Source organism: Schistocerca cancellata, chromosome 5 (genome assembly GCF_023864275.1).
Source record: "Schistocerca cancellata isolate TAMUIC-IGC-003103 chromosome 5, iqSchCanc2.1, whole genome shotgun sequence".
NCBI classification, from domain to species: Eukaryota; Metazoa; Arthropoda; class Insecta; order Orthoptera; family Acrididae; genus Schistocerca; species Schistocerca cancellata.
The window spans coordinates 572,522,156-572,583,103 of NC_064630.1; the positions used below are offsets into that span (position 1 = coordinate 572,522,156).

Below are 60,948 nucleotides of genomic sequence, written 5' to 3' on the forward strand. Positions count from 1 at the left end.
TGAAGAGAAATCTTATTATATGTGGAGACTTCAACATTGACATAGGAAAAGACACAAAAATAAGAGAGGATTTTGAAGAATTGTTAATACAGCATAACATGAAAGTGACAATAACTGCACCAACAAGAGTGACTTCACAAAGTGAGACAATTATTGACAACATAATTACTAATATGTGTAACTATGAGTCACATGTAGTTCAGACAGAAATATCTGATCATCATGGACAACTAATCAGCTTTTGCAGAAGTAATAACACAGTATCAGAACCAAAACAAACAACCAAAGAAATTAGGATCATCAGTGAACAAAATATCAACATCTTTAGAACAATGTTAAGTAAGGAAACCTGGAATGAAACCCTACAGGCCCAGAGTGTAAATGAAAAATATGATGCATTTATTTCAACAATTAAGTACCATTTTAATGTAGCATTTCCCAAAGTAAAGAGACAAGAAAGGCAGCAAGATCAAACACAGTGGATTACCAGTGAAATACTAGAACAGCGAAGGAAGCTTCAGGACGTGAGACGGATGGGCGAAGCTGAAAAATATAAAATGTTAAAAAAGAAGTATAGAAAAACAATAAGAAAAGCGAAAGCAAGAGCAATTGACACCACTATAGGGAACTCAAAAAACAAGGCAAAGGCAGCTTGGAATGCAATCAATGCTGAAAGAAAGGAAAAAGATGGGTCAAACGAAGTAGAAGGTATTAGGTCAATTAAAATAGACAACACAGTGGTCACAGATAGTATGGAAATAGCAAACATACTGAATAATAACTATATCAGTGTAGTAGAAAATCTAAAATTGGAAAGAAATAGTCAAAAAGAGAAGGGTATTAAGGTACCAAAAAGATCATGCAGTACTATGTTCTTAAGACCAGTCACGGAAGATTAATTGCGGAAAACTATACAGAAACTGAAGTCCAAGAAATCAGCTGGTGATGATGAAATATCAAATCATGTAATAAAGCTGGTATGTGAGGAGATAACACCACTGCTGAACATAGCAAACTGTTCTTTCAGAGATGCAATTTTTCCAGAAAAACTGAAGATAACGAAGGTAGTGCCAGTGTACAATAAAGGGTGTAAGGATGATCCCAACCACTACAGACCAGTTTCACTGATATCAGGTTTCTCAAAAATCCTAGAAATGCTTATGTATACCAGATTAGTTAACTATTTGTACAAACATAACATTCTCATGCCCTCACAACATGGTTTCAGAAAGGGTAAATCTACAGAATCAGCAATTGTCAGTCTAACAGAATACATTTTACAGTCCTTAGATGAGAAAAAGATTGTCTCTGCAATGTTTCTGGATCTTTCAAAGGCATTTGACACCATTGACCATGAAATGCTGATGCAAAAATTAAGCAACTATGGCATTCGGGGGCAACCAGGTGAATGGATAAAATCATACTTGTGCAACCGCAAGCAGTATGTATCATTAGGAAACTCGTACCAATCAGAAACCAAATCCATCAAATATGGAGTGCCGCAGGGTTCGGTAATGGGGCCATTGTTATTTAATGTATTTGTTAATGATATAGGTGTTGAGGAGGAAGAAAAGAAAATACAGGGTGATTCAAAAAGAATACCACAACTTTAAAAATTTGTATTTAATGAAAGAAACATAATATAACCTTCTGTTATACATCATTACAAAGAGTATTTAAAAAGGTTTTTTTCACTCAAAAACATGTTCAGAGATGTTCAATATGGCCCCCTCCAGACACTCGAGCAATATCAACCCGATACTCCAACTCGTTCCACACTCTCTGTAGCATATCAGGCGTAACAGTTTGGATAGCTGCTGTTATTTCTCGTTTCAAATCATCAATGGTGGCTGGGAGAGGTGGCTGAAACACCATATCCTTAACATACCCCCATAAGAAAAAATCGCAGGGGGTAAGATCAGGGCTTGTTGGAGGCCAGTGATGAAGTGCTCTGTCACAGGCTGCCTGGCGGCCGATCCACGCCTCGGGTAGTTGACATTCAGGTAGTTACGGACAGATAAGTGCCAATGTGGTGGCGCTCCATCCTGCTGAAATATGAATTATTGTGCTTCTTGTTCGAGCTGAGGGAACAGCCAATTCCCTAACATCTCCAGATACTGTAGTCCAGTTACAGTAGCACCTTCGAAGATAAAGGGACCAAAAACTTTATTGGCTGAAATGGCACAGAAAACGTTCACCTTAGGCGAGTCACGTTCATACTGAGTTGTTTCCCGCGGATTCTCAGTGTCCCATATACAGACATTGTGACGGCTGACTTTCCCGTTAGTGTGGAAAGTTGCTTCATCACTAAACACAATCTTTGAAACGAAAGATTCATCTGTTTACATTTGAGCAAGGATAAAATCACAGAAATCAATTCTTTTAATCTTATCAGCTGCAGACAGTGCTTGAACCAATTTCAGACGATAAGGTTTCATAACTAACCTTTTTCGTAGGACTCTCCATACAGTTGATTGTGGAATTTGCAGCTCTCTGCTAGCTCTGCGAGTCAATTTTCCTGGGCTGCGAACAAATGCTTGCTGGATGCGTGCTACATTTTCATCACTCGTTCTCGGCCGTCCAGAACTTTTCCCTTTGCACAAACACCCATTCTCTGTAAACTGTTTATACCAACGTTTAATACACCATCTATCAGGAGGTTTAACACCATACTTCGTTCGAAATGCACGCTGAACAACTGTCGTCGATTCACTTCTGCCGTACTCAATAACACAAAAAGCTTTCTGTTGAGCGGTCGCCATCTTAGCATCAACTGACGCTGACACCTAGTCAACAGCGCCTCAAGCGAACAAATGTACAACTAAATGAAACTTTATAGCTCCCTTAATTCGCCGACAGATAGTGCTTAGCTCTGCCTTTTGTCGTTGCAGAGTTTTAAATTCCTAAAGTTATGGTATTCTTTTTGAATCACCCTGTATTGTATGCTGATGACATGACAATACTAAATAGTGACCAAAATATGGAACAGCTTGAGAGAAGAGCATACATATCTGCAAAAGTCCCAGCTCAATGGCTGTTGGAAAATGAACTGGTTATAAATCTAAAAAAAGTATGTATGCAGTGTTTAAAAACAAGGAAAAGGCTGTAGACATGGATTTAGAGGTTGATGGAACAAGGCTGGAAGAAGTAGAATCTGCTAGATTCTTAGGTATTCTTGTAGATAATGAACTGAAATGGAAAAAAAACATTAATAATGTCTGTAAGAAACTGAGCTCTGTCATATTCTTAATGATGCAGCTATCACAGTATTCAGACAAGAACCTTCTGTGTACAGTGTATCATGGACTTTTCGAACCATACTTACAGTATGGAGTGACTGTGTGGGGAAACTCAAACAAACAAGAGACAAAACGAGTGTTCACATTACAAAAAAAAAAAAGCAATTAGGACCATTTTAAGAAGAAAGACCTCTGAAACATGCAGAAACTGTTTCAAGGATTTAGGTATCTTAACGTTTTTGTCGTCGTATATATACAAAACAATAATGTACATCACAAAAGGTAGTGAGGACTGGATTACAAATGCTAGTGTACACACCCACAATACAAGAAAGAAGAATGAAGTACGGAACATACCCCACCGACTGGCAATGCTAGAAAAAGGACCCCAGTACTCTGGTATCAGACTACTAAGAAGTCTGCCCAAAAACCTGCAAGATAGTGTACTTCACAATGACTTTCCAAAGAAACTTAGACTATCTCATTGAAAAAGAGTTTTACAGTGTTGCAGAATACTTATGCCATTAAATTTGTATATATTGTTACTCATTATCAGTGATGTAAAAATGTAAGCTAAAGGTGTAGAAAAATAAGTGATAATGTTAATACTTTGACATGTCCTATATTACACGTGCAATTACTGTACACAATGTAATCTTGCAGGATCAAATAAAATTCAATTCAATTCAATTTTCCACTGTTCTCCAGTTTTTTCTATCCTGACTTTTCTAATACATTTGCACAATGCTAAACGAGTAATACCAATATAGTTTTTTAAATCCTTTTGGCTCCCCTTCTAAGGAGATACTATCCACATTTTAGAATCTTCATGGAGGTTGATTCCACACCTGCTTTGGCAGCTGTATCTCTCACACTTAATCAGCAACTGCTGATATATGATCAATGCATTCGGTTGTATCAGTATGGTGGTTTTGTGGGCAATGTAGCTTTGGTGTATCGTACACTTGTCTGTGTTCTCTTGCTTGCTCTGCCTTATACACTGGTATTACTCCAACTCAACTCTTAGTCCTCCAGAGAAGCAGATATGAGCAGTGCAAGTTTTAGTTGAAACATTCTGCATTAATTTTGGCATGGGTGACAGCTAGAATGTCCTGACCACCTGCAAATATCTCCAGTACTAAGAAGTTGATGTTAAAAGTATAATGCCCCAACTGCTTTTAATTTCCCAGGACAGACTTATTGCTTCTGTAGAGCAAGAAGCCACCATTGGTGAGTAACAACACAAAGAAACATTAACCTATCCAGAATAAAACCTATGAGTATTAGGTTGGAGACACCCATTTCGCCTGAAGTATCTAGGCTCCTGCAGTTAGTGGCATTTCAGAATGTTAAAACCATTTTGCAAGTGATGCAGATCTCAAAAACATTCACTTTCACCATCTGACTCTTAGCTATTTCGAAAAAAAATTTGGAACATACAGATTCGGTATATGAAAATTGACAAAGATGATCTTTACAACTAAGCATGGAACTTGGCATGCATTGGTGCAGAGTTAAACTTCAGAACCAGTGAAATCAAGGTAATTCAGTCAGTTGAACATGCCGGTGCTTGGCGAGATGACTCCACTGACACCTGCATCCATCCAATACACAGGCAACACCTCAGGGACCAAGATAAGAGAAAACTTTATGAGGCTCACTAAGTCTGGCTTCACCAGCAAGGAAATCTGCAATGGCCGTGTTCTGCAGATTGGTCTGACTACAGCTGCAGATTGCAAGGCAGTAAGACAAGCAATCCAGTATCACACATCTGAGGACCATGAATAGTGATGGAACGTATAGGTGTTATGTAGGTGGCTTTCTTCTGTATGTTGGACTACTGGTGGAGCACTGTCCATCAGTACCAGCTTACAAAACAGAAGCGGCCACCAATGTTCATCCTGTAGATGAGCATTCATCCACCGGAGCCACCTGTCAACCAGCAAAAAGTGGTGCCAGACTTTGAAGGGCTATTCTCTATCTCCAATATAATGGGAATCTTGATGAAAATAGGCCTCAAATGAGACCAGCAGTGCTTCTGATGTCAAGTGTTCTAGCATATCAGGAAGTGGGTATGGTGGGTGCAATCCTGCCTGTCTCAAATGTTTTGGCAAACAGGCTAGTGGGAGTGGGGGGTGTAATCTGCAGACGAGCTAACTGTGACAGTCAACTTGGCTGCAATGCTGCAAGACCTTCATATCACACAGAAAACAATGCCTAGAAGAAGACGTGTTAAGAGTCTGCTGGTGCCCACCAGATGCCAGGCAGTACCACTTAACCAGAGCAACATGCCCCATCTGCCCCTGCCCCCCTCCAGCCAGAAACCCTAGCAGTGAAGAAGAGAGACCTGCAGTCAGCTGGCAACTGATCACTGAGTAGACAGTATATTAGTTATGCCATCTATTGGCAGCAGCAATTACAACAGCTGCTAGAGTTCAGAGATTGCTTCTGTGCCAAAGTGCAAAACCTCCCTGCCAGTGGCACAAAGAGAGTGAAGAAAGGCCTGTCCAGAGCCACAACAGCTCTAACTGCCAGAGAGGGAGCACTTCACACAGACAATGGAAACCAGGTACAGAAGCCAGCACCAACTGTGTAAGACATGATGTACGTCACAGTTGACACCACCAAGTGACAAGTCCATACAGTCACAAGCTTCAGTAAATTGGCTCCCAAGAATATGCTTGATCAGTTAGTTTGTACACCAGTTTTCTGCAAATCTTCCTCTCTAAAACCTTCACCTCACTCTGCACCATCTTGACAACTGTACTTCACAATAATAACCAAGCCCAATAGGAGCAGTTGTAAGTAACTTTAAAACATTATGTCCACTGTATACAGACTTACTCTACCACCCTGCTTATCTTCCCTATGTCACCCCACCCCTTCTCACCCCCATCCCCCACCCCCACATCCTAAAGGTCATTCCATGACCACAAGTTCAATATAACTGTCAGAATGTTTTCTGTGACTGTGTATCAAGGTGGTTGTCAAAAACTTAACTCCATTCATTTTTTGGGATTATTCACCCTGTTCATCAAGGATATCCTGTTGTTCACAAACATCCATAGGATTTTAAGTTTTCACACATAAATTTCACACATGCAAATAATATGTAATCTTGCCGGTATCCTTTTATCCATTATTTAAAACATACTGCAACAAATCCCTGCAACCATACTTTCAATAATTCTTTACTCACACCTTTGTCTCCTCTAGTTTCAACATGACATATCCCTGTCTTTCATGTATCATCAGTACACAGAAGATTAGTCATTTCTTTCTAATCTTCCCAGCAGATATGAAGTCCACAATGATAGTGCTGAAATGCACAGATGTGTAATTGGAAGACTGCCAACATCCTGAAAGCATCTCTTACAAAATGTACTAATTGTTTAGTAACAAAGTGCATCAATATTTCTACAGATTGTCACACCAACAGTAATTCAAATGTTCTGACTGTATTAAAGTAATCTCAAATAATCATATTTTGTTATTTAAAGATTTTATTATGTTACTGTTCTCACTTAACATTGCAGTTAGATGAAGTTAATTTAGTACAGTCTATAACTATTACGTATAGTAATTTGGAGTAACCACATAATGTCTTGGTAATTTTCTGTGTAGAGATGAGTGTAGTACAGTAAAGATGGTGGAAAATTGCTACCCATGTTTTCTTAGCTATCTAAGCTTACTGACATGAAACTTATAAGATTTTAAACAATAGGGACTTTCTGACATGTAACAAAATCCATGTAAAAAAAAAAAGAAGAAAAGGTTAAGTCCTGAAGTTCCATTTCTGCTTTTCAACCAAAAAGTATGTTTATTTGAAACTGTATACAATCTGACATGAGCACAGAGCATTTACACTGTAATTTAATACATGAACTATAATTGCCATTGTCATCTTGTAAATCTCATCACCATTTTCCACCCTTTTTCTTCTTCTTTTGTTGCACCTTCCTCTGCTGCTGCCTTGGACCAGCACTTTCTGGTGCAGGACTTCCATGAGGGTTGGGAGATGCTTTGACTTGCTGACTTGGCATCTTTGTGATGTCACTAAAACAAAGTTTTATTGTCAGTAATTTTAATGATACATTCAGCATTACCAAAAACTGTGCTTTCATGAGGATATATGTGAACTATTAACAAAGTACATTGTATTTAGATGTAATGAAATAATATTACTACTTCTGGCCTATGTTTACCATTGACAAAACTACAAAAAATTATATAACTTCCAGAACTCTGAAAAAGCCTGCATGGAATATGAATTACAGTATCAAGGAAGAACATTCACAGTGTAGGAGAGGTGCTGAGAAAACTCCAATAAGCATGCCCTAATGAAGAATACAAGAGCTGAACTTACCTATAGTACACAACATGGGTTTAATGTCTGTATGATGCGGAATACTTTTTCTATATGGTGAGTGGTTGTCTTTCCTCATATCACTGACCTTAACAAAACACTTTCACTCTTCATAGGACAAGTTTTCATATGAAAACCTTTTTTTTTTTCAACATTTCAAAAAGAAATCCAAGCAGGAGAGATAAACAAAATATCTCAGACATTACATCTGAGAATACACTGTAATACTAAAAAGGGAATCAGATACTGGCTCAGAAATATTCAAAACTGTTCTCAATGTACCTCTGGCTGTCCTGCTCAGCCACTAATCATTTCACATGGAGCCATGCTCCATCTTCTCCCATATGCTCTTTAATCTTAAATTGTTTAGAAAGTATCAAAATGTAGTTCTTATGCCGCTTCATATTCCTTTTATTTTCTGTCTTCATATTAAACAATAATTTTACCTCACAACTGTGAGTTTTAGTGATTTCCCATCCTCTTAGGGTCACTATTCTACAAAGTGTGAGTCCTGTCCAGCATGTTTCTTATGTTTTAGTTACATTCAGTGCAACTGAATCTTGTTTGTTTATGCAACTGTAATACTGAGAAAGGGAGAAGATTAATGTGATAATATGAGAAGCAACAACGAAATTTATTATCGCTGGAGCACTTAAAACTGTAATTTAACTATGTTACTTAAAATCCGTCTTGACTGCAAATTTTTTTTTATTCATATGACCGGTTTCGGTTCATTCAGAACCATCTTCAGATCTGATATTTATGTCATATGTGACGTAGCATGTGAAAGTTGCTGGATTTGGATGGATTACTCCTGTAACTGAAATATCAGATCTGCAGATGGTTCTGAATGAACCGAAACCGGTCATATGAATAAAAAAAAATTTGCAATCAAGACGGATTTTAAGTAACATTATAAAATCACTGATTGCTGTTATTCCATAAGACATTATGTCTGTTTTTGCAAAATGTAATTTCCATACACATTTCCAAGTGTGAAATGTCATAATGCTTTTCTAAAATGTTAGTACAATATGTGCAGCAACTATTAACAGCAAAGACTGTATGAAACATTAATTCCTTTAAATTGGTTTTTTGACTATTTGAATTATGCAACAATGTTCTGAAATAGAACTCTTTTCTGATTGTAATTATTTTCGGAACTTGACAACCATACATTACATTTTGTGGCTACACTTATCAAAATTGAGAAAGCCAGAGATATATATACACACACACACACACACACACACACACACACACACACACACACATTTAATTTTCCAAAAAGTAAGTTCCCCACTGCATACAAGAAAAGCTGTCTTCAGGACACACACACACACACACACACACACACACACACACACACACACACATTTACTTTTCCAAAAAGTAAGTTCCCCACTGCATACAAGAAAAGCTGTCTTCAGGATGAAATCTTCCAAATTACTAAGCATAAGACAGGAGATGAGTTGGAGATACTTACTACATGTCGCTTGCTCCTGTTGCTGCTCCCTGAGTACCTTTTCCAATATCCTTGTTTCGACGATCCTTCTTTTTCCTGTAACCAGTCCTCTCATGCCGTGGCAACCAGCGTTCTGGATCAGGAGGGACATCAGGGTTATAGTTCTTCGGAAGCTTGGGCTTACGTTTCCGTTTGGATTTTTTCTTCTGCAAAAGCTCATCACGAGGTGTGCTAAAAGATGGATCCTTCATTTGAAATCCCATTTTGATGTAGCAACTGATATTTAAGTTTACATATAATGCAAGAAGATCCAAGCAATTACAATACAAAGGGAATATTTTTGGCATGGCATGCAGGTAATATTGATATCAAATTTTGTTTTTGGTTGGTACATGCTGTACATGTACAATAAGGTCATCCAAGTGTCAACTATATCTCCAGTTGTTTTGGTTATATGGCCTTTCAAATAGTTATGCTGTGTGTCTTTCACTCCAACAGATAAACTGGAATACAATACCCATATAAAACTTTTATTTGGATCATATACCATTAATAGAAATTTGCCCCAATTTTGATAGTAGTTCATAATGTCTATTCCCACATTCTTGCTAGTTAACAAATGCATTACTGAATTTAAATATACTGCCTCATCACAGAAGAGAACAATGGAAAAAAAAAAATCACAAAACCTTATTGGATAAATTGCAGTTGAAGGGATATGAATTAGATATTGCAATAAACATGTGAGAAGAGAGAGAGTACAAAGCATGTGTGCGATAGAAAGATAGTTGTACATTTTACATGAAAAAGTCAATGGTGTCATTCCATGCCAAGTTCCATGCCAAGTTCCTGCAGGACCACAGGTTTTTCTGAAATTGTGTGTGAACATTCACACATGCTCCCAATAAAGATGGATAAAGTTTTACTTCTGCCAATATAATACTTCCAGAGATATAGTCATTTGTTTGACACTATAGTGCAACTATCAAAATTGCACCCTGAGTTTTTGGCAACTTTGAGACAAATCTCTGGCAATATTTTCTGTAAAGCAATAATATTAAACAGTCTTGTACAACTTTTTGTTCTCTTGTACAACTTTTTGTTCTCTCAAGACTTCTTGAGCAATTTTCATATGAATAATGTCAAGGAAAAAAAGAAAAAAAGGAAGGATCTTCTGCAAACTCTTAAAAGCTTTTCATTGGTATGATCATGTTCTAAATCACCTAAAAAACTAGATTTGGTTTTGCAATGCAAGCATAAAGGCCCTAAAAAAATGACAAGGTGGAGGTGCCCTATTCCACTGGTACTCAAATCTGGCATCTTTTATCATGTTCCACAATTGTTTACCACTCTCTGGGGAAAGTGGTATCAAAAGTCCTTATTACTAGGATGTGAGATACTGAAAAAAAGGGGTGTATTTTATCATGGCTCATCACAAAATTTCACTCTGTTTCTCTGCTATGGTAACTACAGAATCAAAATGGTTATAAACTTCAAAATTTTACGGTGCATTAACAAGGCACTGGGCATCAAGGCAGTAAAATTGGTGTACAACGGCTGTGACATACAACATATAAACTGCTTTAAAGTTTTACACCACTTCACACTGCATCAGTTGTAGGGAAGTTCAGAGAAGTGTGCTTTTTTTTTTAAGGATTTTTGCTATAGAGAATTTTGTGCTAGTCGTTTTAATGTGCAGTGCTACCGACGTGATAGTTTAAGAGTATTTTGTTTTCGCATAGTTTGCGGTTTATGTGATCTGATGAAAAATTGTGTAAGTGGTGGCTTAACCACTACTGGTTTCTTTTAAACTGAGAAAACCAACATCCCCATCATCACAGGGGCCACACCCAATAGTTGTGCAACAGCAGCCACTGGTGGGTTTCTTCACCACAGGTTCCCAAGCCAGATACAGGATTCCAAGTCTGATTATACGTTCCTTTAAAACTAGAAGAGCTATCTTTTTAGGACCCTAAGATTATATTCCCCTCAAGCAGCATGGATTTTTTTACAGCTTTATTGATTTTCTATATAATCTCATGACGAAAACTATACTGCAGTCAGACAATGCCACTGACGGTGCTATAATAACTGCAATAACACGCTGTTACGGAATCCAACACTTGTCACTCCTTGATGGGCAATAAAATGAACTTGCTGAGACTTCTGGGTGAATAAATCTTATTAAAGCATTCTTCTCCTCGGCAGTAGTCTAACAGACATTTCCAGTCCATAAGTTTTTCAAAAAAGCATTCAGCATGTTGTCCTCACTGGAGGTCCAATCTATTTTGCTTCTGCAGTGAGAGCATTCATGTAATTAAATCTGCTTTCATCAGCCAAGAAGAAATTGAAAGAAAGGTAGCATTACAAAAGGAGTTGTTTTAACATGGGCATACTTTAAGAGGAACTAGAGAAAATCATTTTTGCCAACTGATGAAACACCAACTTGGATCAGTATATTTTAAAATGGCACATCATCTTTTCCGGCCAAAATTAGAGATAGTAGTGAAGGCGATAGTTTAACATTGGACCTCCAACCAGGAGAATATGCTGCATGCATCTCTCACATAATAATTCCTCTACTAAACTAGTAGCCATTAGTGGCGACTTCCTGGAGACACACACACACACACACACACACACACACACACACACACACACACTAACTATTTTGTAATCAAGATTTATAATAGTAAAATTTGACACTGCACAAAGGACCTGTCAAATTAATTACCAGTTACAGCTTTAAAGCTTTTGATCAATATCCAAGAAAACTAATAATAACCAGTAACTTTTTATTAGTCTTAAATCTGCCGATTTCTTTCTTTTGGCACTCATTATTCCTCAATGTTTGGCTTTACAATGAAATCAGCAAAACACAATGTGTGGACTGAAAGAATAATTAGATCATATGTGATGTATTTGGAAACTGTATAGTTGGTAAAAGAAAAGATGAACATGGAAGTATCGAAGGTTATGTGGGAGCACATTAAGGAATGTATCTTACAAAATAGAAGCCTTTGACATATTTAAAATAACAAATATTTTATTTTGCTGTGAAAGATTGCTATGGGAAATTTGACTGTAACACAGTCCTGAGAATTTTTGATACAGACAACACTAATGAAGTAGAACGTGGAGACAACATGGTAATATTAGAAGAAGGGAATAAAGGTTAAGAATTTAACTTCTCACTGGCACTGTAGTCATTAGAAACGGAGCATTAGCTAAATTAGGAATGGAAAGGGAGCAGCAGAGGCTGCAAAACAATACAAATAATAGGCATTTGTTTAAATTGAATAAGCAAGCTGTAGATACATAAAAAAGGACAGCAGTAACAAGGAATTGGACCCCCCTCATTCCAAATATGGGTCCAGTGTTTTTAACCACTCTGTGAACTTCATCAGTACTGTGATGAGGGAGACTGGGAAGGAGGGGAATGTGAGTGAAGAAAATAGAAAGACTAACTGAGTGCTACAAGATAAAACTGGTCACAGTTCCCAAAAGAGAAGTTAAAGAAATTCCTAGAGGATACACACAAAATTTGCAGTCAGATAAAGTAAATAAACCCTGGGAGCAAACATTCCAGTATGGCAACATAATCCTGCTCTTCAAAAACCACAACATACTTCATCAAATATTAGGCAGAGAAACTATATATTTCATGTTTGTAACAATTTCTCCTTCCCTTCAATAGTTTTAGGTATTTCCTTTTTATTCTTCCTAATTTCCATAGATTCCACAACAAACTTGCCAAAGACTAATATCTACAGATGCAACCATGATTTTTAAGTGTATTATTTGACCCTGCTCCAGTTGTTCCTAGCAAGTAGACTGCACATTCTTTTTCAAATAGTTTTATTCTTTCTTCACTCTGAAGAGCCCCATTAGTTTATACTCATCAGTGTGTATTGTAGTTAGACTTTAAATATGAATAATAACCAGCCAACCCCCCCCCCCCCCCCCCCCCCACACACACACACACTTATGACCCCTACACAGCATTAAGCTTTCAGAAAACTTTTGTTGTGTATTTCAGTTTTAAACTGAAACTGTCTCCTACAAGTCCAACCCTACCTCCACGACATTGGGAGAAGAGCATTCCAGCAACTAGCAGATAAGCTTGGAATACCAGCCTTGCTCATATAATTTCAAACAAGCTCACATTTGCAGCATTGTCTCCAGCACTGACCATAGGCTCCTGATTCTGAGCCAAGTGGAAGGGTTGGAATAGACTTCAAAGTTTCTGTGACAAGTTAGGTGGTGACTTTTGTACCACACGACTGAGAACTGCAGGCCCCCCTAAATTATATCGGGATATGTTACACATCAGAGGCTTCTATCCAGGTAGCTGACCTCACATTAGGGATTTTTTTTATTTCTACACTCTTCACCCACTCCAGACAATGATAGCTGTAGGAGATACCAAACTATTTCTGTAGGATCCAAAGAAATGCCACGTGAGGCTATTAAAATGCCAGTGACCTACAGCTGAAGTAGTCAACTTTGAAGCACTCCTAAAGACCAGAGCAGCTCACGTACTACTACGTAAAAAAACTTGGCCAAAATCGAAAATTGACAACGGTGAGATTTTTGCAGTAAAGCAAAATATATATCAAAAGAATAGGCTAATGGGAAATGGATGTGTTGGATTTGTTGCAGAAGAGAAATTCAAATCCATTGACATCTGAACTGAAGCCACATGGCAGACTGTTTGGGCAATACACAGCATCAAGGATGGGCAAAAACTTTTAACTGAATCTTTCTGCCAATCACCAGACCAACCCCCAGATGTAACCAAAAACTTTAGAGAGAAAAAAACAAAAAACTGGGTTCAGTATTATCTGTGATTCCCAATTATACTTTCATCTCTGAAGGAGACTTTAATCATCTAACACTCAATTGATGAAACTAGTTTTGTTAGCAGGGAACGTGACAAGATACCATGTAAAACAATATTAAATGCTTTCTCTGAAAATTACATAGAACAAAATCAAACAATGGAAACTTGGGGGTAGGAATATCAAACGTGTAGGAAAAGACAGATTGCTACTTACCATAAAAGAAGACATGTCAAGTTGCAGACAGGCACAATTAAGACATCGTGCCTGTCTGCAACATGACATGACAGGCACAATGTCTTAATTGTGCCTGTCTGCAACTTGACGTGTCTTCTTTATGGTAAGTAGCAATCTGTCTTTTCTTACATTGTTAATTACAAAGAACAGATATTAGATTAGATTAGATTTACTTTCATTCCAATTGATCCGTAGTGAGGAGGTCCTCCAGGATATGGAACATGTCAGAAAAACAACAATACATGACAAATATTTACAACTAAAACAAATAAGCTAATGTACCATTCCACAGGTCCCAAGTGGAATGATCGTCATTTTTTAATGAACACTAAGTCATTTTACAAATACTAATGCACTGAATTTAAAATAAAAAAGTTTTTATTTATTTATAAGGTAATAAACATGTAATACAACTACTGTAATACTTATTTACAATAAACACATTACTGCACTGAAATGGTGCAGAAGTTAGATTATACTTACACACACACACACACACACACACACACACACACACACACACACACAAATTTTCAGTGAACACATTACTGCACTGAAATTGTGGAGAAGTTATGTTGTATTTATATACAAATCAGTTGGTTTTACTGAGAAATTCATCAATGGAGTAGAAGGAGTTGGCCACCAATAAATCCTTTAGGCTTCTCTTAAACTGAATTTCATTGGTTGTTAAGCTTTTTATGGCTGCTGGCAAGTTATTGAAAATGTGTGTTCCTGAATAATGCACACCCTTTTGTACAAGACTAAGTGACTTTAAATCCTTGTGAAGATTATTCTTATTTCTAGTATTGATTCCATGAATTGAGCTGTTGGTTTGAAAAAGTGATATATTTTTAATGACAAATTTCAATAAGGAATAAATATATTGGGAAGCTGTAGTTAGTATCCCTAGTTCCCTAAACAGGCTTCTGCAGGATGTTCTTGAGTTCATACCACATATAATTCTTACTGCACGTTTTTGTGCCTGGAAAACTTTAGCTTGGCTTGATGAATTACCCCAAAAAATAATCCCAACTTTTGTCACATTGGTTTTATGGACATCAGGCCAAGGTCTAAGCCACATTTTTATGCCTGACGTTTTGTCTCTTATTGCGGCAGACACCCTCAGACTACATAAAGACATTAACTATCTACATGTTAGTAACATCTGAGGACGGTTCCTGCAGCAGAAGAAAAAACATTAAGCACAGAAATATGCCTTAGCCCACAGTCTAATGCCCATACAAAAAATATACCAGTACATAAGTACTGGCTGTGAGAGCCTGCACTGCATGATTACACCAAATAGTATCAAGCCCACTCATGACAAAAACGTACACTATCTATTCATCATTCACCTTTATGATCGCTTGAAGTTACTCAATCACTTTCAATGAGATGCCATTGTTTGTGGAGGAATCACAGCCCATTCTTCCTCAAGAACAGACACCGAAGAAGGTGGGGCCTGGGATATGGAGCCAAGTTAATTTTCTTATTCATCCCAATGGTGTTCCATTGTGTTCAGGTGAGGAACTCCAGATAGGCCACTGCAATTCAGAAATGTTGTTGTCCACAAGCCATTGCCTCGCGGGTGCTGTTTTATGGCAGGGTACATTATGATGCCGATACAAACTATTATCATCTCCGAACTGTTCCTCTACTGTAAGCATACACAATGCTGCAAAGTGTGCATATACCCCTACATATTTAGCATTTTTGCAAGTGAAATAAGAGGGCCACACACCGACACTGAGAAACACCCTCATGCTGTAACACCTCCCCCAATCTTCAGTGCTGGCATTACATATGATGACAGGTAACTTTCTCCAGGTATCTGCAAACCCACACCCTTCCATGAGATTGCCACAGTGTGATTCCTCACTCCAAATCACTCATTTCTTCTTCCACTGCCCAGTGGCATCATGCTTTATGCCAACTAACAGTCACTGAACTGTCCTGAGTGACCCATCCTGTTACTACTTTAGTGACAAAACAACACATCCCACCTTATTTTATACGGTTGGTCCGCCTCTTGTGTCATCTAAAGGTCAGTTTTGCAGTACATAAAAGTGTCTAGATACTTTTGATCATGTAGCATATTAATTCTAAAGGCAACAAACAGATCTGACTTGTTTGAGGATGTCCACGCTGAAGCCAAGTGTGACCATAAGACATCTGTAGCAACAAATATTACCAAAGTAGAAGAAGTAATTAAAACAAGATGAAAGATTTATATGTTCAGTACACTAGATAAAGAGGTACTACTATCATAGCTCAAGGAGGAACTTCAAACATTTAGCTCTGAACAGTAGCACATAGAGAAACTGTACCTCAGTGTAACAGTTCATAATAGAAGTGACCCTCCATGGTATAAAGGCTCTGTAAAGAAACAGGGACTACTGCACAACAGATGCAAAACAACGCATAAGCCTATGAAAAACACTTGGCTGTCAAAAGAGCAAGCCTTCAATGACTACTGTAGCAGAATTCAATCAAAAGACAGCATGCTATTTTGGATGTTGAGTCACTCAGAGATACAAAAGTAAATTCAGGAGTGCCCCCAGAGAGGCATACTGGGGCTCTTTCTGTTCATAATTTCTTAATCTGGCAGACAACAGTGAAGTCAGATTTTTTGAACATGAAAAATCTGCACAAATATTCAGTCAGATCTTTATAATATTTAACAGAGGTGCAGAGACTGGCAACTTATTTTAAATGTTCAGCAATTTGAAATTGTGCACTTCACAAAGTGAAGTGAATATTAGCAATGTGTTTTAATTGTTGAGAAATGTGGAACTGTACATCTAACAAACCACAGAAACATAATACCCTACAACCACAATAGCAATAATGCACAATTGTAATCAGTCAACTCATACAAGTGCCTGGGTGTAACACTTTGTAGGTAAAGCAGGTGGCAGACTTCAATTCACTGGTAGGATAATGGGAAAACACAGTGACTCTACAAAGGAGATTGCTTAAAAATCTCTTGTACGAATCCCACAATATTGCTGAACTATGTTGAATATATCAATAAAGGGCAGCAAAAATGGTTACAGATTTCTTAGACCCATGGGATGGCATCACGGAAATGCTGAAAAACCTGAACTGACAAGATTTCTGAAGCTTCAAGAACCAAAAATTACATGAGAAACCTAGGAACATACCACAGCACTAAAGGTATTGCTCCCATAGTGAGCACAAAGATACAGTAAGACTAATTACAGTGTGCACAAATGCATTAAAATAATCATTCCTCCAGCACTCATACCCAAATAGAATGGGAAGAAACTGTAATAAGTGGTACTACAGAAATACACTGTTGTGAACTTTTAGTGCTTTTGTGAATGTAGATGTGGATACAGATACAGAATGATTCTGAGGGTGAAGTACAGTGGGAAATGCATATACCCTGTGACTGCTACCATAACCTGTGAATGCCACACAGGTTCCTGAACAAAATGTTGTATGGGGAGCTCTGGTTAGGCCTAACAAACCAGCAGAAGAAAACAAAAAAGTCCCAGAAAGAATGATTATGGAGGAAGCAGACTTGAATGTGGAAACTGACTCAGAATTTGAACACTGAACCTACAGATTTGACAGGAAAATAAGAAATTGTACATTTGATGGAAAGTAGGAAACTCGGCATATTAGGATCAGGAGAGGCAATGTTCAGCAAATAAGAACAGAGTTTAGGAGAGGTTTCCAGTATACTGCAGTCAAAATAAGGAAAAAAACAAACGAATGGGGGTGGTTCTGGGAACTGTACTTAAAGCTGAAGTGACATAAATATGACAGGATGATGAAAGTTAAAGTATAGATAAAGATGTTGAGTTTTGAGATGTTGCAGACTGCCAAGCAGGAAAGAAGATGATCGAGGAAAATGCCAATACAGCTAAATTGCCAAAATACAATCATTACAGGTTACCTGAATGCTCATGTGAACACGGAAAGAAATGGATATGAGGTATTGGAAAAAGAAGGTTGGGGTAGCAGAAAGGAAGGAGGTTATTAGAGTGGAAAAACAGGCTGACTATAGGAAATTCTTCATACATTAACGATTGGAAATTCTTCGTAAAAGAAATGAGATGATAGCATGAAGGCTGTTGTGGATTATATAATCTTTTACAGGGAACTGGAAGGGCATGCCACTGAGGTAAAATTTAACACCCTAACATTCCTTACATAATGACAAAATGACAACCAGCTGCTACTGGCACGTCTGAGAACCATGGAGGAATAAGAACACTAAAACAGGAGAGAAAGTAAAAGTGTGGAAACAAAGCAAGAAACAAGACAAAAGCATCAAAAAGACAAGATACCATAAGGTGAGCCCAGATCAGGGGAAGAGGAATGGCAAAAGTTTAAGACAACACCTGTTGAAACTACAGTATCAGTTTGTAAAAGAGCAAGCAACATATAAAGATGTAAGAAAAAACTTGGTGTAATGTGAGAGTTAAAGCAGCAGTACAATGACGTAACAGAAAATTTGGGACGTATTTTTAGACAAGGATACAAGATGCAAGGGATGTATACAATACCAAAAAGAGGTAAGCCAAAAAGATACCAGCAGAGAAGAGGGGAGAAGATGGACTGGCAAACAGACAAAGATGGAAGAAAACAACAAACGCAATGAGAATGAACAGTATGGGACGATGAAGGGAAGAAGGAAAGGTCTGGGTAAAATCCTGCTACATTCAATACGAATGGTGAAACTAAATAAGAGGAGACCTGAAAAGAGCTCACAAAGATTAGAGTTTGTCTTATTCCCTCCTGAGGCTATATGACTTAATACTTTTTCCATCTTATATAGGTGGGATACCACAATCCAATAATGCTTCTTTTGAAAGCTTACAGTTTTGAACATTGCTATTACTCAGCAGCTGTATACTAGTTTCAACATAGGATTAAACAGTTAACTGGTTGCGCATAAACGGTAGGTACAGTTACCTAGGTTTCGACACCTACAGGGGTGTCTTCATCAGAATGAAATGCTGAATCCTATAAAACAGTACATAGACAATCAATTATGGCAAGAAACACATTAACCAAGATGCAAGTTTCATGATGCCCAAAGGTTACTTATGTAAAACTGCTGTTAATGCATCAGGATTGGCCAGGAGGGGGAAACAGTAGGCACCCGTTGAGGTGAAAAATCAAACATAGTTTTTACTGTATGAATGTTTACTGCCATAAAAAATGAAGGAGAAGCCACCGAGACTGAATGGGCAGCCACCCAAGAGAGCAGGAGAAGAGAACATCTGGTCGGGTCAGAAGCTGCCAGCAGAAGACACCGTGTTTGCTCCCAGCAGCTGGCTGCGGTTCCACCCCCACTTGACCCTCTCCAAGCATCCCTATTGGTCGGCCAGATCGTAAGACGCACAGATAGCGTTACTGCGTCAGCAACATGTGAATTTAGCTGCTGATGGTTCAACACGTCAGTTTCAGAGTGGTTCTATCTAGTTCTGGGCAATGTGACAGACGCTGCAACTAGCCACCAGGCAGAAGGCACTGACGAACATCAAGTGAAAAACAAAAATCAAATTGTTATATTAATAAATCCATTCATTAATGGCCCCCACTGTACATTACATGATTTAAATGCAATAGTCAGAATCTGGAGCAGCTATGCTCAAGTCAAAAGTAAAATAAAACATTCTAGCCTTTTCCATGTGTGCTCAGCTGGCAAATTCTACCACCAGCCTGTCGGCCTGGCAATGGATAACCCACTGGCAGGCATCTTGGCTGATATTTTCGTTAATTTGCTGGAAGAGAAATTCTTCAATATTTTTCAGTTGCTCATCTTGGTATTTTGTATTATGCTCGGTATGTAGATGACGTTTTGATCGTATACAATGGTTCTCAGGAAGGAATTCAGCATTTATTTGAAATTTTTACAGTCTTCATTAAAAATATAAAAACAAACCTTCACTTGTGACTTAGAAAATAATGACTGACCGCTTAATTACTTCGCCCTCAGTATTGCTACTGACAATGACAGACTTACTTTAGGTATTTTTCAGAAAGCCACTAATACAGATCAAATTGTGTCTGCTAGTTCAGTGCATCCTCATTCCCATAAACCTTTTTTCCATTCAGCCATTCATCGTGTAGCCTCTGTACCTCTGTCACCTGACAAGCTTATTGATGAGATGAACACAATAAAAACTACTGCAGTTAATAATGGCTATGATCCCATGTTAGTTGACAAGATCTTCAAAGTTAAACCGACACTTAGGTGACCACTTTGGGCAGCAGTGCTATTCCTGACAGTAACAAGTACAAAAATGTTTTCTTGACTCCATTTTTAGGCCATATTTTGTATAAAATTTGTCATCTTCTGATTAAAAAATGTGGATTCAATGTTGCCTTTTCTACAAACAATAACTTCCAACAAAATCTCATTCACAATCTCAAGTCCACAGCAGCTCCGATATATAATTTAGGATGCATAAAATCACTTGTGATGTGTGTCCCATTTATTACACAGGACAAATTGGAAGGTCTTTTAGTGTCAGGTACAAACAAGATTTGTTGAAAAAAGAGAAACTAACGTACACAATTCCACTTTTGCTTGTTTATCTGCTAATTTCCGGACACAAACTGAAACACACTGAAGAAATTTCCATTTTATATAGAGAAAGGAAAGGTCATAGGCTTGACGTACTCAAGGAGCTGGAGATTTTCAGACATATTCCAAGAATGATGGCCTCATCCTCAATGAACAGTTACAACTATGTAACAAAATTTTTTTTCAATCCACTGCTCACAAAACTTTTATTACACTATTATTTACCACATTTACCCTGCTTCTGGTTTCAAAACATTATTTTCTTCTAATCTCAGATATATGCTGCTGATGTTACCTTAATGCAAATATTTTCTGGATTGTACAGCAGTTTGTAACATTTTTTTCTGTAATTCTGTCCTTTATGTAATAGTAATTTCTGCAAAGCCTAACAGACCGCTCTGTTATATTTAATCTGCTTGACTACTGTGTATTTTCAAAAAGGCTTTAAGCTCCTTTTATACTTTGTTTTTAAGATTAACTGTTATTTTCTTCAGTTATTTCTGTCATAATGTTTCAAATGGGCACATGTTACTGTCCGTGCCAGATAGGCGGCACAACATACTGTTTTTGTGGCAGCAATGTAAGCCACTGGGCTGATCAGTCCGATTATGTTCCCCGCTGGGCCGCACACATGGCAAAGGCTAGAATGTTTTATCTTACTTTTCACTTGAGCATAGCTGCTCCAAATTCTGACTATTGCTTTTTAGCAATGTAATTTTACGTAAGTAACCTTTGTGCATCATGAAAGTTGTCATACGGGTTAATGTGTTTTTTGTCATACTTTATTTCCCATGTATTATTTTACAGGATTCAACAACATTTCATTCTGACGAAACCCCTAGTACGTGTCAAAACCTAGGTCACTGTACCAATGCAATTTTCTTAAAAGCTGAAATGCATCAGTGCTGATTAATATTTAAATCTACACATGTACAAATAACAATATATGACCAGGTGATCCATCCACAAAGGAAGCTGTGGTAGTATCAATGTCAGTTGTCTAAATACAGTACACACATTTTTAAAAAATGTGGAACTCACAAATTACATGCGCACAATGAACAAATACATTTTCTCTCATATCATATCAAGGGTCTTCCTTACTCTGGTTTTGGTGAGGGCTCCACCTTTGCTGCTGCTTTCTTTATCACTTTGCTGCCCATCATCCAATTGGAGGTTTCCAGGGCATCTACATCTGCTCTATTAGTGAAGTCCAGAGGTGGTAATTCCTTGCTCAGTGCCTGAGCCTTTGCTGGATCAAACTGAAATCATGTATCATTTCAATGACAAAGACATTCACACAACTACTGACAACAAAATGCCTGACTATACTGCCACTGAACTCAAATCAGCTGTAAAAATCTGAAGAAGGATGATCATATAATGTCATTGTAGTACCACATTTTAACACCAGGCAGTAAAGGGACAGCCCTACGTCAAATATCAGTTTTATGACATCTTGTTATCAATTAAGAGTGGTTTTTGGGAATTATGTAAAACTGGAATCTATTTATTACTCAAGGCCCTTCACCTATTAATCTCAGATGTGGCAAAATGTGAAATGGCTGACAGATACAATGAGTAACACTAATCAGAAATTATTTTACTTCCTAAGGCATCAAGAAAGGCGTGACTAGTTTAATTGTAACAGACATTCCAAAATTTATGTTCAAAAACAGAAAAGTTTTACTTTCTTAAAGCCCCCCCCCCCAAAAAAAAACACAAAGTATTTTACCTGAGCATATGCAACAACTAGCTGAGCAAGTGTCTTTTTGTCTCCTGGATTCAGCCTCAGCAACTCCTCCAAGCTCTTGGCAGCAACATTTGGCTCTCCTCCTCGCAAGTGAAACTCTGCAGCTTGTCTCCAAAGGGTACTCAAGTCTCCTGTGCTGACCTGTGCATTTTTTACCCAGTTATCAGTTCAAAAGAAATATCAGTGTCAAAATTTGCAAGAATGGCTTAAGATTGTTTCACATATTTTGCACTCAAGTCGAACAGGTTTAACAATGACCCAGTCATAATTCCTGTCATTTTGCAACAGATTACTTTAAGAAGAGAAAATAAATTTTAACATTTATCACATACACTGATCAGGAAAACACCAACACAATGCTACAAATCTATAGCACACATAGAATAGTTTTATACTTCACTAATGATAAAACTGCATGCTCTCCTGTTAATGAGGGGACGGTAGAAGATAAGGAAATAAATTTATTTGGAAAAACAGGGACACATTTCACATTTATAAATTCAATAAAATAATCTAAAATTATGTGATGTTGACATCTAGTTTTACCTTATTCTTTCTATACCAGTCCACAGCATCTTTCAATACAACTGATGCTCCTTCACGATTGTTGTCAGCAAGGTACAAGGTAACCAGAGCACTTACAATTCCAGGTTTAAATGTTGCATCACCAAGTGTCTGAAGAATTTTGCAAGCTTCTTTGCGATCACCCTGAAAGCAATATTCAATGTATAGTTTAATGATGATGTAGCAATGTATCTAAGTAACAAGACCGTTACTTCATTGCCTAAAAGAGATTTTCCCCATATTTCTAATTTGGAATACCATCTCTCTGCACTAATTTTTATTATGTGTGACAAGTTTTGCTTTGTAGTGTAAGTGCAAAAGGAGGAGGTACACTTACATGGTCAGGGCTATGTACAAGCAAATTTTGAGTTTGCAACATTACTTATTAGAGACTACTCAGTGTGCAATTATGATTGAATACACAATATGATTCATATCATTTCCAATAAAGAAAGATATCACAGTCTTCAAGATTGTCATGTATGATGACCGATTCTTTTTTCATATTCTCAGACACACACTGTATTCACACAGAAGCCTCCCACTCCCCTCCATGTTTACACTGCTGTGGCAGAAACAAAAAATCATTTTAACTCTATAATGAAATTTACAAATATCCAGAATGCCCTCCAGAAATGATATGCCACAGTAGGTTCTTCATGTGTGAATTACCTCAATTGAAAAATGTGGAAGAGCATGCTCTTCAAGCTAGTGAATCTTTGAATAGTGTGTAGAGAGCCATCAGGTACAAGACTGTACTTGGAAACATGCAGCAACAATGTCAGTAAATAAAGTTGTGTAAGAAACTTTTCTCAAAATAAGAGAAAGTGACTGCTCCTAACTCTGCTGTGGGAAACTTTTTTCTTTCCTATTTTTTTGCTGACCAATAAAAATAATGACAGGGACAGGGTGAAGATTCTATAAGATTCGGAATTTTTGAGAATGGAAGGGAATTTTGTGACTGTCATCATTTACACGGTGTACCTGTAGATACCAAACAATCTTTCAATTTACAGTATAGTTTACAAATCACAGGTTAGAAGCACTTTGTTCTCCCACTGTCACGCCAAACTGCACTGTTACTGTAACCTCTCAGCATTCCATACCATTCTGGGTTAGTATGCAAAAGCATAAAACATGTGACAAATTCTCATGGAAAAATATTTCCACCTGGTATTATTGGAGTCCAATATGAATAAAATCTGATAGTGACAGTGGAAAATGTTTCAAAATGAGGATTCATCCTGCTATGGCAAATGGTTAGGTGAATCACAATGCTGTGAAAAAGTCCCCAGAGTACTAATTTTCACTAGCATTAATAAAAAAACCTGAATATGCTATGTGAATGAACCAGATCTTTCTTTTTAATTTACTAGGAAACCCATGTTATGACATCCTGACATCCATGTTGCATTCACACATAAGCAATGAAAAAGTAACCTTTCAGCACAAATCACACATGAGGTCAGTCAGCACATCCAATGTGGACATAATGGTTTAAAAGGCATTATACAATGAAGAGCCAAAGAAACTGATGTATCTACCTAATATCGTGTAGGACCCCTGCGAGCCTGCAGAAATCCACAACACAACGTGGCATACATTCAACTAATGTCTGAAACAGTACTGGAGGGAAATGACACCATGATTCCTGCAGGGCTGTCCATAAATCCATAGAGTATGAGGAGGTGGAGATCTCTTCTGAAAATCACATTGCAAGGGATCTCAGATATGCTCATGTCTGGGGAGTTTGGTGACCAGCGGAAGTGTTTAAACTCTGAAGAGTGTTCCTGGAGCCACTCTGTAGCAATTCTGGACGTCTAGGCATTGACCTGCCAGAATTGCTCAAGTCCATCGGAAGGCACAATGGACATGAATGGAATCACGTCATCAGACAGGATGCTGGCTTACATATGTGTCATCTGTCAAGAGTCATATGTTGACGTATCAGGGGTCCCATATAACTCCAACTGCACATGCTTCACACCATTACAGAGGTTCCACCAGCTTGAACAGCCCTCTGCTGACATGCAGGGTCCATAGATTCATGAAGTTGTCTCCATACCCATACATCTGCTCAATACAATTTGAAACAAGACTCATCTCACCAGGCAACATGTTTCCAGTCATCAACAGTCCAGTTTTGGTGTTGACAGGCCCAGCTGAGATGTAAAGTTTTGTGTCATGCAGTCATCAATGCTCCAAATGCCCAAAACTATGATATTTCATTGAATGGTTCGCACCCTGACACTTGTTGACGGCCCAGCACCCAAGCAGCAGTTTGTGGAAGGGTTGTACTTCTGTCACATTGAACAATTTTGTCAGTTGTCATTGGTCCCGATCTATCAGCATCTTGTTCTGGCCGCAGCAATGTCGGCGATTTGATGTTTTACCGGATTCCTGATAGTCACAGTACACTCGTGAAATGTCTACCATTTAATGGCCTTCCCCCTGTCTTCTTCAGGTTAGCCTCCATACAAAAACAGTTTTAGTTGTTCTTCCAGTATCCATCCTGAGGAAGTGTCTAAGCCAGGTTATTATTCTACTTTTGTAAGTCTTACGATGTCAGCTCCTGGTATGAGGCAGTCCAGCTCAGCATTCATCCTAGATCTCCAGAAACCATTATTATCCTGAACTGCCCCACAGATCTTGCACAGCACTCTCCATTCAAAAATTTCCTGAGCTGCTGCTCATCAACACTCATTAGCATCCATCTTTCACATCCGTAGGTTACAACTGGACTGATCATGACCTCATATAGGTGCAGCTTCAGTTGCCTATTTAATTACCTAGAGGCCAACAATTTCTTAATCATGTGGAAGCATCTGTTACCACTTAGGACACATAGTTTTATTTCAGTTGACATGGAATTCGTGCTGTTAATATTAGAGCCCAAACAGTCAAGGTTCTGCACATGTTCAAAATTGAAACTCTCTGCTGAAAATCCATGCAAGTAATTATTTTCATTCCTGGTGAAATTCATGTACTTAGTCTTTGTTTCATTTATAGAAAGGCCTCTAGGTTCTGTAGCTTCTTTCAGCTTGCATATTGTCCTCTATTGATACCCTCCTACTAATAACTGCTACGTCATCAGCATATGCACATATCTGAGTCAACTTTGTGCCTATGTAACAAGAGATCTGAAGCTTCCACATGGTTGTGTCAAGAGTCAGCTTGAAATGCATTGTAGAGATTGTGTCCCCTTGTCTGACTCCTTTACTAAGGCTAAACCACTTGCTCAGTTCTCCATCCACTCACACTGCATCCATTGGAACCAGCCAATGTTGCTTGAATAAGTGAGACATACTTTGATGGTATACATAGAGGTTATGAAGCTCAATGTTATACTCATATGCCTTTCATGCATTTGCTTCAACACAAATATCTGGTCTGCTTATTAGGCCAAAATCCCTACACTGATACACACCCAGAATCCCTTCTGCACATGGTGCTAACCTGTTATAGATAATACTAGAGAAGATCTTATAGGTTACATTCAGCAGGGAAATTTCTCAGTAATTTGAACAGCAGGTCTTATCTCCTTTCTTGTGTATTGGTTGAATTACACTAAGGCCCATTCTTCTGGGATTCTTTCCTGATCCCATATCAGCTTAATAAGTTTGTGGATCTGCTTAAGAAGATCAGTTCCTCCCATTTTTTACCATTTCTGCAGTTACTTCCTGATGCTTTGTAATTTTTTTAGACTTCCTCTAATGTCAGTTCCTTTATTTCTAGATCTGTGGTATAATAGAGTGGCTGCTCATTCCTTATAGGATTGCCCTCCAAAATTTCCTTGAAGTATTCTTTCCATCCATCCAGAACATCTTGTTTATCTGTTATTGAATTTCCCCCCTTTGTCCTTACAAGCTGTTATTTCTGGTCTATCTTGCTTTCATTCCTTTGGTACAGCTCTTCCTCCATCTCCTTTATCTTTCTCTTCATGGCTTCCCTTTTCTTCCTCCTACATACCTTTGCCGCCTCTATTCTCTTTTCATTATATAATGCCTGACTTTATCTAGTATTCTGCTGCAAGCATTTCAACCTTGCTTCCTTTTTACGTTCCACTGTCTGTCTAGATGCAACATCATACCAGTCTTCATTCCTAAGTCGTCGTCTTTCTCCCAGTATTTCATGTGCTGTTGTCCTAATGGCCTCTTTACTCGAGTTCCATTCTCTGTCTATATCATCTCCACCATCTTTTGTTTGTAACTCCTGTTTCAATCTGTTCTAGTACTCCGGAACAGTAGCACTATCTTTCAGTTGTTTTATATTCCATTCCTTTACTCTGGTAATACTTCCTTTTGCAGCCATGGAAAGTTTGTCTCATTTTGGCTTCTACTAGGTAATGTTCAGAATCAGAATTAGCTCCTCTGGAAGTGTGCACATTCTCCATATCGGATGCCCACCTCTTTGATATCAATATATGGTTTACTCGGTTTGTTCATTTGTTCCTGGTATTTTCCATGTCCATTCGTAGAGATTTTCCCTTGGAAAACAGGTACTTACTGCCTTCAAATTGTTTGCAGAAGGAAACTGGGCAACCCCCATACTATTATTATTAGTTTCATCATGCAGACTTTCCTTACTAAACACACTTCTAAATGCCTCTTCCTTCCCCAGTTTTGCACTATGGTCACCAAGAACTGTTCTGGAATTATATCTTGGTATTGCATTAGAAACCTCCCTTAGTTGATCATAGAAGGTGTCCACAGTATCTTCATCTGAGTCTTCTGTAGGTGCATATACATTCACAAAGGTCACATTGCCTTTCATTCGCAGAGTACATATTCTTTCACTATGTGGGGTGAAAGCAATAACAGACATATGCATATCCTTGGAGACTATAAACCCAACTCCAAACTCCCCTTGTCTTTTGTCTTTTCCTGAATGGTACAGAGAGAATTTCTGCTTATAAACCTCTCCACTTCACTTCCACCTGATTTCCTGCAGTGCAACAACTCCCATTCCATATCTTAGCACCTCTTCTAAAACACTATTCACCACTTCTGTTTGCAACAGTGTACACATGTTCCACGTTCCAAATTTAAGCACTGATAAATCCATATTCCTGTTTCCTAGCACAGTTTGTCTTCATAGGGGAAGTCCAGCATTCCTTGTTAAGTTATTCGCAATAATAGATTTTTACAAGGCAGAGGTATTAACCCTGCATTCAAGCCCTAACCTGGAGGATTGGGCTTTCATTTCAGGGTTAGCTCCACTAAAGGGGTCAATGACCTAGCCTATAGAGTCCCCCCCTACCCTATGGTTTGGGGCACACTGTCTCCTCAGTCGGAACCATTCCAATTCGGGTGACCTTGCCAGTAGTTACCACTTTTGGCCATAGTCTGGAGATAAATCTGTTCAACCGTGACAATCTAAACTGGCAACTTCTGGATCAAATCTCACAATGCCGTCTTCTTTTTAATGTGCCCCCCCCCCCCCCATATCTCACATGTGTGGGTAACCTGTATTGTTAATTTTTGGCCTGTAGTTTATTACTAGCAGTAAATAACATACATTGTAACCTTTTCTGTTTAACTATAACAATTTGTCATTTTCTGCCTTTTCACAAGGCAAGTGGTAACCTGTAGTTCCTTCAGATGTCATACTGTCAAAGGTAGGGGATAAGAGCAGAGAACACTTATCCAAGAACAGAATCACACCATGATCAGTCCAGTTATAATACACAGATGTGAAACATGGACACTAACAAGTGCTGATGCAGAGAATTGGAGAGGTGTCAGGTGGAGAGTAGGATACAAACAGGCTACTGTGTAAACAGTGTGAATGAGTGTACATAGGCCTATGCATGTAATTCATTCTCATAAGCCCTTGAATCATCAGCCACACTGTTTTCTTTATCCTGTTTATCTCTGCTCCAGCCCTACCTCTTTATATGCATGTGAGCTCTCAATTACCACTGCCAGGATGAGGTACTTTGCCTCGCCCATATACCAACCCTCTTCACCTGTAGTCCCTCAGTCTCCCTGGATCTTGTCATTCTGTATTCTTCATCACAAAGAAGTTCATTAATCCACCCCAGTGAAGAATATTAATAATTCAACTTCTTGTCCAAGTGCCAATCCACTGGTTAATAATTACTTTATATGGTTGCCTTTACTCTTTCTATAATTTAATCATGAAGTTACTGAAGAATGTTCAACTTATAATTTTAACACAATTATTAGCATTATTCAATGTCAATTTATCTGAAAAGTGTATGCTTGTAATGTTAGTTGATGCACAGTCTAAACAGTCACTTCTAGTGCCACAAACATGCTAAAAATCTTTCTTTCATGTGGAAGGAAAATCTATCACAGAAAATAGTGAAATGCTCACAATTCACCATTCAGTAGCCAACATGGTTATTGACACAAAGTGACATTTATGCAGAAACAAGGAAACATTAGAAATACTAGACTGCTGAATTAGTCCAATTGTTTTAAAGAGAGGATGAATGAGTTGCTGAAAAATCATACATTTAGCTAGAAATATGCTTGGGAGTGAACTTCGGCATATCACAGTATTGTCTCGATTACAAGGAAAGTAATTTTGATAGACTTATCTTCAGACTAAAAACAATAATTAAGAATCTAATACTCAAAAACCAATACTGAGCCATTTTAGGCACCTCACTGATTCCTACAAAATGAACGACAATAAAATAAAACTAGTACGGATGAAGTACTATTTGATTTAGTACGTGATAAATACATTTTACGACTTACATCTGTCAGGAGCAACTGTACAGCTGCCAATTTCAGAGCCAGCTTTCTGTCCTTGTGTTTCACAGAACATTTGTCCAGCACAGTAGCAGCTTCTTTTGTTTTCCCATCTTTCGCCAACTGTACAGCACGAATTAGTGCTGCCTCTACACCCATGTCTGGGTAATTCTGTTGTAATCGTTCACATAGTTGCTGACACTGTTCTCCCTGATTGTACAAAGAACATTGGCACATAGTTTTAAACAGTACTTAAAAGTTGCCTGATGCATAGCATAACAAAAATGAAAAATTTTCTAACTACATGTAACCTAGATAAAAGTAGTTTATTATTTTTAAAATAACACTAAAACACTTGTTTAAATGAGACTAACACAGTAAAATGAGTGTGGATTTGAAGTCTTTCTGATAAAGGAAATATCAAACATCTAATGCCATTATAATATATGCACAAGTCAGCTGAAAACATATCCACCTCCATTTGACGCACTATTATTTCTCAGATAATGAAAAAATGAGGCAAAAAGTTCGAGAAGGCCACTATTAAGATTTATAGCACTATAAAATCCATAAAAAACATAGAACAAATTTTAGTAATACCTGATTTGTATAAAGTGCCAACAGGCAATGATTGAGAGCTATCTTTTTCCTTTGTCGTGAAGTTAGTTTGTGTTCAAGACCGTCAAGCGTGGCACTTTTTATTTTCTTTTTTGAGTCAAATACATTCTGGTCTTTATTCAGAGTAATCAAGTTATTACTTATAATGGCCACTAGGCCAATATCTGCTGGTTTTTGTTTCAGAACTGCTGCATAAATAGCCTGGGCTTCTTTCTCACGACCTTGAACATGCAAACAATATGCCAGCTGGACCCTTGAATGAAAGCAAAATGTCTTTAGTGTTAATCAGAATTATAGCTATTAATTAACCTGCACTTTAATGATTTATGAAAGAAGATATTGACAAGTTCTTGACATCTTGTTACTAAAAGTTTACTTACAGAGCAGTGATTTGCAAGCATCACATTAAAACAATTCAGTATTGACAAAGACTAAATACATATGTACACATAAGGTTGTATTTAGGATCTACAGACCCTTAGGCTGAACCTGAGGTGTGGAAGCTACCAGAGGAAATTTTGAGACAACTAACCTGCAAAAACAGTATTTTACAGAAAATTTCCATTTAAAAGGCTATAATGCAGCATTTAAAATTTCCTTACTTTACTGAGTACAATTTTAGTTTACAATTTAATGAATTACCAAGACACAAAAAATATGAAAGGAATTTAGATCACTAGGATGTTAATTATTAAAATTGCTATGAACAGCTACAGAAAAAGAAGTTGGGTTCATGTCCATGCAGCAATAGTGAGAACTTCAATTTATAAAGAAGATACTGCAACTATAAGGAAACTTATTTCTTATGAAAACGCACAAAAAACAAACATAAAAACAACAACCAGGCAAATTTTACTTATATTTAATTCAAATACAACTACTTCCCACAACAACTCATTAATAAATACAATTATCCAAAAATGTTTCTAACTTCAACAGCTCAGGATTCCACATCTGATGACACGGTGAAAAAAAAATTGTAGGTTCTGGTTTGAATGAAATGAGGTAGCAGGGAAACTGACTTTTTGCAACATCTACCTAACTTCTAAATGCCCAAATTCCATTAATCATTATTTTAAAAGTTGCCAATTTTATGCAGTGCAAAGTCACGTGTTTGACTGGGCGTGACTGAGAATTCAGTGCAGAAGAGCATGGGGTTTGAGAAGTGAACGAATTCGGCCCAATAAGACCACACAAAACAATTATGTCTACATCATCTACAATTATATGAAAGCCCACACCAAAGTATTTAAACAAAGACATATTTTAAATTTTTGTTGTGTACAGCACCTGGACATGGCTTACACACAAATGTGAAGCCTTGCATACACATCTTAAAATGTACTGAAATAATGAACTGACTATACTGAACAAAAATAACACAGCTAACATTTCCTCAATACATTTCTGCAATATGAGCAACTTAACTCATGTTCCATTAATTACAGTCAGGTAACAGTAAAATGTTGTTCTTAACCCTCAAGTAGGCAGGCCTATGCATAAAGTGTGCCAATCACAAACAACACTATCTTGCACCATTTCATTGTTGTTTTACAATTGCCAACCCATACCTATTTCTTGCAGTGATAAAATTTGTTGCGATACATCCAAGTGAACAGCAGTAATATAAAGTAAACAGCACGCTAAGTGAGAAAAAATTTACGATCTGTGCAATAAAATGATCCAGATTCCATGCTAGCAGCACAATCCCATAATGAGGCAGTTACCTACAAGATAATTAGTAATCAAATAAGCAGTTGCCAGGTATCCGAGGCAACAGCACTGTCTAATAGTGCAAGCAGGTCATTACCATGGGATAATAATTGTACCCAGCAACAGAGTTATATAACGAAACTATATTTTATTATTCTTTAATTAAACAGTGAGTTAGCTCATATAATGCAAGTCACCATTTAATTAAACTAAGATTAAACTGATTTTGCTCATACACATTTACCTTGGTAACAGAGAGCTATTCTTTACATGTGTACAGAATACACTGTGCGCCCGCTCATATTATGAAAAACTGTGCTCCCTCTCGAGGCTTAATGGTAAATGGAATAAATTTGCATATTTTGGAGGATCTGACAACAGCAATGCATATGGTTTAAACAAACAAAAAGTATCTACATAACCACAGGTCAAAGTAGTAACAACTCTATTTTCTAAAATCAAATGTATTCTATATCTGACTGAACAGTTCACGGGTTATTGCCAGTTAGTAGAGGCCAAGAAGCTACAGCATTTTAATGATCAGACATGTCCACACTGTCAGGTGCACTGACAAACTGTCTCCTGGGTGCAAACAGATGACATATATACCCCCACCCCGTGGGCTACTCTGTACATGATCCATAATGCACGTCAGTAGCCAAATAGGTGTCAGCATCAGCAGCTGCGGCCAGCAGTGCCACACAAGGTGCCCATGCTGTGGCAGAGCAAAAGTATGCACTCTGTCCACCCTGACTGTCAGCTTGTATTTGCTGAGTGTCTTCTTGATCTGGTCCAGTGCTGGTTCCCAATCCTTGCAGAGACTATAGCTGCAGGCCCAGTTGATAGGATTGTCTCAGTTCCATATTTTGATGGCCCCTCTAATGCTGTCCTAGTATTCCGACATTCCTGCTAAACCTCTGGTGTGCTCGTATTCCATTGCATGACTCTCAGACAAACAGACTCTACGACCATAAACCTGTTAATAATCTGTACCTATTTTCTTCAGTATTTTTATAATTTACAAAATAGAAGAGTTGCTGTGATTAATTTGTTCTATACATATATGAGGAATGATTTTGTTAGTCTGATAAGAACTTTAGGGTAATAAATGTTGCATGAGGAGTTATAATTCAATGACCAATAATCATTAGTGTAACCTGGCATTAAGCACTTTATCAGCTGGACAAGGATGGGAAAATAAAATATCTACAGTCTTCCCCCCCCCCCCCCCCCCCCCCACCCAGGGCAGCTACTACAGTAGCAACCAATCACAGAATAATTTTGGATATTTCTTCTCTTCTCTTTTCTTCAATTTAGTCGTATTACATTGCTACTACAGATGCAAGTTGCCACAAGTAGTTGCAGATGAGAACTGCGATCAGTAACATACCTGTTCAAATTGTTTTAGATGCATCCTTTGTTCCTCTGTAATGTGCATTTAAGACAACAGAATGTCTGAAGTTTGTAGCACAATTTAGCAGAGCAGTTGTAACACTATTAAAGCCCAGAAAAATGAACTCTTAACTGTTTGTTAACAGGGAGTGTATAAGTGCATACACTATGGAGGCTCAACTGTACCTGCAGCAGCACCATGCAAGAGTAAAGAACTGACCCATCACTCATTTATTACATACAATCTACACTGTTCTCAATGTTAAAGTTCTCTAAGCCTTCAAACAATGTACTACTTGTAGCGGGACTTTGAATTTCGCCGCGCTACACTCGTTCCCTCAGATAAAAATATCCCGTCGCAGCGGTATGAGCACTCGACGGCAGAGAAAATACTAAAATTGTAACTCTTTTTTTGTTTCCTATTCGTTTCTTAATTGTCTCTTGATAGCCGAAGCTTAAGGCAGACGTGATCTGATGAAGACGTAAAAAAAAACTTATTAGCTAGTCTTGATCTGATTTTAATGTGTAGACATATTGTGGAAGTTGTTAAGAAATTCAGAGGATGGAAATAGCAATGTAAATTAAATTGCATACAGTATCAAGATGATTTTAATTGGTACAAATTAGTGATTCCTGGACGATTGCAAGATTTCGGAGCAGACTTTTCACGCAGAAATGAAGTAGGAGATTTTTGAAGACCTGGAAGCCGCACGAAAGAAGACATGTTAACATGGTAAAGGATGAACTCTTATCTACGCCATTTCCCCCTGTCAGTTATATTTTGTTATTCTCTGTTCTTTTTCAATAATTTTTGTAGTGGAAATTGGTTTAATTTTTGCTCGAAAACGCCACAAGGACCACCCCAACAATAGCTTTTCCGAATCACGAAGTCCGATAGCTTTTCTGTAATACGAAGTCCGATTTGCTTTTCATTCTTTCCCTTTTTCATGGTCTCTCTTCTCCATTTATTTTTTATTAAACACTACATACTGATTACAAAAACAGAGTTTCAAAATAAATACTTCAAATAAAAACCACTGACTTACAAAGCTTCATAACAAAAATCAATTAAAGCTACTTACTTAATAATTCCCAGTTCATCCTCAATATCTTCTTCCGATGCACCATCATCCTCTAGAGATTCCCTACAAAGTTTTTCTGCAATTTTAAGCTTCTTTTCTGCTTCCTGATATTGTCCTCTGCTAATCAGCTGGCAAGCAGCATTATATGACAGCTCATATGTATGCTCACGAAGTTGAGGTACATCCCTTTTCTGAGAATAAAAAAAAACAAAAATCTCAATGCGGAATAAGATAGTCTTATTTTTGTCTCTAAATCTAATTACGTTTTATAAGTCACTGCCATTTAGAAAATAACAGACATAAAAGTGGCTTTTACTTACAGGATCTTCCACACACAGGTTAGAAATTACAGCTGATAAGTTAGCTTCTCTTTCATCTTCATAATCATCATTACTATTTTTGATAATATCTCGATAGACATCAAAACATTCTTCATACCTACACAGAACATAAGCAGCTCAGTATAATCCTTAATACACTTCATGTTTGTGTGAAATACTACTTTTGAAATCATTAGTTACTTTCATTCATTATTAGAAACAAAGTCAAAACCAATTTTACTCACTTTTCAAGCCTATAGAGAATTTGAGCTTTAAGCTCTTTCAATTTAAGTGAGAGGTTTGAACATGAATTAACTGTCTTCAGAGCTTCATGCGTCTGGTTTAAGCGATACTGGCAGTAAGCCTTCTCAAAAATTAAGTTCCTGCAAAGAAAAACAATATGTTTGTTTATAATCTGGAGATGCTCTTCCAGTTTTTGAAACTACTTAGGAATAATTACAGCATCATGAAAGTCTTAAAACATTTACATTTTTACAATAGGATCACCAGATTCATATCTAACATCAGTTTGAAGCAGAATCCTTGAACATATTCTCAGTTTGAATATACTAAACTCTCTTGAGACTGAAAAGCTTATGTCCAAGAACCAGTTTGGTATTAGAAAGCATCCCTCGCATGAAATTCAGCTTGCCCTTTTCTCACATGACATACTGGGAACTATGGATGAAGGGCAACAGGCAGATTCCATATTTCTAGATTTCTGGAAAGCATTTGACATGGTGCTCCACTGCAGGCTGTTAATGAAGGTACGAGCATATGGAATGGCTTCAAGACTTCGTAAGTAATAGAACCCAGTACGTTGTCCTCAATGGTGAGTGTTAATCAGTGACAAGGATACCATCAGGAGTGCCCCAGGGAAGTGTGATAAAACTGCTGCTGTTCTCTATACACACAAATGATCTGGCAGGCAGGATGGGCAGTAATCTGCAGTTGTTTGTTGATGATGCTGTGGTGTACTGTAAGCTGTCAAATTTGAGTGACTGTAGGAAGATACAAGATGACTTAGACAAAATTTCTAGTTGATGTGATGAATGGCAGCTAGCTCTGAACTGTGGAAAAATGTAAGTGAACGAGTAGGAAGAACAGACTTATAACGTTTGTAATGTCCTGCTTGACACAATCAACTCATTTAAATATCTGGGCGTAACATTACAAAGCGATGGGAAATGTTATGAGCACGTGAGAACTGTGGTAGCGAAGGTGAATGGTCAACTTCAGTTTACTGGGGGAATTTTAGGAAAGATTGGTTCACCTGTAAAGGAGACCACATATAGGATGGTGGAACATATTCTTGAGTGTTTGGGATCCGTACCAGGTTGGACTGAAGGAAGACACTGAAGCAATTAAGAGGCGGACTGCTAGGTTTCTTACCGGTAGGTTTGAAAAACACAAAAGTGTTATGGAGATGCCCTGGAAACTTAAATTGGAATCCCTGGAGCGAAGGTGACGTTCTTTTCTAGGAACATTATTGAAAAAAATTAGAGAACTGGCATTTGAAGCTGACTGCCACCTTTCTTCTGCTGCCAACATACATTGTGTTTAAGGATCACAGAGAGAAGTTAGGAGAAATTAGGGCTCATACGGAGGTACATAGCCAGTCATTTTTCCCTCGTGCTGTTTGTGAGTGGAATAGGAAAGGAAATGACTAGTAATGATACAGGGTACCCTCTGCCATGTAGCATACAGTGGCTTGCGGAGTATCTATGTAGACGTAGATATACCACTATTTAGGAATTGTTACAGCATACTTTCAAGATTTTTAGATGAAACTTACTTTACATTCTCTAATATTAAAACTGCTGCCCATCATCATCAAAATGTCAGAAAAAATGTAATCTCTAAGTGGGCTACAATTCAATCAATGCCTGGCAAACTTTGGGTAATTTTGCCTATGAAAAGTCTTCATAAATGATCAGATGATTGAAGTCAATAGGCTGAAACACAAATACATTTTTCTTAATGGTAGACTGAAACCACCTCAGTGGCCCATAATTTTTGTCACATTCCAACTCCATCATATGCATATCCTACCCTATTGGAGGTAGAGCCATCTGTGAAAGCAGCCATGTCATATCAGCTCTGCTATAATTTTAGACCAGCCTTTTATGTAGGCATGATCACAAACCAGGTGTCAACCCAGATGAATGGCTACCACCACAATGTGGCCAAGACCAGATTTGACCATCCAGTGGCAGAGCACAATGCTGAGCACAACATGCTTAACTTCTACAGCCACTTCTCAATCCATGCCTCTGGATTCTAGCCCCTCTAAACCAGCTTCTCTGAATTAGATAACTGGGAATCGTCCTTACAACACGTTCTTCAACCCAGCAACCCTGATAACCTCAGTTTCCAATAGACAACAGCACCTCAACTTGTCTCCATGCCCCCCCCCCTCCCCTTTCACCCAATTAGTAACCACTCCCCAATTCACTCCATTCCTCAGCTGCCCCACACAAGTCTTCCTGTCAGTTACAGTGTGAGCTGACTGGTGTCACATTCCCAAACCTCTGCCATCTCTGCTCAGCAACATTGTCAATCTGATTTATGAGCCAACAGATTGGTCAATGTCTTACCTTTGTAGTGGGTGGTTACCTTTAATCCTTCAATAGCTGAACTAATTTAGTTATGCAACAAAAAGTTTATACCAATTTACACACATCAAAATTAGGGCATGGGAAAATTACAAAAACCACAGAAATTAATCAAAGATATAGGTAAGGAAGTGGTGTGTCACTGCTGCAACCTTACACACACACACACACACACACACACACACACACACACACACACACACACTCACTCACTCACTCACTCACTCTCTTCCCCCCCCCCCCCCCCCCCCCCCCCCCCCCATTACCAAACTGACAGTTCCTTGATGCCTCAGATGTGTCCTAGCAACAGATCCCTTTTTTTAGTCTGGTTGTGCCAGAATTTTTTTTTTCCCAACTCAATCCAGTACCTTCCAAATAACAGACAAATGGAAAGATACGAACTCACCTGGTGTGACAATTGATAAAAAGGTGTTACTGTTAACATTTTTATTTGCAGAGGATCAGATACCAATGACTGAAAGTGTAGGTGATTTAGAAAGCTCTGCATATAAATTTCAAAACTACCCGCAAAGAATAATACAAAGAGTAAAAATATCAATCAATAATAAAATAACAGGTGATTTGTATATTTATGTAGCCATACTCCACAATTTGCAAACACAATAATTGTGGAGAAGAATTTAATGAAGTGTAAAAAATGAAGTGGAATATAAAAACTTAAGTAAACAAATGAGGAAGGAAATACAAATCAGATTTCATGATGTGATCTCAAAATCAGCACTTCTATATGGGACCGAAAGAGTCAGAATAAACAGCACATGGGTAACATGCTTAGGTTCCCTGAGCAATAAAAATATTTACACATTCTGGGTGGGACAATTTTCTCAGCACACTATTTACAGTAAGTCTGAGAGTAGTTTGAAAAGTTCTCGGAATCACCACCAGAGGTCAGCACTAGCGCAACGAGTTGTTCACGTGAAATTCATTGGACTGTTCCCTGTAAACATGTGCCACATCAGTGCTCTTGGAAGAGAGCTGTGGTGGTGACGAGGCTCTGTTGTTCCCGCGTAGTGATTTGCAAAGATGGGAGGAAAAAATGGGAGACTCTGCTCCTTCATATTCAACTGTTGCCAAGTGGACAAATGAATTTAAATTCGGTCGGGGGAGCTCAGATGATGATCAATGCAGTGGTAAGCCAAGATGTGTCACTACTCCAAAAATCATTGCAAAAGTGCACAAAATGGTCATGGAAGATTGCCAATTGAAATTGTGTGAAATTTCTCAAGCTTACCAGATGTCATGTGAAAGGGTATATCACATTTTAACTGAAGAATCAGAAACAAAAAAATTATCTTCAAGATGGGTGCTACGACTCTTGACGCTGGATCAAAAACGCACGAGAATGGACATATCTGAACAATGTTTGGCCAATTTTAGGAGAAACAAAAAAGATTTTTTTTGCACCGGTTTGTGACCAATGATGAAACTTGGGTGCACTACTATACCCCAGAGACAAAACGACAGTCAAAGCAGTGGAAACCTACTGATTCTCCACCGCCAAAGAAAGCACAGACAATTCCTTCGTCAGGAAAGGTCATGACATCAATGTTCTGGGATGCGAAAGGGATTCTGTTTGTAGATTATCTCCCCACTGGGCAAAAAATTACTGGAATATGCTATGCTAACCTCCTGGACAAATTGCAACAAAAGATACAAAAAAAAGGCCATGTTTAGCAAGGAAGAAAGTCCTCTTCCATCAAGACAACGTGCGCCCGCACACATGTTCCGTAGCCATCGCAAAATTACACAAACTAAGGTATGAATTGTTGCCACACCTGCCTTATTCACCTGATATGGCTCCGTGAGACTTCCACCTCTTCCCGAAATCTAAAATTTTTCTTGGTGGAGGAAGATTCACTTCATTGATAGACAAAAGCCAACCATCAAGAAACACACTAAAAACCCCAGCCTAAAATCGTAGGCCAAATGCTAGACTCAACACAAAGAAAAAAAGGACAAACAGAGCAAGCAATAAAAACCCCCTGCACGAATAAAACTCTAAACTAAATCTGCCATCGCAACGTCATCTGATAAAAGTGCAGGAAGCATATCAGGCAGCGCAAACGTCTGAGTGGAGTTAAAAGTGGGCAGTCCAACAAGATGTGGACCACAGTCAAAGCTGACCTCGCGGCGCAATAAATAGCTGTGCGTTATCCAGGTGTGGTCAATGCGCAGCCAGCAGGGGACAACTTGCAAGAGATCTGCAAGGAGGAGCGCTATGCACCAGTAGCCTCCTTGATGGCCCGAAGTTTGTTGGGTGAAGGCAGGGCACCCCATTCTTCACTCCAGGCGCGAAGTACCTTCTGCCGCAAAACTGACCTGAGGTCACTCTCCGCAAGGCCAATCTCCAAGGCTGGTGCACCGACAGCCTTTTTGGCCAGCGTGTCAACATGTTCATTTCCCAGGATGCCTACATGACCCGGGGTCCACACAAAGACCACAGAGTGGCCGCAATGGGCAAGAGTATGGAGGGACTCCTGGATAGCCATCACCAGATGAGCGCGAAGGAAACACTGGTCGATAGCTCGTAAACCACTCAGGGAGCCACTACAGATAACGAAGGGCTCACCTGAGCAGGAACGGATATACTCTAGCGCACCAGAGGTGGCGACCTGCTCGGCATTGAAAACACTGCTGCCAGCCAGCAATGAGTGTTGTTCATAATGATCCCTTAGAGTAAGAGCATAACCGACACGACTAGCAACCATCAAACCATCAGTACAGACAACGTCAGAGCCTTGAAACGCGGCAAGGATTGAAAGAAAGCAGCGGCGGAGGGCCTCAGGAGGGACTGAGTCCTTCAGGCCCTGTGCCAAATTGAGCTGAAGGCATTGGCAGGGCACACAAAAAGAGGTGGAAGATGGAAAACCTCAAGCCCAGAGAGAAGAGCTCTGACGCGAAGCGTGATCGTACACCCTGACTGGGGCCGCCGCTCTGGAAGATGGATGACCAACTGAGGGAACATGAGACGATAATTGGGATGCCTGGGCAAGCTACAAACGTGTGTAGCATAAGCGGCCCGTAATCATTGGTGCCAGAACTGCAATGGAGGGACACTTGCCTCCACAAGTAAGCTGTTGACAGGGCTTGTCCAGAAAGCTCCAGTGGCGAGTCGGATCCCGCTGTGAAGGATGGGGTCCAGCAACCGCAATGTGGAAGGTGATGCCGAACCGTTAGCCAGGCTCTCATAATCTAGACGGGACTGAATTAACGCCTGGTACAGCCGTAGAAGGGTAGACCTTTCGGCGCCCCAGCTGGTGTGACTCAAGCAATGAAGAGCGTTAAGATGCCTCCAGCACGTTTGTTTAAGCTGCCGAATATGAGGCAGCCAAGTCAACCGGGTATCGAATACCAATCCCAAAACTGATGCGTCTCCACCACAGCAAGAGGTTTGCCATCAAGATAAAGCCATGGCTCAGGGTGAACAGTGTGTCACTGGCAGAAATGCATAACGCAGGTCTTGGCAGCCGAAAATTGGAAGCCATGCGCTACAGCCCCAAGGCTGTGCCTTTTGGACAGCACCCTGCAGCTGCTGTTCAGCAGTCACATTGCCAGTGGAGCTATAGTATAGGCAGAAGTTGTCAGCATACAAGGAAGATCAGACAGACATTCCCACCACCACAGCGAGCCCATTAATTGCAATCAAAAAGAGGCAGACACTTAAGACAAATCCTTGCGGTACCCCATTCTCCTGAACTTGGGAGGAACTATGGGAGGCCACAACTTGCACACAGAAGGAACGAAGCGACAGAAAATTTTGTATGAAAATCAGGAGCGGACCCCGAAGATCCCAACCATGAAGTGTAGAGAGGATGTGATGTTGCCATGTCGTATCGTATGCCTTCCGCATGTCAAAAAAGACAGTGAACAGATGCTGACCGCGGGCAAAGGCCGTATGGATGACAGACTCCAGGCACACCAGATTATCGGTGGCAGAGCGGCCCTTACGGAACCCACCCTGAGACGGAGCCAGAAGGCCCCGAGACTCAAGTAGCCAACTCAACCTCTGGCTCACCATGCGTTCGAGCAACTTGCAAACAACGTTGGTGAAGCCAATGGGGCGGTAGCTGTCCACCTCCAGTGGGTTCTCACCAGGTTTCAACATGAGAATTACGACGCTTTCCCGCCATTGCGACAGGGACTCACCCTCAACCCAAATAAAATTGAAAAGGTCTAGGAGGCGTCAATGGCAGTCCACTGAGAGGTGCTTGAGCATCTGACAGTGGATGCGATCTGGCCCGGGAGCCGTATCAGGGCAAGCGGCTAGGGCACTTTGGAATTCCCACTCACTGAACTGAGCATTGTACAACACAGGGTGGCGTGTGTGAAATCAAAGGCTCCGAAGTTCCAACCGCTCTTTCAGGGAGCGGAAGGCCAGTGGGTAATTCACAGAAACTGAACTCTGAGCAAAATGCTCCGCTGAGCGGTTTGCAATTGTGTCCGAGTCTCCTCTATTCAGTGAAAGCACAGGTATGCTGACAGGGGTCTGATAGTATAGCCATAGAGTCACCTAATCTTGGCCCAAACCTGCGATGGAGAGGTACGTAGGCCAATGGTGGAGACATACCTTTCCCAGTACTCCTGCTTGCATTGGCGAATGAGGCAGCAGGCTCGCACACGGAGCCGTTTAAAGGCGATGAGTTGTTCCAATGAGGGATGCTGCCTGTGACGCTGGAGTGCCTGCCTGTGATCTTTAATTGACTCGGCGATCTCGGGCGACCACCAAGGCACACTCCTCTGCTGAGAGGACCCAGAAGTACAGGGAATGGCAGATTCTGCAGCAGTAACGATGCCAGTGGTGACCGAGTGAACTACCGCATCAATGGTGTCATGGGAAAGAGGCTCAATAGTGACAGTGGAGGTGAACAAGTCCCAGTCAGCCTTATTCATAGCCCATCTGCAGGGGCGCCCAGGAGAGTGACGCTATGGCAATGACAGAAAGATCGGAAAGTGGTCACTACCACACAAGTCGTCATGCACACTACATTGGACAGATGGTAATAGGCTAGGGCTGCAGATCAAAAGGTCGATGGCTGAGTATGTGCCATGCTCCGCACTGAAAAGTGTGAAGGCACCATTATTTAAAAGAGAAAGGTCGAGCTGAGCCAATACTTGCTCAACGATGCTGCCTCAGCCTGTTGCCACTGATCCACCCCACAGAGGGTTACGGGCGTTGAAGTTGCCCAGTAACAGAAAAGGTGGTGGCAATTGGGCTATCAGTGCAGCCAGGATATGCTGCGGGACATCACCATCCGGTGGAAGATAGAGACTGCAGAATGTTACAGCCTGAGGCGTCCATACCAGAACAGCAACAGCCTCTAAAGGTGTTTGTAGAGGGACGGACTCGCTGTAAAGGCAGTGAAGGACGTAGATGCAGATGCCACCAGATACCCTCTCATAAGCTGCCCGGTTCCTATAATAACCCCAGTAGCCACTTAAATTAGTAATCTAAAAACGGTAGAATTTTCAGCCTTGGGCACATTTTAATTTATTTGAACTGATAACTAGTTTGGCTTTAGGGGATCACCACATCTTAAAGAAGCAGAGGATATGTAGTCATGAACTCAGTCAATGAGACCTCATTAAATAATTACTTAACAGCTTTTGAATGGGGAACCACTCTGTTGTGCCCCTTTCCCTCCCCTCCTAACTTAAGTGGGCTCATTTTAGATTCAGTCAAATCAGTTTTTTTTTCTTTATTTTTTTCTGTAACATCAATGGTTTTCTTCTTTTCTAAGTCAATATTCTCAATCTGTGTCACACATGACTACAACTGGACAAACTTTTTCCAAATAACATGTTTAACAACTTCTATAAAATCTCTTACTTTTAGGACTTGTTATCTGTTTGAAAATCTGTTGTATCAACAGACAGCTTCAACTCTGAATATGTTAAAGTAACAATAATGAGCCTGGCTATTCTTCATCAAGGAAAACAGTTTTGAAATTGGGATAAATTCTCTTCAAACAAAGCAACACCCATTTACTTCAATTTCTGAAACCCTCGCAAAGGAACATTTCAAATGGTTTCCACCACATTAAAAAACGAAATCTTCAGTTATCAACAATGTGTGTGTGGGATTTTAGTTTATTCCATACAGCTCTTCCCACAGTGCCTCCAATGCATCCACAGCAATTTTGTCATGTGACATGACGAAGACATTCTATTCATTGGATAGCATTGAAAGTTCTGTGATGCAAGGCATGTTGGTGAGACTGTAGTTATCTTTAAACTGGGCAGCAAACTTTTCTGAAAATTTCATCATCATGATTCAGTTAATGCACATGAATGATGACAGTCATCAAAACAACTATCATAGAGTCCACACTACATATTTTCCATGGTTTAGCTTGTCAATGAGAAATGTGAATAACGGGTCTTCATGTGTCTAAGCAAATACTGTGAACAGTGCTACCAGATCATGTGACCAATGAGCAATCTGAACTTCATTTTGACACATAAGGAGTTAATTTTCACGAAGTCAATTTGCAGCATTTAGCACTTGATTCAATAGAACAAGGCTGTCTGTCCAAGAGGGCACTAAAATGGAAAGTGACGTAATTACGACTGCAATACGAAATTCTATGTTCTGAAAATAAGGGAGCACAACACAGTTCCTACAAGATAGAGAGGTAAATGAGGCAGAATTAAATAATAGACCAAATTGTCCAATATAAAAAAAAAAAAAGCCTACAGACCTGACAAGATTCCCATTATATTCTATATTGAATATGTAGAAAAACTGAATGGCGTCAGTTTACCATAAGTCACTGGAACAACTGCATGTGCTATGTGACTAGAAAGAGGTACAGGTCATTCATATCGATAAGAACGGCCATTATTTCAAGCAGTCATGACAATTTTTCATAGGTTTGTGAAAGACTGTGTTTTAAGTTAAGTGTTCCATATAATTACAGTAAACAGTATTGGTAAAAACTATGAAAATTTTCGATATGTAAGGGAAAAACATTTCCTGAGATGTGAGATATTGTGTGTGTGTATGGGGAACAGCCAATACTCAGTGGTATAGATTTTCTTCCTGTTGATGTTCATTTCTTTCAACTGTCTCCTTCATCAGCCACTCTATGCATACTGTTTGAGGTTGTTCCGTCATCAGAACAAGATTAGCAATTCCATGGAGTGTGTACAAAATAAACAGTGAAATGGAGCTCTATTAGTCCACAGGGGAAAAGACAGTATTCTTCCACAGTTTAGCCAATGACTTTAATTGGTGTTTTAAACAAGTGTATCACTGAAATAGATACAGACTTCAAGAATGTCTATATTACATATATAAGCAGCTTGCATCAAAGGTTCCATGCAGTCCACAGACGTCATTTAAATGCACCAGAAAAGGAGTTACTACACTACAACAACAACAATAATAATAATAATAATAATAATAATAATAATAATGTGGAAAATAGGTTTAGTGGCAAAGGAGGAGGAGATTGGTGTTTAACGTCCCGTCGACAACGAGGTCATTAGAGACGGAGCGCAAGCTCGGGTGAGGGAAGGATGGGGAAGGAAATCGGCCGTGCCCTTTCAAAGGAACCATCCCGGCATTTGCCTGAAGAGATTCAGGGAAATCACGGAAAACCTAAATCAGGATGGCCGGAGACGGGATTGAACCGTCGTCGTCCCAAATGCGAGTCCAGTGTGCTAACCACTGCGCCACCTCGCTCAGTTTTAGTGGCAAACAAATGCAAATTACAGTGTCTAGTGTCAGTTGTAAACAATAAAATCATCAGTCTGACGCAGATTACAAAGTGGTTTAAACTGCATAGGACAGAGTTTGATGAACCACAATTTTTAACAAGGTCCACAAGTTAACTCACTGATAGCCACCAGAAAATAAAAGCCCCACACAACAAAGTCACTGCAGATTTTTTTAGGGTAAATGCAGTATTACAAATGCTGATGGATGAAGAACTAGAAATCGTTTTAGCTAAAGTGTAAATGCCCAGATTTTATTGTATTACACCATGATGTTCAATCACTTAAGAATAGAACTACAATATCAGAAGCACTACTCCAGTATAAACTGAATATAGACATAATCTGCTTTACTGAACATTGGCTACAGGACAATGAAGTATAATTAGCTTCAATAGCAACATACATATTAGCAAGTTGTTTTAGCAGAGAGTTCTCAAAATATGGTTTTTACTGCTATCTCAAACACTGTATTGACCCAATCGCAAAAGACTAAGAACTTTACTATTAAATCACCGGAACTTAATTTCATGATTATTAAACATATGCACAGCACCCAGTGGCACTCTGCCAGTCCTCAGAACTCAGCAAGTTTATTTTATTTTAAGGGGCCAGATGCCCTTTTTGCTGCCGCAGTTGTCACTCACTTAAGGGAGTGCGCGCCACCAGTATGTCAATTGTGTAAAATTTGTTCTCCGTGTGATCAAATTTTAAGTGTGAAATTTAAAACCTACCCAGCATATACATTGTTCCAGAAATTTTAAGGGACGTATTTTAACTGTTTGTGTATTGTATTTTCTGAGATGAGAACTGGGGACCAACCCAGCATTTACCTAAATGAGCATGGGAAACCACATAAAAACCACACACACGTCATTATTATGCAACACACATTCAATCCTGCTCTGGCTCACATTCCTGTCTCACAAGCTGGAGCAATGTACATTACATCATACGAGTGGGACATTATTTCGAAAGGCAGCAGTGCTACAAATGCATTGATAAATATGACCACAACACAGTCTTCTTTTTCTTTTCGCATTTGTGCCACATCAGTGCAGGATTGACATGGTTATTAACTGATTCGGCACAGTTAATTTAAAGGTTCCTGTCACCACCCTGTTACCCCCTGGGATGGAATACATGTATCCCAACTGCCTGCATATAGCATTATTCATGTGGAAGTGAGTGAAAATTTTCTAAATGTTTACAAATGATGTAGCTAAGGTACGACTTGGGTACCAGTATGGTATTAACCTAGTGGGATGTGGGAAACTACCTGAAATCCACATCCAGGCTGGCAGGCACAACACTGACCCTCACTGTTAAGTTGCCAGGTGGATTCTATCTGAGACCAGCACACCTCCCTGCCCTGTAAGCGAAGCTTTAACATACACAGCTATGCAGGGTGCAGGGGGAGGAGGGAGGGTCTATTGCATTCAATATGATCCACAACACACACTGCCCAACCAAATTAACAGAATGTACAAATTCCACTACTGATCAATATTCATCACAGACACAAACTACAAATTCACAAGCAGAGTACTGAGCATTTGTTACAGTGATATGTTTAAAGAGAACACGTAGCAGCAGTTGCATAAAAGTACTTGAAAAAAGAACTTCCTCTGAAAAAAAAAATCAAAATTTTTAATTTCTTACTGGCTAGGGAAAATTGGGAAAGCATTTCCAATCATAACAATGTTAACAGCATGTACATAAAGTTTTCAGAATGTCTTCCTTCATTATTTTAATGTAACAATTCTAATCTAAGTAAGAAAACATTAGAACTCGTGGCAACACTGACGTGCCATGACATCTCTGGTGCGCAAAAACTCTTTGGGCCAAGGCGGCCATTATGTTCTGTCTATGTGATACTTTCGATGTGTAATGACGTATATCTGAAGTGTGACAATAAATGTGCTCATTGTTTTAACAAATGGATCGACGGGTTGTTATTTATAACGATAAGGACCCAAAGCACCCACACTGGTGACCCCGAAGACAGTTTGAGACGCTCTTCCCGTGTTCTACCTGAGTTCAATAACAATTGTCATGTGGCCTACGCAACGAGGTGTACCGCCGTACAATTTCTACGGTCAGAATCCGACCATGCCACCCACCTGCACTAGGCATGGACACTATACATCTAACATTACGGGGCCCTCCGACCTGCGAGTGGATTGCAGTACCACAACAATCACAGACAATGCATACGTACCGTCCCCCATCTTGCCTCAAGATCATTCTTTCGAACATACAGGACAAAGTGTGAAAAGAGATCCGGACATTCCACCGCTAACGTCACATGCTCAGGGGTGCGCAACCCCCCCTCCCCCCCCCCCCTCAGAACTTTGCACCAACTTTCGGAGCAGTGCCACTACACGGCTGCTACATCATCCACGCCGCGAATTTGTTCCACACCTGGCTACGCACAGCCTCAATTTTCTGATCGAACTGAACAGTGTATAGTGAATGTGACCTCTCCTAGTACCTCAACCACTTTTCTTTTGCTAGACATCAGACAGCAATAACGATCCCCCCCCCCCCCCCCCCCTCCCGGCAGACGCCATATTTACTGCTCCCACACCTGTGGCTCTTACACACCCAGGGGTCGTGGATTCCAAACCAATTAAGTTACCTAAACTGATTACTTTTGCAAAAATGCAGCCCAACACATGGTTCGTGTTAGTCAACTCTATTTTCGCCGCCACAGGCATTGACTCAGAAGAATCACGCTTCATGTGTTTGGTGGGACATTTGCATGACCATCTGGATTTGATTAGCAACATTGTGATCAGCCCGCCGCCTTCACCGAAATATACAAACGCGAAAAGACTCATTTGTGAAAGACTGTCTCGAGCTCCAGATGAGATTATTCATCATATCATTCACGAGGAACACCTGCCGACCTTGTGGTGTCACCGCCAGACACCACACTTGCTAGGTGGTAGCTTTTAAATCGGCCGCGGTCCACTAGTATACGATGGACCCGCGTGTCGCCACTGTCAGTAATTGCAGACCGAGCGCCACCACAAGGCAGGTCTAAGGAGATGTACTAGCACTCGCCCCAGTTGTACAGCCGACGTTGCTAGCCATGGTTCACTGAGAATTACGCTCTCATTTTCTGAGACGATAGTTAACAGTCTTCAGCTACAGTTGCTACGACCTAGCAAGGCGCTGTATTCAATTGCTATAATACTTCTGTATCATCAAGAGCAATGTTCTACAAATGTGGATTAAAGTTAAGTATTCCAGAAGCTACGTACTTTTCTTTATAGCATTCATTACGTATCCTGTTTCAGACCTCACACCCGCCTGCTTGAGTTTAACGCGTGCATTTCGGCCTTCTCTAGCTATACAACAGACCTCACCTCATCTGGACTATGGCGATGACTCCACGCCCTCGCACCTGTGGATTTGTTACCTGATACAGTCTTATGGTCAATGTGGCTTGTCAAAATGCCGGAAGCATTACAACTACAGCTCCTGCCGCTCAACAACAGCACTTTGGATCAGAAGCTTTCGGTCGCGGATCGAGCTTTCAGGATTATTAACAGGCGACCGCACAGCATTAAGAGTGGGGGTAGCGATCTCAACAGCACGCCATCCCCCCCGTTTCCCCTCCAGAATTCAGGCGAGCTCGCTTCCCCAGCGCTCACACTACGGCAGTGGTGACATCTGCCCGCCTTCGCGAGGAACCAGATACAGCCTCCACGACATCTGCAATGACAACTGACACCGCACTGAAACGCTCCACAACGGACACAGTCAACACCAGGAGTTCTACATCACCCCCGCCTAATGCAGCCTGGCCGCTGTGTTGATTCCACACCAACTTCAGCGATGCGGCCAGGAAATGCGGCAGCCCTTGCGTGGTGGGAAAAACAGCTCGCGAGGTGCCATAAGTGCCCCCATCGCGCGCACAGGAAAAAAGACGCCTTACAGCAGCAACAGCATCTAACACGGTAAGCACTGACGGTTGTCTATTCGCTCTTGACCTCGCCTCAGGAACTAAATTCCTCAATGACAATGGAGATGATACGAATGTAATACCCCCAGCTCTCGCACCTACCATGTTAACTTCCTCGCCCAAACTGTTACGCGCAGCTAATGACTCTCATATCAAAGTGTCAGGTATGGCGCCTTTTAACGCTCAAACTGTCAAAAGACTTGAAGTTTTCGTGGACTTTTCATGTGGCACAGGTGACTTGTCCGGTCTTAGGCATTGACTTTCAGCGACACCACAAATTTTTGCTAGACATTCCGCGAAGTACTCTAGTCCACCAACCTTCGCAAAAGACTATCGCCCTTATGGCCACTGCGTCTGTATCACCCATTCGGTCAACAAACATTGACATTTCACTATTGCAGTGCTCTTCTTGTGGCCAAGTTAACTAGTAAAAGTTGCGACATGCTACTACAATGACAAGAAATCAGTGAACTCAAGCAAACGCAGGCCAAGCTCACCTCCCTTATCAAGCATACCAAACAGACATTACAGAGCATGAAATCCGAACTTGCCTCACTTCGAGGTATTCGCTCTTCGAACAAACTGGCGTGCGCTCCAATCATTGACTCATTGCATGAGTGTTTGAACGCTAACTACGCACCCCGCGCATAGCATGTTATCAATCACAAGTGGCGCATGTCACAAACTCAATATGACTGAGGGCCCTCCGGACAGACACCAAACGCGACGCCTGAATCCACACAAACTCAGAGCAGCGAAAGCGATCATCTCGGACCTATTAAAAGCAGGCATTGTACGCCCATCCTTCAGTGACTGGTCGTTACAAATTCATCTCACACCGAAGAAGGATGGTTCCTACAGACTGACTCTGTGGCGACTATAGACGTCTCAATGACCGCACAATCATGGATAATTATCCAGTACCGAACATTCAGGACTTCGCTTCTCAGCTAGCAGGCGTTAAAATTTTCAGTGCAGTAGACTGTGAGAAAGCGTATCACCAAATACCAATGTACGAACAAGATATCCCTAAAACTGCCATCACCACACCCTTCGGCCTCTTCAAATACGTTTACATGCCTTACGGATTGAAAAACGCCACCCAAACCTGGCAGACGTTCTTAGACACAGAGTTATTTTGATCTTTTCTTCCTCTCGGGAGGAAGATGAGCTTCACATCCGGGCGCTGTTTGACACTTAACAATCCCACGATGTGATCGTCAACAAAGACAAATGCAAACAGACAGGATTCTGTTGTTTTTCTGGGACACATAGTTTCAGCTGATGGTATCCGATCCACACAAGAGAAAATAGACATTATCAAACAGCTACCGATACCAGAAACATACCATGAACTCCGCCGGTTATTAGGAATGATCAATTTTTTCCTCCGCCACATCCTAAGAGCCACCGAACTACAGGTCCCACTCACAGACGCACTGTGCAGGCTGCAAACGTCAGGTGACAGGCGCGTGCCATGGACAGGGGTCATGCGTGCGTCTTTCAAAAAACTGAAAATCGCACTCGCGGAAGCCATCACGCTTGCCCATCCACACCTGGATGCAACACTTTCGCTCACCTCAGATGCTATCGAAATATCTATCGGCGCAGTACTTAAACAACACAGAGGAGAGGTGGTGCAAAGTCTTAATTTCTTTTCAAAAACTTTCCCCTCTCAGTGCAAATGGTCCGCTTTCAACAGAGAGCTCTTAGCTGTCTACAAAGCCATTAGATATTTCCACAAAGACATCGAGGGATGCTCCCTCATGATCTTTACAGACCACAAACCTCTCGCCCAAGCACTCACAAACCTTCCAGCCGACCCACCTCCTAGGAGGTTCCGTTACTTCAACCTCATTTCACAATGCACAACTAATGTACAATACGTTTGAGGATCCGACAACATAGCCGCTGATTATTTCTCCCTGATCTCGGGTATATCTTCCTCAATCGACTTTGACGCTCTTGCTCGAGCGCAAACAAATTAGGACTCCTTGGCGAGCCTTTTATCTGACTATAACCACTCTCTGCAGCCGGCGTGTAAGACAAGCCCCGGCACATGCTCGGAGCTATGGTGTGACACTTCCACTGGCGTGCCACGTCCCCTTGTCCCCTCCTCTTTGCGTCACTCGGTGTTTGATGCACTGCACAGTCTCGCGCACCCGAGCATTCGCGCAACTATGACATCATCGCCGAGCATTTCGTATGGCCTTCGCTTCGCAAAGATTCTTGCGACTGGTGTCGCACTTGTATTCCGTGCCAGTGGTCCAAAGTTGGACGCCACTGCACGCCCCTCTCAGGCGTCTTCCACTCTCCTTCTGGCAGACTCCACCACATCCACATCGACATTGTCGGCCCCCTTCCCCAGGTTGATGGTTACCGATACTTGCTTGCTTTTATCAACACAACAACTAGATGAGTCGAGGCAACCCCTCTAGCCGATATTTTGGCCGAAACAGTCGCCAACGCTGTCCTCTCCACATGGGTTGCACGTTTCGGCTGCCCCAAAACCATTACTACAGACCAAGGCTGTCAATTCAAGGCTGTCCTTTTCACAAAAATGTGCGAGGTCTTCGGCGTCAGCCGCATTCGCACGACAGCCTACCACCCCCAATCAAACGGGTTAGTGGAACGATGGCACCGCACACTGAAGACAGCGCTAATGTGCCACGAGGAACGGTGGTTACACGCCCTCCCGTGGGTACTGCTAGGCCTCCGTTCTGTATATAAAGATGACTTGCAGTGTTCGGTGGCCGAACTGCTCTATGGCGAGCCGTTGACCCTACCAGCTGAGTTTGTCGAGCTTTCACCGCTCCAAGATACCATCGAATACCCCTCGCTAATCGAGAACATACGACAGACGATATGAGTGCAGAGAGCACCCGCTCCAAAAGCACACACTCCACCTAAAACATTCGTGCACCAGCAGTTGGCCGCGTGTGAAGCTGTGATGCTTAGGGACGATACAGTGCACGCCGCCCTGCAACCCCCATACACAGGCCCTTACAGGGTACTTAGGCGCTCATCGAATACATTCGACATCTGTATCAAAGGCAAACCCTTGACAGTGTCAGTGTCTCGAGTCAAGCTGGCGTGGGTCACCGCAGACAACACCTCCAGCGACCCGACGCCACCGACCACATCGGACAACGACCTCCACACCGCCGCCTCCTCCTCAAGGGACGACATGCCGGCCACGCCCCCTTCCCCAACACCGGGAACCCTCACTGGGCAGAGTCCGGGGTCCACACCCTTCACCCTCTTCTGCTACGCCCGTCACACACTTCTCACCCGACATTCAACAACCCACTACTGTCTCCATCGATGCCTCACACTTTTCACCATCCGACATCTTTATAACTACCACAAATAATTCTCTTAGTCATCCCCCCCCCCCCCAACTCTGCTGACGATGAAACCTTCGAACTTTCCGTTCTCCACTCCTTACCGATCCAGAATTCCTTAGATCCTTCCCTCATTCAATCTTGCATTGGCGCCATGGGGGGACTGTACATGTTGTACCACGTGTCTCCGTCTATTCCCCCCACCCCCTGTCACCTCACAAACCGGTCGCCGCATACTGCCACTGGTGTGGCGCTGTGATTACATTTTTCCATCCAAAGGGGCTCAAAACCCGGCCCCACCCCACCCAGTTCCCCCTCCGGACGAAGACGGCGCAACACCTGCACCCTCCCCCCACAACAGCAAGAGCCTCATGCTCCGCACTGCAGGGGGGGGGGGGGGGGGGGAAGGGCTCTGTGGCAACACTGATGTGTCATAACATCTCTGGGCGCAAAAACTCTTTGGGCCAAGGTGGCCATTATGTTCTGTCTATGTGATACTTTCGATGTGTAATGACGCATATCTGAAGTGTGACAATAAATATGCTCATTGTTTTAACAAGTGGATCGAGTTGTTATTTATAATGATAAGGACCCAAACCACCCACAAACCTATGAAAAATAAGCAATGGATAACTAAAGGCACAAAAATTTACAGTGTGAGAACATTTTCTACATTTTTGTTGTAAAAAATTGAGTTGTCCAAGAATTTGCAGAATATTCTAAAGCCCACAAAAGAATCAGTGGTAGAGAAGTCCATCAGGGCACTGGCTATAAACCAGCCTGTTCCACTATTCACCTGGCTGTGTCAGATATGCATGTGTTTGTACCATCTACCTACCTACTCGTCGTCAGCAAACATTACATTTTTTGAAAGTATTCCCCAATAGTGCCACCTTTTAGCTTGCATTTTTTTCTGTAGTGCTGCTGAGTCGAGTGGGCTGTTACTGCCACTTACCCATAGGTTTTACTGCAACTTTGTTCAATAGTTCCATGTTTTGGAGGGGGGATTTTTACTTTTCTTGAACTGTAATGCATAACTGACCCTTCTCATTCTTAACCTACTTTCAGCTTCGTTACATAACTGATGATGACAGTAGCTGATATAATAAATGAAAATACATTATGTGATGATCTAGATCATATATTTCATAAGAAATCATAAAGATTACACTCATTCAATGAATTTATTGCCTTGTATTTAATAGAATAAGATGGAGAATCTTGATTAAGAAAGGAAACAATCATTCCTTGCAGAGATGTAATCCTTTAATAGAAACTACATAGATGTCTGGACCAGTACCAAAGTTAAGCTCAATTTGTTCAGTAAAGCTGCAAACAAGAAAATGTACATGATGCAATTTGATACACTCACATTTTTGGTTGGTTAATTAGAATAAATGATTCGCGTGCAACAACCAGAAGGATACAAGGATAACACTGGTGAAGCTGGCAGGCTGAAATGGGAATTTGTATGGTCTCACACGAACTCAAAGATGTTAACAAGCATTTCAGTGCTTTTCTGTTATCAGCAGTATCATGGAAACTTAAAATTTTGATGATGATGCAATGAAAATAAGTCAGAAAGCACATGCGAAGAATTCACTGACACATTCATTTATTGAAGAATGCAAATGATAAAAAACCACAGACTCAGAAAACAAAAGTTGGAGTTACTGCTCAGAAGCAATTGAAAATATGGTGTATATATGTAGAGACCTGACTTTGTCTAAAGTGTAAACTTACTTTCAAAATCACGTAACTCTGCAACCTTAAAGGATATATTATGCTGAAATGAATTGTTGGTTGTGCTGACAATTTCTCTTCTAAATATGAGTAGTGGAAAATTAAAATACCAATCACAGAAAAGGAAGGCTGTGTGGAGGAAACACACAGATTCACTTTATTAAGGAAAGGTACTTTAAGAAGTTATGGAAAGGGAAGAAGTGGATAAAGAAGAGATGGGGCATGCAAGACTGCTAGTAGAATTTCACAGAACAGTCAAAATACTATGCCCAAACCATCACACTTGGAATAGATGACATTCCCTCAGAGTTATTAAGTTGTCTGGGATACCCACCAACAACAAAACTGGCCTATATTTATAAATATGTAGTCCTAGAAAAGACGTTTGTTAATGCTGACTGGCAAACACTTTGAAATTATGAAACTGTCAAGGAAAATTTGGGGCAAGAGGGTGCAGCTATATACAACTTATACAGGAACTGGAGTGAACATAGATGCATCCCATCCCCGTTTTCAATCTGTACATACAACAAGCAGTAAGGGAAACTATGTACAAAACTGGACATAGAATTAAACTACAGAGAACTTTTAGGTTTGCCAATGACACTTTAATTCTGTCAGACTGCAGATGATTTAGATCATGTGAATGGAATGGATATTGCCTGGAAAGGAGGTGATAAGATGGAACAACAATATGAAAGAGCTACCAAAGAAGCGTATTTGAATGAAGACAGGTGGTGCTAAGAGAATTATATTGGGAAATGCGATGTGGGAAGTAGTGGATGGTTTTTTTATATTTAGGCATGAGAATACTGATGGCAGAAGTAAAGAGTGTATAAAATCCTGATTAGAATAGAGGAATGTGTTAACACTGAATATAAATTTAAGTGTTAGAATGTCTTCTGTGAAGGTGTTTGTCTGGGTTGTAGCCTTACATACAACTGAAACATAGGCAACTAGAGAAGACAGAAGAGTTTTAAATATGGTTTTACAAAAGAATATTGAAGATCAGATGTGTGGATTAAATAACTAATTAAGAGCTACTGAATCAGATTATGAAAAAGAGGAATTTATGGTACAACATAAGAGAAGGGACTGCTTGGTACGATACATTCTGAGGCATCAAGAAATACTCAGTTTGGTAATTTAGTAAGCAAGCAGTTTTGAGTGAGTGTAGCTGTGTAGAGACGAAGATACTTCCACAGGACAGATTAGCAGTGAGAGGTCCTTTATACCTGTCTTAAGACTGAAAACACCAAGACCAGGTGTTGAAATCACTCAGTGCCAGTTAAGTTATTTCAGAGTTCAGCAAAACAAAAGGCATCGCTTCTATATTTACCATTGAGGCTGCAAATTATTTTGTAAAGAAAAATCCTAAGGCTGAGAAACAGATGGCCTACGAGAGGTAATTGGTTCAATATACTTCAACCCAAGGTCAACTGGTACCCATCTTTCAGAAACCTCTGAGACCACCATGATTTTTAAGGCTCTTCAATGAACCACTTAGCTTCCACAGGCTCTGTATATATTACAGTTATTCGTTGATTTGACAAAAACTCATTGAAAAGGCTATATTGCAATACTCAGAACCTAATGGAAGTCCTGCAACTGTTTAAAGCATAAATAAAGCAATACAGTACAAATACTGGGGTCATTGCTACATTCTTTCCCCGAATATAAAAGTTCAAAAAAACGAGCACCAGCCTTCTATTTCTAAAGTTAATTGTGAAGTGTGCTGTGAGCATACCAAAATAACAGTTCGGTATACACAAGCTTGTACCTTAAACTACATCTTGCATCTCGGTATGCTGAATATGGAAGTGTAAATAATAGTAAACATTTAACTGCCAAAACTGGTAAAACTATATGCGAAGGGAAGAGGGAGAAAACAACGGCACTAATGATCCCATGACATTACTTGATAACACCATTTTGAGAGTTCACTTTTATGGGGAAACTATTCCGCTGTATCTGTCCCTTTCCTATAGCTCCAGTAGACCTGATTAAATTTGTAAATTAATTTCTTCACTCAGAAATACAGGTACACATCGTATATATGTTCAATTTCGTTCCCCTGCATATTTCAATGCTTAACGATAGCAAGAACACACAATTAGAATGGTGTCAATTAACTGAATTACTTACGAGGAGAGGTTACTTTGGTTAGTGATTGCTTTCAAACCCTCTTGAAACTTGTCAAGTTTAATGAAGCACACGACCTTGCAATGAAAGGCTTTTTCTTCGCCTGGGGCGTGTTGCAAGACTGTGGAAATTAAACACAACAAATATAAGAGACACTGTACAGCGAGTCCATATGGTTATTAAGTGAAAGGTCGGCTCAAAGTAACAAAAGAGGTGGCTAATACAGGTATCTTACTTTTATTAGCAGACTTCAGAGCTCTTTCATATTCTCCATTCTGCGCAAAGCGATTCAACTCGGCATACTGAGTACTTAGATTTACTTCCTTCGCTGATGCCATTTCGGCAATGCCGCTTTCAGAGCAGACACGTACACATCTTTGCTTCTGTCACAGGAAGCAGTCCACAGATCAGTGATGCAATATGACAATCCACTTTGTGGGTTCATCTTTACCGATGACTATTTTAAATCACCAATTGTACTGGAAGATAAAGCAGAAAAAGGTTTCGTTGCATGTATTGTTGATCGTCGGTGACAGCAAACTGCGATCCCAAGGAAATATACCTAACACAGATTAGACGTTAGGTGCATCTGAAGATGGGGCTGGTATTCGTGAAATCGATAGCGCAATAAAGAAATGAAAAATCATCCTTCTAGCCAGAAGTTAGTTTATTTATCATTTCAAGAATTAAAACTACTGAGATCAGCAGCTCCAGCAAAAAAGAAGAACAAGCAGGGCTCTAACAGATATATGTATATCGCACAGGAAATACAGTGAAGCCACTGAACAATGACGAAACACACCGGAAGAAGACACCACTCAAAATGGAACAAGAAATAGAACCTGATATCCAAAACGATAGTTTCACATGGGAAACACAACAACTAGCCTGAATGACAAATTTGGATGGTGACAGACAGCAATGTCATTCCTAAGTACAGCAACATAGATAGATTCACATCGTTATGTCAATGGTCGTTATTCGAAATACTAGCACAGTGTACATGAAGAAGAAACATACTTTAGAAGAAAAGAAAACAATCGTTTCGCATAGGTAACGAGCAATGCAGAGAATTGAGCAGACATGTCAGGAGAACACTGAAGGTTTCTTCATTAGGCTACAGAAGAGCGCTCCAAAAGCATGACTGTTAACAAAGACTTACCGGACCGAGAGTTTGACACAGCACTCAATGCGATCAGCTTAAACAACTCAGACACAAACAGTGAATATTTTCGCATTTCTAATATCAGTGTGCAAGCGTTCAAAATCCATGACACAATTAGATCTCGTAAAAAGCATCATCACACAAATGAAGAAGAAACAAGTAAATAGACATAATAACTACAAAACAACGGAAACTATTTAACTATGTACTGTATCGCGAATGTTCTTTTATGTAATACAGTATCAGTAGTTACGAAGATTAGAGCATCATGTGTGATATTCAAACATACAAAATACCAGCTGAAAAATGCTTCTGTCAGAGCACAAAAAAGTCGAATATCCTTCTCTTTAGGACTCTGAAATCAGGTGCCTCAATCCTGATTCCACCTTCCTCACCAAAAATTTTGGCATATGAATCTCTTCACACTGTTTTGAGACAGAACATTCTGAATTCTTTTACTCAGTCTCTCTTTGTAGTGGGCCCACATCTCGTGGTCGTGCGGTAGCGTTCTCGCTTCCCACACTCGGGTTCCCGGGTTCGATTGCTGGCGGGGTCAGGGATTTTCTCTGCCTCGTGATGGCTGGGTGTTGTGTGCTGTCCTTAGGTTAGTTAGGTTTAAGTAGTTCTAAGTTCTAGGGGACTGATGACCATAGATGTTAAGTCCCATAGTGCTCAGAGCCATTTGAACCATTTTTTTCTCTTTGTAGTGAACCTTCATTCTCAGCATCTCCCTCTCACTACCGCTTTCTATATATGTTCCTCTCCTACTACCTCCTTTTTCTCCCATCGGCTCTTTCTCCTGACTGTCTCTCCACCTGTCACTGCCTACATCCCTTTCTCTCTCTCTCTTCCTTACCACTGTCTCCTTCTCTGCCTCTTCCATTGTCTGTCACACTGCCATCTTCTTTGCCCCATTCTTTTTCTCTCCCATCGCAACTGTCTTTTTCTTTCTCATTTACAGTCTGCTGTCTTTCTCTTCACCGAGTGAGCCGGCACAGTGGTTAGCACACTAGACGCGTATTTAGGACAACAGTTCAAATGCGCATCTGGCCATCCCGATTAAAATTTTCCACGATTTCCCTAAATCGCTTCAGCAGATACCAGGATGGTTCCTTTGAAAGGGCACTGCCGACTTCCTTTCCCATCCTTCCCTAATCTGATAGGACCGATGACCTCGCTGTTTGGTCCCCTCCCCCAAATCAACCAACCTTTCTTCTTCAGCCACCAGACTCTTCTGCACACATGACCTTGGGCATGGTTTGTCCAGGGTTTTGACCCCTAGACTGGGAAACTTAAACATGTGGCTATAGGGGATGTGGGAAAGTGGGCAAAGTTTATCATGTTAAAGTTCGCTGGTCTGAGAGAACCAAAACTGTCCAATCATCTCCCTTTTCCATTTCCACTGTCTCTTCTCTCTTTTGGTCCCTGTGCTACTATCTGCATCTATTTCTCCTTCTCTTTTATTTCCACTGTTTCTCACTGGCCATCATTATCTTCTCACTCTTTGGCTCTCACTGCTTTTGTCTTCATCCATCTCTCTTTCACTGCCACTTTCTCTCTCGGACTAATAGTGTCTCCTCACTCTTCCACTATCATTGTATCACTGCTACTCTCTTCCAGCACAAAAATAAAACGCCAATATGTATGGATGCCGAAATTTTTGGTGAGGAAGGCGAAGTGAGGACAGAGGCAGCTGGTGCCCCACTTTTCTGTCAGAGTTTTTTTAAAGACGAGCATATTAGTCTTTTCTGTGTTCCAATAGGAGAATTTTTCTCCTGGTTCCCTGCTTTTCCATATTATAGCAGTCTGCGTTGATTATACACTGAAACTCCAAAGAAACTGGCATAGGCATGCGTATTCAAATACAGAGATATGAAAACAGGCAGAATACGACGCTACAGCGCTGCGGTCGGCAACGCCTATACAGAGGGGTCCAAAAAAATGTATCCACTGTTTAAAAGTCCATAACTGGCAAACTAATTGACGGAGTTGTCTCATCTTTGGCAGTGTTAATAGTTTGGAATTCCGGCAATCGCCACACATTGTATTGCGTTGTTTTGTTTTGTCAGATGACAGATGTCTGTTTTGTTCTTAGTTGCACCTAGTTACTCGAGTAAACATGGCTGGCGCAAGGCTTACATTCGAAGAAAGGAAGTCAGTTTTGAAGTGGTATTTTAAGCACGAAAACATTAATGAAGTTCAATGGCAATGGCGAAATGAGTATCAAACAGAGCCACCGACACGTTTAACGATTCGTCGCATTCGAGACAAATTTGAAGCCGAAGGCTGTGTTGAAGATGTACACAAACAGCGATATGGACGACCTGTTACAGTAACAAGTGCAGGTAACTCCCATCGTGTGTTACAACAATTCACTCGCTCACCACAGAAGTCTGTGAGACAGTGTGCCCGTAAAACTGGAGTAAGTCGCTCAAGTGTTCGGCGAATTTTGAAGACAGGAAAGTGGAAGGGTTACATCCCACGATTGCTACATGCAATGAACGAGGACGACCCAGATCGTAGAATGGAGTACTGCGAGTGGTTTACTAACATGGTGCGCAACGATGAAGAGTTTGCAGAGATGATTGCGTGGTCTGATGAGGCACAGTTCAAACTCAATGGTACAGTAAATCGCCACAATTGCATCTACTGGGCCGCCGAAAATCCGAACGTCCATGTAGACAAAGCTGTGAATTTGCCAGGAGTAAATGTGTGGTGTGGGTTGTCTTACCGGGGCTTGATTAGGCCATTCTTCTTTGACGGCACAGTTACCAGTGAGGTGTACCTTCAGAAGCTTCAGATATCCATTTTACCTGGCATCCGAGACTTGTATGGAGACGGAAGAGTTAGTTTCAACAAGATGGTGCCCCAGCCCACTACCAAAATCGTGTTAGGGCGTATCTCGACGAAAATCTACCAGGAAGATGGATAGGTCATAGAGGTGCTGTGGAGTATCCACCACGTTCCCCAGACCTAACTCCTCTGGACTTTTACCTGCGGGGAACACTAAAGGACGTCGTTTATCGACAAAACACACGCACATTGGATGAACTTCGAGAATCCATCGTATATTCATGTGCAAATATCCAAATGAACACGTTGCAGTCAGTAGTTCGTGCTGCAGTTCGTCGGCATTGTTTGTCTGTGGAAGTTAATGGTGAACATTTCGAACACCTACAGTGATAAATTTAAGTTGGACTTTAAACTACACTTTAACCAAAAATGAGACAACTCCGTCAATTAGTTTGCAAGTTACGGACTTTTAAACAGTGGATACATTTTTTTGGACCCTTCTGTATAAGACAGTTCTCTGGCGCAGTTGTTAGATCGCTTACTGCTGCTACAATGA

At 40.3% G+C, this 60,948-nt stretch overlaps 1 protein-coding gene across 1 annotated transcript; it reads right to left on the reverse strand.

The window, feature by feature from the left end:
- Positions 1-7,032: 7,032 nt before the first annotated feature.
- Positions 7,033-56,834, reverse strand: LOC126187872 (signal recognition particle subunit SRP72). Its single transcript, XM_049929202.1, has 12 exons — positions 56,670-56,834; positions 56,438-56,555; positions 35,126-35,263; positions 34,881-34,998; positions 34,561-34,751; positions 30,356-30,626; positions 29,762-29,965; positions 23,016-23,177; positions 22,452-22,610; positions 21,821-21,978; positions 9,092-9,301; positions 7,033-7,295 (listed from the first exon to the last, which is right to left on the reverse strand). Exons 1-12 carry the CDS (start codon positions 56,770-56,772, stop codon positions 7,157-7,159), a joined length of 1,971 nt encoding a protein of 656 aa, XP_049785159.1. The 5' UTR covers positions 56,773-56,834; the 3' UTR covers positions 7,033-7,156.
- Between the last annotated feature and the right edge of the window lie 4,114 nt (positions 56,835-60,948).

What these genes read in the sequence shown, in the direction of transcription:
- LOC126187872 (XM_049929202.1), bottom strand. Translation starts at nt 56,772, where the DNA reads ATGGCATCAGCGAAGGAAGTAAATCTAAGTACTCAGTATGCCGAGTTG. An exon ending in GATGAACTGGGAATTATTAA is followed by an intron (nt 30,627 to 34,560) that starts GTAAGTAGCTTT and finishes CTTTCATTCAAG; the next exon opens with GGTCCAGCTGGCATATTGTT. An exon ending in ACTGGTATAGAAAGAATAAG is followed by an intron (nt 22,611 to 23,015) that starts GTAAAACTAGAT and finishes AAAAATGCACAG; the next exon opens with GTCAGCACAGGAGACTTGAG.